The sequence below is a fragment of the Crinia signifera genome, chromosome 2 (genome assembly GCF_055691185.1).
Source record: "Crinia signifera chromosome 2, ASM5569118v1, whole genome shotgun sequence".
Classification (NCBI taxonomy): Eukaryota; Metazoa; Chordata; class Amphibia; order Anura; family Myobatrachidae; genus Crinia; species Crinia signifera.
Genome location: NC_139218.1, coordinates 15234713 through 15295660, shown reverse-complemented (window position 1 = coordinate 15295660; position 60948 = coordinate 15234713). Strand labels below are relative to the sequence as shown.

Sequence of the window (60948 nt, the reverse complement as noted above, 5' to 3'; positions counted from 1 at the left end):
CATTTCAATCTGTGATTGTCAAAGTGATTGTCTCTCATCAGCTATTCGAGGCAATGTATGCTGATATCTGACAGCAGAACAGTCACCGCAGACTAAACATCCCAGAATCTTTTCTATCTAAGAACAAGGATATAGGCAATCCCTGCTTCTACTAAATTCCCACAGCGAGGCACTCTCAGTCAGGTAGCCAAGTGAATACCATGCACTGCTAATTAGGCAACAAGGTCGCTTTGAGAAACCAACATTGACAAGCAGAAACCAACCCTGTGTTCTTAATAAACTAGTGTATGGAAACACTACATTACCTCTCTCTCATCTAGCATCTGATACTGGTTTAAGATGCTAGAAAGCAGAGGACACAAAAACACATTATCTCATCTCCTACCTATCTCTTTCACTGAGAGCAATTGCTATATATGCTATATGTTAATCGACAAACCAAGGTTAAGAGAGAGAACCAATAATAGGTGTGGGGAGCAGGAAGTGCCTGATATGAATATAATGCAAGATATTAGTAAGAGGTTTAAAAATTAAGATAAACCTCAAAGGGCTTCTTCCTGTGCACATCTGATATATGGTAACAAAATCTTCGTGAATGGAGAAAAATTATTTCTGTGTATAATAAAGTTTAACTGCATATTTGTATCCTTACATTAAGGGTACAGATAGCTATATGTGATTTACACATACCTGCATCGTAATCAATAGGTGCAATAAGCACATTTGGGATATCAAAACCACAATAACGAATATTCCCAAAACAGTGACAAAAGTCATCCCTCCTTTTAAGAATAAAACAATTAAAAGTTATGTTTTAAAGTATTATAATTAGAGACAGGATTATATGCATTTGCATATTTGCATATGCATTTGCATATTTTGCCCATTCTCACTGGTTATTGCATATTTTACCTAAAATCTAGTGATGGTGCATATTTTAGGCCCCGTCCTCTTCCCCCCCTGCGAGTTACAGTACTGCTTTGCCCTGCTGCTGCTGGCCAGGTAGTGGTAGAGTGTGCAGGCTGGGGCAATATGTGCGCAGTGTGTGGAACCTTGGATGTACGATATGTCTGACACTGCTCTAGGCTGCCAATCCATGTTGATAAAAGTCAGGCGGGGCGGATGCCATTATCCTGAACCTTTGCCTACCCCTGGCTTGGGACTTTGCACCAAGAGACAGACTTCTGCAGCAGAGGAGGTGGGCGGAAGGGTTGTGACATCACGCGGCGTGGAGGAAATGCCGTGTCACAGTGAGTATGCGGCGGGAGGAATCCTTCCACTGCGCCGCACTCACACGCTATGCTGACATTTGATCCATCGGCGCTGGAGATGAGGGTTCGTGTAGTTGATCACTATTAGTTGCTTACACATACCCTACATACTATGACACTTTACACTCTATTACACTTCACAGCTATATTTTATTTATGTGATGCCCTGGGGTGGTTTTGCTGGACTGGCTTGGGGGTGCCCTGTGCCCCAGGCATGAACCCCATAGTGCTAGGGACCTGCTCTAATGAGGAGCCTTAACGTGGTGAGCAGGTAGATATATTTGGCCAAATGTATGCTAACATCCTCAGAAATTAATTATAAAAGGAATACATGTTAGCAGTAATGATTGCATAGTGCACCTGCAACCCCCCTCTGTTTTGCATATAGCTAAAAATCTCAGCAAGGTAGCGCCTCTCATTACAGGGTGTCAGTCTAGGGCCCCCCTCTGTCCATACTCTGTGTAGTTGATGCAAGAAGAGATTTGGACGCTGCAGTCTGCTGTAGCGGCCAGGAAGAAAAAAAATCCTGTGTACAGCACTAGACATCTGCAGATGCTGTGGGCCTATTTTTGAGGTTTATTTACAACTAATTGTATGCTGATTTTTAAATAAATAAGTTAAAAATTACTTTTTTTATTATTTAATGTAGCATATTTTAACACTTTTTTATGCATATTTTAAGTATCTTTTATGCATATATGCATGCATATTTCAAGCTTTTTATGTTGCATATAATCCTGTCTCTAATTATAATAATACAAAACACATCAAAATAAAGCGTGCCCCAGGTAAGAATTAATCAGTCTTTTCTTGCATCTTACAGCAAGACCCCCCTTTTTTCTAGTTCCTCTTCCTGACCTGGTGGACTGTAGATCACCCTTATACGAAGAATCGCCTTCTCCCCTGTTTCTTTGGTCACCCAATTTTTTTTCTTTAATACTTTGTATTAAGGTAGTCTTTATGCTTTTTTTCACATATATTGCAACCCCTCCTCCGATTCTTCCCATTCTGCCCTTCCTAAATAAAGTATATCATGGTATAGCTATGTCCCAGTCATGATGTTCATTGCACCATGTCTCTGTAATAGCCACAATATCCAGTTCATCCATTGTCATTATTGCAATTAGTTCTGGGATTTTTTTTTTTTTTATTATTATTTTTGAAGCAGAGTATACATTAATCACAATTCAGAAGAATCCAGTGCAATTACATATGTACATTGTTGAGATAAGCAACTGTACGACTACATCCAGTAGTCAATATATCAGGAATGGTTACAAGTATACATTGATGGCGAGAACATTAATACAAATATAAGAGTCTATTATCAATAATGACATAAATGCAACATCTTATGAACAGAGTCCAGAAGGGGTTTTGATTATACACTTATAGGTGCACTATATAGACCACTCCAGAATTTGCCAAATAGTCACAAGAAAAATCTCAGATAAGAGCTACAGTAGAGATGTGTATACTTTATCCCATTAAAAAATTTCAAGATGGCACATAAAGAGGAACACTGTGCTAAGATCTGTGATCCTTCTTATGAGTTAGTCACTTTAATATTATTATTATTATTATTTTTTTTTTTTTTTTCCCCACTGGAAGTCACTGTTTGTTCCTTAAGTTAGTGGACTGCTCCATCGAAGAAAAAATTATAAGCTTAATCCTAACTCATAAAAAGTAGATAATTAAACATACAACAAATAATATAAAATATACAAAGCAGGGCCGGAGCTACCACTAGGCAGCTCTAGGCAGCTGCCTAGGGCGCTGGCCACTAGAGGGCGCTGTTACATCTGTTATTCCGAAAAAAAGAAGGAAGTCTTCCTTCTTTTAACTTGTGCAAGCCAGTGAGGGGTCTAAATATATTTAGAGCTGTGGGGGAACAGCAATCTGCTTGCAGCCACACTCATGCTGCATACACATCCTGCAGCAGATACTGTGCTGAGGCTGCTGTTGGAAGCAACATGACGCTGCTGGGGCTTGAGAGCTGCACTGCCTGACGATGAGTCATAGGCTCTCTCAACCTCAGAGGAGCCGTCTGCTAGCAAGCTGTGAGGATTGAAGATAGAACACAACTCTCTGTGCCTTCACCTTTCCAGCTGCTACTGTTGTAGGTAAGTGCATGGGTGGGGACTGGGAGTGACAGGGAGCACAGTGTGTGGCATGTGGAATGGGGTCAGATACAGTGTGTGGGAAGATGGGGTCAGGTGTACAGTGTGGGGGGAGGGGATGAGGTATACAGTGTGGGGCATTGGATCAGGTGTACAGTGTCGGGGGATGGGATCAGGTGTACAGTGTGGGGATAGGCTGCACAGTGTGGGGGATGGGATCAGGTGTACAGTGTAGGGGGAGAGGATGAGGTGTACAATGTGAGGGGGTGGAATCAGGTGTACAGTGTGGGAGGATAGGCTGTACAGTGTGGGGGTCAGGTGTACAGTGTGGGGGATGGGGTCAGGTATACAGTGTGGGGGTGGAGTCAGGTGTATAGTGTGGGGATAGGATGTACATTGTGTGGGACGGGGTCAGGTGTACAGTGTGGGGGATGGTATGCACACGTGCGTGTATATATATCTATATATATATAGATATATATATATATATCTATATATATATAGATATATATATATATATATATATATATATATATATATATGCACTTTCACCTTACTGTCTGGGAAGGGGATAACTGGGTGAAGGGGGGCAATAGGCTGACATTTTGCCTAGGGCGCCACCAAACCTTGCACCGGCCCTGATACAAAGCAATTAAACAACAAATAATATAAAAGGACCTAAAAAGCCACTATTATGCTATATGAGAGGAGATAAAATTCTCCAGCGAGGATGTCCCCGTACAAACAATATTAGTGCTTTGTTGTGCCAGGTGCATAGAGCAACCAAGCCACTATCTAGTAGATGGTAACATATTTCTTGAATTTATTTATTCCAATGGGGGCAAATGCGAGCAATGTACTATTGTACAGGTTGGTCACAACCTAAGGTACATTCCTCCCAATCACATATATTGTTTAATTTCCATTCTCTCTATACCTGGCTGTCTAGGCATCTTAAGGTGCCCATACACTAGTAAGATTTATCTTTAGATCTGACTGGTTGGAACAAAAACATGGTTATGGATGAGTGACAGTTTCTCAGTTTTCCAGCATTTCCAAGCAAATGGTCAACTGTCATTTGCTCTCATCCATAACCATGTTTTTGTTCCAACCAGCCAGATCTGAAGATAAATCTGCATGTGTATGGCCACCTTTAGTCCTATCCCTGGCCACCTTTAGTCCTATCCCTTGCCTCTGGGTATCACATACCTCCTTATCTTTAGTTCTGGGATTTTATTTCCTAAGCTCCTAGCATTTGCACACAAAGCTCTTAAAAAGTTGTGTTTGTGCTTCTCCTGGTGCTAGCTATGTTCATCTTTCTGCCTATATCTATTCGGTTTTGATCGGCATTATCTTCTCTTTCAGTGGATAGGCTTCCTGTTCCATTTGCCTGCAGAGACAATAACTCTAGGTTATGGGAGCAGATTTCTTCATTCTTATTTGCAGGGCCGGTGCTAGGGTGTTGGGCGCCCTCCTGCAAACTAAATTTGCGCCCTCCTTCCCATACCTAATAATAGAGACATGCTTGAGGTACGCACAATAAAAAAGGGGGTATGTTCTCACAATGAGTGTTTTTTTTTCAAATTACAGCACACAGTAGCGCCACACACTAGTGTCCCTTTTACACATTACGCCACACAATAGTTCTCGTTATATATATCTAATACCAACAGTAATAGTTCCTCTTACATATAATGCCCACAGTATTGTGGCTTACACATAATGACCAGAGATCTCCACCCTTCTTGCACGCCTGGCTTTAATAGTCCACAGCTGCTCTCCCTCCTCCACAAGCAGTAACAGCAACACTGCGTCAACCTCCTGCACAGTGCAAACCCACTGTTTCTCACTCGGCGGCTCCTCAGTCAGGCACACTGCACAGAGCCTAGGACACAGAAGGGGAGCTCCACGCTGATGCTGATCGGCGCTCCCCCGCTGTGTCCTAGGCTCGGTTCTCTGTAGGCTGCACTGTGCTGCATGCCTGACTGAGGAGCTGCCGGGAGAGGAGAAAAAGTGAGTGTGCATGTAGCAAGGGAAGGTGCCCGTGCCGCTGTCACTGCATGTGAAAGAGGTAGAGCGGCAGTGGACTCTACTTGTCTTTTAAAGCATCTGAGGACAATTAATGAAACAGGTGTCCCCTACAGCTGTCCCTCGGCGGGGAGTGTGGAGCGCCTCTCAGGTCCGGCGCCTACCTGCTTTGCAGGCTTTGCTGAGTGGGTAGCGCCGGCCCTGCTTATTTGGTTCACTGCCCCCTCTGCTAGTTTAAATAGTTGCTGATGAAGCTTCCAAACTTCTCACTTAGTATTTTCGTTCCCCTTGAAGATGGGTGCAGGCCATCACTTTTATATAAGGCTTAATAATGGTTCAATCTATCTTCATAGCTTAAATTCTCCATTCCCTTTATTAGTTTGGTTGCGCTTCTCTGGAACCGACCCCTGTGGAACTCCACTTAGTACTGGTATCATATTTGATACTGCTCCGTTTAAAACCACTCTCTGTTCTCTATTACGCAGCCAGTTCCCTACCCATCTACAAATTCTTTCTCCTAGAACCAGATCTTCCATTTTATTTATCAACCTCTTATGGAGACAGAATAACCATAACTGACAGCAACACACTGGAGGACACACAGCACCAAGACACATGAATTGGGATCTGATTTAAGAGCAGTAAATCGGCTCTATAAAAATGAATCTAACTGTCTATCATTTCATATATGTATCACTCCCCCCTTATGATCCGGTATGAATAGCAACAGTGATTGCCACTTTGTAATGCAAACTGTAAACGCACAGCCCCCATTCTGAATGGTTATCAGATAAGCATACAGCTCTGCCCCTGAAACTGATGACAAATTATCCTGAACAGGGGTTAAAGTGAGGGGGAACAGGGTGGAACTGAGTTCCACCACCTCTAATGGTGAGGTGGAAACTTTTAACCTCCACATTGGCCCTGCACAGTAATTCTCACAGAAGAATAACAGAAAGACTGCAATAGACATCCAAGGCTGTGTGCACCTTAAGGAAGCATGTGACTCGGCAACCAATAAGGATGCAGGGATGGCAGAGGTAGCTGGGGATATTAGTGGCAGGAAAGGGAGGAGTCTTTCTCTTTGTCCTGAGTTTCCTGTGCTCCCCGTTTTTTCTTTAATGGTGGGTGAGTGCTTATTTGCATTGGCTGTTTGCCAGGAAAGAACAGCAGGTTAACTGATTTAGGTCTTTATTGAATGATTATTCGTTGTATATAGTTGTTTTACGGTGTGCTCGTCTTCATTGACTGTAGGCATTCGCTGTATCACCTGCTCGGGGACAGCGACACCATCTGGACGGGTGGGCAGTCAATGTAGTGGGCTGAGCAGATACCACTTGTTGTTTGGGTAAGGTTTGATGGAGTAGGTGGGTTTTGGGTGGAGCGTAAATAATTAGCCATTCCTTCTTGGCCACCATTAATTATAATCAAATAAATTATCTTTAAGTGCTTCAATAATAAATACAGCTAACACTTTCTGGCAAACCTAAGTTCATACTTGCCTACTTTTGAAAACTAGTTTCAGGGAGATTATAGTTGGTAATAGAATTTTGCACAGCGCCCCATTGAAGGGGCGGGTCATGCACCTCCCAGAGGGTGTGTCTAGTTCCATATATGAAGAGATTGAGAAAAGAGATTGTGAACTTGGCACCTAGAAGCGTGGGGGTGTACTGCTACATTAGAGAGGAATCTTTTAAAATTACTTAGTTACTCTTTACCTAGCACGGCGCCCATCGCGGGCATCGCGGCCATCAAATGCACTAAAAAACGGGTGCGACGCGATGCCCGCGATGCCCGCGATTTCCCATAGGGAACAATGTTAAAAGTGTGATTGGACGCGATTTTACTGTTCAATGCCTCAATGCCCGCGATTTTTCCATAGAAAACAATGTTAAATGGCCCACAGAGCCCAAATAGTCCCCCTGAAGTGTGAAATGGCCCCCACAATTGTTAACGCCACCCCACGATCAACGTGAACCCGAAGCGTGGCGAGCGCAGCGAGCCCGCGAGGGGCGGCGGTACGCGTCCTCCGACCTTTTCATACCCCCACTATCCACGTCGGCGTGGAGTTGAGAATAGAATAGTGTGGCGAGCGCAGCGAGCCACCGAGCCCGAAGCGTGGCGGGCGGACGCGGATACCTTCACAGGTAAACGCGTCCCTTCGCGGGCTTCACAGGTATCCGCGTCCCCTCGCGGGGCGCGCTGCGCTCGCCACGCTTCGGGCTCGGTGGCTCGCTGCGCTCGCCACACTATTCTATTCTCAACTCCACGCCGACGTGGATAGTGGGGGGTATGAAAAGGTCGGAGGACGCGTACCGCCACCCCTCGCGGGCTCGCTGCGCTCGACACGCTTCGGGTTCACGTTGATCGTGGGGTGGCATTAACAATTGTGGGGGCCATTTCAGACTTCAGGGGGACTATTAGGGCTCTGTGGCCCATTTAACATTGTTTCCTATGGAAAAATCGCGGGCATTGAGGCATTGAACAGTAAAATCGCGTCCAATCACACTTTTAACATTGATCCCTATGGGAAATCGCGGGCATCGCGTCGCACCCATTTTTTTAGTGCATGCGATGGCCGCGATTTTTTACCCCCGATGACCGCGATGGACATCGTAGGCGCCGTGCTAGGTAAAGAGTACCATGACTTATATCCAAAGCAGTTAGTAGGAGCTACTATACTTACTAAAGTGCTGTGAAATGGTGCTGATAATTCAATGTAACTGTATCTATCTCTCATTCCTTTTTTTCCCCCAAAAAAATATAACAGTGTAATGTGGGCTAGGTGACATGAGGGAGATTGCTAGACTTATGAGGGAGATTGCTGCTATTTCAGGGAGTCTCCTGCAGAGAGAGGAGGTAACTATGCCTAAGTCTGCGAGTCTTTATTTCAGGTATAGGGGGAGATTCTCTAAGCTAAAAATGCTGTAAAAACCCATTATCGGGGGGTTACCGCGGCGGGGGGCATCACCAGAAAAATCTGCAACCCACCACCGCCCCGCGCCGACCCACTGCCGCCCTGCAGACCCGCATTGCGCCCCCCTCACCTGTGTCCGGAACACTATAATCCTCTTCCGGGTGCAGGGAGGAGGAGAGCACGGCGCAGCAGCAACAGCGCTGGGTAAGGGAGGGAGGTGAGAGCCGCCGTGTCCCCATGGGACCGGCTGACTCTCACCGCAAAGGACAGCTCAATGCAAGAGCTGTCCTTTGCCATAATTATCGCATATGTTAGTGCATATGCGATAATTATGTAGGCGATAGGGGTGGAGCTGGGGTGCGGATGTTAGAACAACCTCCCCATTGATAAGTAAGTGTTAATCTGCATTCATGCACAAGGTCACACATCAGACGCTAGGATGTTTAAAGCATTGTAGTTTGCAGGGGGATGCCAAAAACCCTAGCGTTGGCACTGTCTCTGCCTAATGGGGGGAGTGGGTGTAATTAGGTGGTATAGAGAAATGAGTTCCCCCACCTCTGCATGACCAATTTAAGCCCTGATCTTTAATAAACCACAGCTATATGTATGCTACTCTCTAATACACACAGCTTACATTCTGATTTGTTATCAGATAAGCACACAGCTACGGAGCTCTGCCTCTCAAACTGATGACAGATTATCGTGAAGTCTAATAAACCACAGCTCTATGTGAGACTGAAAATATTGCTATGACAAAGCAGCAGTACAACATACTGTATAAGAAGCAAGGCAACAAGACAAATATAACATACGCTGAGTGAAAACTTCAAGAACTGTAGAAAAGGGGAAACAATCGAAACCTGATTCAGCCTCAGTAGCATGTTTACACTATTTGGAGTACTTTGGAAATATACCAAGGGGTTCTCATACATAAGGAGATGCAATAAATTACCATACTACGGTTACGTGAAAATGTGTGTGGGCACAGAACCGTTAACTACAGTAGCTACTCCTATGAGTTAAGGCCCATACACACTAGAAAATTATCTTTCCAATCTGGCTGGTTGGAATGAAAATCTGGAAATTTTTGGAAGCCAATGAAAATTGACCATTTGCTCCTAAACATGGAAAACAGACACATATTGGTCCTACAGACAGATTGGTCCTACAGAACACACTAGAAGATATGAAAGACAAAAGATATTGGTGAACAATTTCCCTTGAGCTGATCATGAAAGATATTGTGCATCCACACTGAACAATGGGTGCATGAGCGATATTGGCAGATTGACCTGCATGTCCTGAATATGGCATTATCTTTAATAATGAACGAGGAGAGGGGGGAGGGGGTCATTGGTAAGATATTAGGCATACACACTAGAAGATATTGCCATCAATATCATTCAGAAGCCCCTTTCTGAATGAGATTGATGCCAATATCTTCTAGCGTGTATGGGCCTTTATGTAGATGCTTTTGTTCCCAGAAATTTCCAGATTTCCATTCCAACCGTCTAGATTGGAAAGATAATCTTCTAGTGTGTAGGGGTCTTTACATTCATTATGATTCCCCTGAGAATATAAATTGGTGGTAATTACACCATCAGAACTCCGTAAAGTATAAGACAAACAAGACACAAGGATACTGTTGTTGTTTTAAAACAACAAACCTGTGAATACCCAACGAGCGAACGTCATTGGTGAGTTACACACCCACCGAGCCATTTGCTCGAGGACGGGAGGGAAGTGGCTGGAGAGGGAGCGGAAGGAAGGGAATGCCCAGCGGTTTATTGGCGCCCCTATAAAAATGCTGGGCGTTTCCCTGCACAAACAGGCATGGCGATGCCTGCTTTGGATGGGCGACTGACATCACAAGCCATCAGTGCCCGCCCCAAATTCGGAGATCACCGGCCATCTGAAAAGTAAGTATTCACTTACATTTCAGACCAAAGGCTGAAAAAAATCTTTCGATGGGGGGTGAGGGGGTTCACAAGAAGGTGGGGGCCCGGCATTCGGCCAGGAGGCAGGTGGCATTTACCTGTTCATTAGGCTTCGAACATATGCAGCATAGAGAACAGGGCTGAATCAGGCCCATTGTCTGTACGCACTATATGGTCAATGATGCGTGCTCCCACGGGTCGTTAGCGATGTCGCCTGTACACGCAGCTCAATCTGAGAATTTCGCCAATGACAATACTACTCCTGGATGTGGAGACACAACAAAGGTTGCTATTCGCACAGGACCCTCGTCTATTGGAGGTTTAACGTGAATGAACCCCCATTTATCACATCATTGGTTATATATGAGTATGGTTGGAGGTGTGCTACCACTGGACACAAAAGATTAACATGCACAAGAAGAGGAAGAGTATGTCCTTATGTGGTGCACCTATGAAAACTATCACGAATAAAAAGTAACTTTTATTCTTTATTGATTAAAAAAGCGAAATATAAAAACACACAAACATAACATGCAGTGTATTAAAATAACGGCGGCTCACTGTTTCCACACACAGTATTGCTTATTGTAATTTCAAATTACAGGGGTAAGTAGCCAACACTAATAGTTAATATAATCAATTTTTATTAGAGTGTTCGAATGGCTCAATCCTCATATGCACATGGAATTCTGCAAATACACATTCTCCTGTATCTATAATAATGACACGATCTGGAATAGTTTTAACAGATAGTTCATGGAGTTCACAAAGATTTCTCTGAAGTCCACCTAAACTGTGTATCCCAATGCGGACCCACTTCAGGAAGAATTCCAAAGGGATCTGCAAGTTGTTAACATAGATGTGGATTCATAAAGGGTATGATCCCATATACAATTATATTCATACCCTATCTCCCACCATATAAAGCTGGAATTGCTGTGTTTGGGGAGTGTGGTTTATAGCCACTGGGTAGATATAGTTAGATTTATTGGGAATCAGTAGTTAACGTTGGTGTGGTGTCGACTTCAGGTGTCACTTATATTCATACCATGTCTCCTCACATATACAGCTGGAATTGCTGTGTTTGAGGAGTGTGGTCTATAGCCACTGAGTAGATATAAATAGATTTTATTCAGTGGTGAACATACATGAACATAAATGAAAAGTCAAAAAGTATAATGTCGACTTCAAATGTCAACAGTTCTAATATTAGCATTCAACTAGCAGGTAAGTATTAACAACGATTTCTCTGATAGTCACCCTAGATTGGGGCTACTATAGAAATGCTAGTTAGATAGCGCAATTTGCCCCCAGTATTAACACGCAGTGTAACCTTGTACACCAATATTTAGCGCAGATGTTTAGGGCAGAGTGAGAATTTTGAGGATTTCTTTTTTCACACACATTGGTTTAAATTAAACACTGAATTTATCACTCCATTTCACTGTATAGTAAACTCTGTAATAAATCAGACTTTTTCTATATTTAGCAGGACATTTAGTCCTGATCACATCTATTTTCCAGATATTTCATTGTCACTCTCATTGTCACACATCATGTCATTTTTTCATGGCACTGGTTAACAGGTTTCCTGTTATCATATAGGTCACTGTATTTTATCTCACGTCCTGACCTAACACTACCTTGACCAGGGACGTGCAGTCAGGGGAGGCAGGGGAGGCAGTGCCTCACCTGTCATAAATGATTTAAAAAAAATACAAAGATATTTTAAACACATATACTGTGCAATAAGTATCTTATTTGTATTTTTTTTTTAATAATTCATGTGGTTGGACACTGTGGGGAGGCTGGGAGGCATCGGGACCTGTGCCTCCTGCTGACAATTGAAAATTGTCAGCAGCGGGGGGCAGAGCTTAGGGACATGCACAAAAAGAGGCTGAAAAGCCCATAACAAAACAACGGGGAAGCGGCACCTATACATCTGCCTCAGTGACAGGGCTGTCACTGAGACAGATGTGATAGGACAGAAGATACAGGCTGTCATACACTGACAGCCTGTATCTGCTCTCAGAGCCAACCCTCTCTGCCGTGATCAGTGCCTTCAGCAGCGGGACCACCCGGGGCACCAGACATCCCCTCCCTTCCCCAGAAGGTATTACCTGTATTGTCGGGCACTGGAGGAGGTGATAGCGGGCGATGTCAGGAATCAGCAGCGATAGAAGCGGGCAGCGGGGGCTGGGACGGTCGCGTTCCTCCTCCTGTGTGCTAGCAGCTCGGGGCAGCACATCATGTGCTGTAACTGGCTGCTGCTCCTGAAAGGCTGAGGAACGATGCACCAGACCAGGGGGAGATCTGGCTTCTGTGAGCTCAGGTACAGGCTTCTAAACAGTGGCCTGAAATCCATTGCCATCTTAACTCCATTCAGCCCCTGCGTGCCAGCTACAGCTAATATTGTATGGGAGCAGCGCTGCCTGCAGTGATTAGCAGCGCTGCTCCAGGAGCTCAGTGTGAGGAGGAGACGGGACTTCCTGTAACACACAGAGCCCCTGTCTCCTGCTGACAGCCCGGCAGCCCGTCCAGCTCTTCACCCCCCACGATCTCCTGGTTCATGCTATGGAAGGTATGCCTCTTTTATAGTGTTTGTTAAACTATTTATGTGTAGTGTGTGTGTGTGTGTGTGTGTGTGTGTATCTATATAGGGCTATGTTTATGTGCATTTGTTGCTATGTGTGCATATATGGCTGTGTGTTTACAGAGGTGTGTGTGGCTGTGTGTATACACATGTGTGTGTGTGTGTGTGTGTGTGTGTGTGTGTGTGTGTGTGTGTGTATACATGTGTGTGTGGTTGTGTGCATACATATGTGTGTGTGGTTGTATGTTGCTATGTGTATACATGTGGGTGTATGTGCATATGTAGCTGTGTGTATACATGTGTGTGTGTGTGTGGTTGTGTGTATACATATGTGTGTGTGGTTGTATGTTGCTATGTGTATACATGTGGGTGTATGTGCATATGTAGCTGTGTGTATACATGTGTGTGTGTGTGTGTGTGTGTGTGTGTGTATACATATGTGTGTGTGGTTGTATGTAGCTGTGTGTATACATGTGTTTGTGGCAGTGTATAATTGTGGGTTTATGTGCATATGCACTGTAGCTACTGTCTGTGTATACATGTGATGTATGTGGCAGTGTGTATACATGTGGCTCTATGTATGTGGCTGTGTGTATATGTGTGTGGCTGTGTGTGGCTGTGTGTGTGTATGTGTGTGTGTGTGTGTGTGCATGTGCCCCTGTGGGTGTGTCTGCATTATAGGATAGCTAGCCAATAGTCTTAAGAAAGCAGTTTTTTTTTTTTTTTTGGGGGGGGGGGGGGTGATAGAAGGGGGGCAACATCACACTTTTGCCTCCGGGCATCTCTTATAAACTTACGCCACTGCTTCTATAGGACTCCGCAGTCTTCCTCCACTCGGCATGTATACTTTCATCACGGTGTCGGACTAGTTTAGGTGCATGGCCTTCAGAACACCCCACACATTATGTCCCTCTGGGATAGTAGCACAGAGGATCTTTCAGCAGACCAGTCCTGGCAGCACTGAACCTAATGAAGGAATAAGGATGGATATATATATATATATATATATATATATATCCATCCTTATTCCTTCAAAGACTGAAACAAGGTCTCCTCATATGAAGTCTAGATAATATCAGGGTATCAATCAGAGCCTCACCAGTGACTGACCTCACCGCACGTCACTGACCTTGACGTATACTTACCTTGTTAATGTGGACACTACCCCCTACAAGTCATTTATAGTGTTATAATTTCACCATGAATATGCTCATCAGTTGTAGTAAAGGGCTATACTAATGCCCCACATCAAAGAATATAATGTTCTTCTCTTCTTCTCATATGAATCGATTCACAGTATACCTTTTCATTCTTCATTCTCCCCTTCCCCTCAATCAACCTTGTCTTAACCATGTATTCAGGTGTTACATACTTGTACAGTATGAACACAATAAGGATACCGTTTATGTTGTGCCAGTGTCCATGTTTTGGAATTCCATCATGTGTAATTCCACTCCATTGCCTGTCATGATGATATCATATTTATACTATTTTTTTGATTCTGAGTCAAGACGGCGTGTAACACTATCAGAGCCTGTATCAAGTGCAAATAGATGCACATATTACACATAATATCGGAGTAGAACATACTCACCCCGAGAACAGACACTGGTGGCCAGATAACATAACATAGAATCATTACCAACGACGTCACCATGACAACCAATGTAAACATGTCAGCTCCGTTAGAGATAACGGGTAAGTGGTGCAGCACTTACGTAGCAGAGACATGATAGGACGCGAGAGCAGTCAGTCATCTTCTGAGACTGCCGCGCCCCCTGACGAATGGATGCTGCCCGGAGTTACTAGTGATCACACACATAGGATGCGGCCGCCGTCAATCAAAGTTTTAACTGCCGCGCCCACACCAGGGACGGTATAAGAACAGCCTCAGTTTGGCCAGTCGGGTTGGCCTTGAAAAAGCTGTCTGCGAAGCGCGCGCCAGCTAGCGGTGACGCTCTCTGTTTCCTCACATTGACTAGGATGTATTTTGATCTGTCTTATTAATACAGGGTATTCCTCATAATTATGCACTGGCAAATAGTATGAGGTTTCTCTCGTGTCTGACTAATCGGCTATACCTTTAACGCAGCATTAAGAGAGTGGTGAAGGATTGTACCATCACCCTGCTCTTACACCTGCGCTAATTACAGTGGTGCAGTGTTACACTGCCTGACAACCACTGAGGGCTTACTCTGCTATTTCAATAGCATTACGATAATAGCCCTGATTTTGCGGAGATTACTCCAGACAAATCACATATATAACCTGCTATTTATATGCCGACAATAGAACCAGCGACACCTGTAGTCGACACCATATTGTTGACTCCTCATCATTTTTTAATTTTTTTCTCATTATAGAATACATTTCTGCCTGTATCTACCTAGTGGCTATTTACCACACTCCCCAAATAGAGCAATTCAGCTTTATATAAAGAGAGACACGGCACAAGTATTACTGACACTTGACGTCGACATCATACTGTTGATTCACCCCCTATGTTCATCAGCCACACCAGTGATTTTCACAAATTCAATAGCAGTCCATGGGAGAGTGTTGAAGGATTTCTCACTCTGCCCTAAACATCTGCGCTAAATATTGGTGTACAAGGTTACACTGCGTGTTAATACTGGGGGCAAATTGCGCTATCTAACTAGCATTTCTATAGTAGCCCCAATCTAGGGTGACTATCAGAGAAATCGTTGTTAATACTTACCTGCTAGTTGAATGCTAATATTAGAACTGTTGACATTTGAAGTCGACATTATACTTTTTGACTTTTCATTTATGTTCATGTATGTTCACCACTGAATAAAATCTATTTATATCTACTCAGTGGCTATAGACCACACTCCTCAAACACAGCAATTCCAGCTGTATATGTGAGGAGACATGGTATGAATATAAGTGACACCTGAAGTCGACACCACACCAACGTTAACTACTGATTCCCAATAAATCTAACTATATCTACCCAGTGGCTATAAACCACACTCCCCAAACACAGCAATTCCAGCTTTATATGGTGGGAGATAGGGTATGAATATAATTGTATATGGGATCATACCCTTTATGAATCCACATCTATGTTAACAACTTGCAGATCCCTTTGGAATTCTTCCTGAAGTGGGTCCGCATTGGGATACACAGTTTAGGTGGACTTCAGAGAAATCTTTGTGAACTCCATGAACTATCTGTTAAAACTATTCCAGATCGTGTCATTATTATAGATACAGGAGAATGTGTATTTGCAGAATTCCATGTGCATATGAGGATTGAGCCATTCGAACACTCTAATAAAAATTGATTATATTAACTATTAGTGTTGGCTACTTACCCCTGTAATTTGAAATTACAATAAGCAATACTGTGTGTGGAAACAGTGAGCCGCCGTTATTTTAATACACTGCATGTTATGTTTGTGTGTTTTTATATTTCGCTTTTTTAATCAATAAAGAATAAAAGTTACTTTTTATTCGTGATAGTTTTCATAGGTGCACCACATAAGGACATACTCTTCCTCTTCTTGTGCATGTTAATCTTTTGTGTCCAGTGGTAGCACACCTCCAACCATACTCATATATAACCAATGATGTGATAAATGGGGGTTCATTCACGTTAAACCTCCAATAGACGAGGGTCCTGTGCGAATAGCAACCTTTGTTGTGTCTCCACATCCAGGAGTAGTATTGTCATTGGCGAAATTCTCAGATTGAGCTGCGTGTACAGGCGACATCGCTAACGACCCGTGGGAGCACGCATCATTGACCATATAGTGCGTACAGACAATGGGCCTGATTCAGCCCTGTTCTCTATGCTGCATATGTTCGAAGCCTAATGAACAGGTAAATGCCACCTGCCTCCTGGCCGAATGCCGGGCCCCCACCTTCTTGTGAACCCCCTCACCCCCCATCGAAAGATTTTTTTCAGCCTTTGGTCTGAAATGTAAGTGAATACTTACTTTTCAGATGGCCGGTGATCTCCGAATTTGGGGCGGGCACTGATGGCTTGTGATGTCAGTCGCCCATCCAAAGCAGGCATCGCCATGCCTGTTTGTGCAGGGAAACGCCCAGCATTTTTATAGGGGCGCCAATAAACCGCTGGGCATTCCCTTCCTTCCGCTCCCTCTCCAGCCACTTCCCTCCCGTCCTCGAGCAAATGGCTCGGTGGGTGTGTAACTCACCAATGACGTTCGCTCGTTGGGTATTCACAGGTTTGTTGTTTTAAAACAACAACAGTATCCTTGTGTCTTGTTTGTCTTATACTTTACGGAGTTCTGATGGTGTAATTACCACCAATTTATATTCTCAGGGGAATCATAATGAATGTAAAGACCCCTACACACTAGAAGATTATCTTTCCAATCTAGACGGTTGGAATGGAAATCTGGAAATTTCTGGGAACAAAAGCATCTACATAAAGGCCCATACACGCTAGAAGATATTGGCATCAATCTCATTCAGAAAGGGGCTTCTGAATGATATTGATGGCAATATCTTCTAGTGTGTATGCCTAATATCTTACCAATGACCCCCTCCCCCCTCTCCTCGTTCATTATTAAAGATAATGCCATATTCAGGACATGCAGGTCAATCTGCCAATATCGCTCATGCACCCATTGTTCAGTGTGGATGCACAATATCTTTCATGATCAGCTCAAGGGAAATTGTTCACCAATATCTTTTGTCTTTCATATCTTCTAGTGTGTTCTGTAGGACCAATCTGTCTGTAGGACCAATATGTGTCTGTTTTCCATGTTTAGGAGCAAATGGTCAATTTTCATTGGCTTCCAAAAATTTCCAGATTTTCATTCCAACCAGCCAGATTGGAAAGATAATTTTCTAGTGTGTATGGGCCTTAACTCATAGGAGTAGCTACTGTAGTTAACGGTTCTGTGCCCACACACATTTTCACGTAACCGTAGTATGGTAATTTATTGCATCTCCTTATGTATGAGAACCCCTTGGTATATTTCCAAAGTACTCCAAATAGTGTAAACATGCTACTGAGGCTGAATCAGGTTTCGATTGTTTCCCCTTTTCTACAGTTCTTGAAGTTTTCACTCAGCGTATGTTATATTTGTCTTGTTGCCTTGCTTCTTATACAGTATGTTGTACTGCTGCTTTGTCATAGCAATATTTTCAGTCTCACATAGAGCTGTGGTTTATTAGACTTCACGATAATCTGTCATCAGTTTGAGAAGCAGAGCTCCGTAGCTGTGTGCTTATCTGATAACAAATCAGAATGTAAGCTGTGTGTATTAGAGAGTAGCATACATATAGCTGTGGTTTATTAAAGATCAGGGCTTAAATTGGTCATGCAGAGGTGGGGGAACTCATTTCTCTATACCACCTAATTACACCCACTCCCCCCATTAGGCAGAAACAGGGCCAGCGCTAGGGTTTTTGGCATCCCCCTGCAAACTACAATGCTTTAAACATCCTAGCGTCTGATGTGTGACCTTGTGCATGAATGCAGATTAACACTTACTTATCAATGGGGAGGTTGTTCTAACATCCGCACCCCAGCTCCACCCCTATCGCCTACATAATTATCGCATATGCACTAACATATGCGATAATTATGGCAAAGGACAGCTCTTGCATTGAGCTGTCCTTTGCGGTGAGAGTCAGCCGGTCCCATGGGGACACGGCGGCTCTCACCTCCCTCCCTTACCCAGCGCTGTTGCTGCTGCGCCGTGCTCTCCTCCTCCCTGCACCCGGAAGAGGATTATAGTGTTCCGGACACAGGTGAGGGGGGCGCAATGCGGGTCTGCAGGGCGGCAGTGGGTCGGCGCGGGGCGGTGGTGGGTTGCAGATTTTTCTGGTGATGCCCCCCGCCGCGGTAACCCCCCGATAATGGGTTTTTACAGCATTTTTAGCTTAGAGAATCTCCCCCTATACCTGAAATAAAGACTCGCAGACTTAGGCATAGTTACCTCCTCTCTCTGCAGGAGACTCCCTGAAATAGCAGCAATCTCCCTCATAAGTCTAGCAATCTCCCTCATGTCACCTAGCCCACATTACACTGTTATATTTTTTTGGGGGAAAAAAAGGAATGAGAGATAGATACAGTTACATTGAATTATCAGCACCATTTCACAGCACTTTAGTAAGTATAGTAGCTCCTACTAACTGCTTTGGATATAAGTCATGGTACTCTTTACCTAGCACGGCGCCTACGATGTCCATCGCGGTCATCGGGGGTAAAAAATCGCGGCCATCGCATGCACTAAAAAAATGGGTGCGACGCGATGCCCGCGATTTCCCATAGGGATCAATGTTAAAAGTGTGATTGGACGCGATTTTACTGTTCAATGCCTCAATGCCCGCGATTTTTCCATAGGAAACAATGTTAAATGGGCCACAGAGCCCTAATAGTCCCCCTGAAGTCTGAAATGGCCCCCACAATTGTTAATGCCACCCCACGATCAACGTGAACCCGAAGCGTGGCGAGCGCAGCGAGCCCGCGAGGGGTGGCGGTACGCGTCCTCCGACCTTTTCATACCCCCCACTATCCACGTCGGCGTGGAGTTGAGAATAGAATAGTGTGGCGAGCGCAGCGAGCCACCGAGCCCGAAGCGTGGCGAGCGCAGCGCGCCCCGCGAGGGGACGCGGATACCTGTGAAGCCCGCGAAGGGACGCGTTTACCTGTGAAGGTATCCGCGTCCGCCCGCCACGCTTCGGGCTCGGTGGCTCGCTGCGCTCGCCACACTATTCTATTCTCAACTCCACGCCGACGTGGATAGTGGGGGTATGAAAAGGTCGGAGGACGCGTACCGCCGCCCCTCGCGGGCTCGCTGCGCTCGCCACGCTTCGGGTTCACGTTGATCGTGGGGTGGCGTTAACAATTGTGGGGGCCATTTCACACTTCAGGGGGACTATTTGGGCTCTGTGGGCCATTTAACATTGTTTTCTATGGAAAAATCGCGGGCATTGAGGCATTGAACAGTAAAATCGCGTCCAATCACACTTTTAACATTGTTCCCTATGGGAAATCGCGGGCATCGCGGGCATCGCGTCGCACCCGTTTTTTAGTGCATTTGATGGCCGCGATGCCCGCGATGGGCGCCGTGCTAGGTAAAGAGTAACTAAGTAATTTTAAAAGATTCCTCTCTAATGTAGCAGTACACCCCCACGCTTCTAGGTGCCAAGTTCACAATCTCTTTTCTCAATCTCTTCATATATGGAACTAGACACACCCTCTGGGAGGTGCATGACCCGCCCCTTCAATGGGGCGCTGTGCAAAATTCTATTACCAACTATAATCTCCCTGAAACTAGTTTTCAAAAGTAGGCAAGTATGAACTTAGGTTTGCCAGAAAGTGTTAGCTGTATTTATTATTGAAGCACTTAAAGATAATTTATTTGATTATAATTAATGGTGGCCAAGAAGGAATGGCTAATTATTTACGCTCCACCCAAAACCCACCTACTCCATCAAACCTTACCCAAACAACAAGTGGTATCTGCTCAGCCCACTACATTGACTGCCCACCCGTCCAGATGGTGTCGCTGTCCCCGAGCAGGTGATACAGCGAATGCCTACAGTCAATGAAGACGAGCACACCGTAAAACAACTATATACAACGAATAATCATTCAATAAAGACCTAAATCAGTTAACCTGCTGTTCTTTCCTGGCAAACAGCCAATGCAAATAAGCACTCACCCACCATTAAAGAAAAAACGGGGAGCACAGGAAACTCAGGACAAAGAGAAAGACTCCTCCCTTTCCTGCCACTAATATCCCCAGCTACCTCTGCCATCCCTGCATCCTTATTGGTTGCCGAGTCACATGCTTCCTTAAGGTGCACACAGCCTTGGATGTCTATTGCAGTCTTTCTGTTATTCTTCTGTGAGAATTACTGTGCAGGGCCAATGTGGAGGTTAAAAGTTTCCACCTCACCATTAGAGGTGGTGGAACTCAGTTCCACCCTGTTCCCCCTCACTTTAACCCCTGTTCAGGATAATTTGTCATCAGTTTCAGGGGCAGAGCTGTATGCTTATCTGATAACCATTCAGAATGGGGGCTGTGCGTTTACAGTTTGCATTACAAAGTGGCAATCACTGTTGCTATTCATACCGGATCATAAGGGGGGAGTGATACATATATGAAATGATAGACAGTTAGATTCATTTTTATAGAGCCGATTTACTGCTCTTAAATCAGATCCCAATTCATGTGTCTTGGTGCTGTGTGTCCTCCAGTGTGTTGCTGTCAGTTATGGTTATTCTGTCTCCATAAGAGGTTGATAAATAAAATGGAAGATCTGGTTCTAGGAGAAAGAATTTGTAGATGGGTAGGGAACTGGCTGCGTAATAGAGAACAGAGAGTGGTTTTAAACGGAGCAGTATCAAATATGATACCAGTACTAAGTGGAGTTCCACAGGGGTCGGTTCCAGAGAAGCGCAACCAAACTAATAAAGGGAATGGAGAATTTAAGCTATGAAGATAGATTGAACCATTATTAAGCCTTATATAAAAGTGATGGCCTGCACCCATCTTCAAGGGGAACGAAAATACTAAGTGAGAAGTTTGGAAGCTTCATCAGCAACTATTTAAACTAGCAGAGGGGGCAGTGAACCAAATAAGCAGGGCCGGCGCTACCCACTCAGCAAAGCCTGCAAAGCAGGTAGGCGCCGGACCTGAGAGGCGCTCCACACTCCCCGCCGAGGGACAGCTGTAGGGGACACCTGTTTCATTAATTGTCCTCAGATGCTTTAAAAGACAAGTAGAGTCCACTGCCGCTCTACCTCTTTCACATGCAGTGACAGCGGCACGGGCACCTTCCCTTGCTACATGCACACTCACTTTTTCTCCTCTCCCGGCAGCTCCTCAGTCAGGCATGCAGCACAGTGCAGCCTACAGAGAACCGAGCCTAGGACACAGCGGGGGAGCGCCGATCAGCATCAGCGTGGAGCTCCCCTTCTGTGTCCTAGGCTCTGTGCAGTGTGCCTGACTGAGGAGCCGCCGAGTGAGAAACAGTGGGTTTGCACTGTGCAGGAGGTTGACGCAGTGTTGCTGTTACTGCTTGTGGAGGAGGGAGAGCAGCTGTGGACTATTAAAGCCAGGCGTGCAAGAAGGGTGGAGATCTCTGGTCATTATGTGTAAGCCACAATACTGTGGGCATTATATGTAAGAGGAACTATTACTGTTGGTATTAGATATATATAACGAGAACTATTGTGTGGCGTAATGTGTAAAAGGGACACTAGTGTGTGGCGCTACTGTGTGCTGTAATTTGAAAAAAAAACACTCATTGTGAGAACATACCCCCTTTTTTATTGTGCGTACCTCAAGCATGTCTCTATTATTAGGTATGGGAAGGAGGGCGCAAATTTAGTTTGCAGGAGGGCGCCCAACACCCTAGCACCGGCCCTGCAAATAAGAATGAAGAAATCTGCTCCCATAACCTAGAGTTATTGTCTCTGCAGGCAAATGGAACAGGAAGCCTATCCACTGAAAGAGAAGATAATGCCGATCAAAACCGAATAGATATAGGCAGAAAGATGAACATAGCTAGCACCAGGAGAAGCACAAACACAACTTTTTAAGAGCTTTGTGTGCAAATGCTAGGAGCTTAGGAAATAAAATCCCAGAACTAAAGATAAGGAGGTATGTGATACCCAGAGGCAAGGGATAGGACTAAAGGTGGCCAGGGATAGGACTAAAGGTGGCCATACACATGCAGATTTATCTTCAGATCTGGCTGGTTGGAACAAAAACATGGTTATGGATGAGAGCAAATGACAGTTGACCATTTGCTTGGAAATGCTGGAAAACTGAGAAACTGTCACTCATCCATAACCATGTTTTTGTTCCAACCAGTCAGATCTAAAGATAAATCTTACTAGTGTATGGGCACCTTAAGATGCCTAGACAGCCAGGTATAGAGAGAATGGAAATTAAACAATATATGTGATTGGGAGGAATGTACCTTAGGTTGTGACCAACCTGTACAATAGTACATTGCTCGCATTTGCCCCCATTGGAATAAATAAATTCAAGAAATATGTTACCATCTACTAGATAGTGGCTTGGTTGCTCTATGCACCTGGCACAACAAAGCACTAATATTGTTTGTACGGGGACATCCTCGCTGGAGAATTTTATCTCCTCTCATATAGCATAATAGTGGCTTTTTAGGTCCTTTTATATTATTTGTTGTTTAATTGCTTTGTATCAGGGCCGGTGCAAGGTTTGGTGGCGCCCTAGGCAAAATGTCAGCCTATTGCCCCCCTTCACCCAGTTATCCCCTTCCCAGACAGTAAGGTGAAAGTGCATATATATATATATATATATATATATATATCTATATATATATAGATATATATATATATATATATATATATATATATAGATATATATATATACACGCACGTGTGCATACCATCCCCCACACTGTACACCTGACCCCGTCCCACACAATGTACATCCTATCCCCACACTATACACCTGACTCCACCCCCACACTGTATACCTGACCCCATCCCCCACACTGTACACCTGACCCCCACACTGTACAGCCTATCCTCCCACACTGTACACCTGATTCCACCCCCTCACATTGTACACCTCATCCTCTCCCCCTACACTGTACACCTGATCCCATCCCCCACACTGTGCAGCCTATCCCCACACTGTACACCTGATCCCATCCCCCGACACTGTACACCTGATCCAATGCCCCACACTGTATACCTCATCCCCTCCCCCCACACTGTACACCTGACCCCATCTTCCCACACACTGTATCTGACCCCATTCCACATGCCACACACTGTGCTCCCTGTCACTCCCAGGGCGGGATGCTATATAGCAGAAATGCGGTAAAAACCCCGTTTTCGGGGTTTCTACCGCATTTCTATATGCTATATGCCCCCTCCGCAGTGTCAGCGCTGCGGAGGGAATCGCCAGCTAAAGCTGGCGAATCCCTGCAGAAGCCTATGGGCTTCTTACCGCAGCGCTGTTTGAGGGATCCGTCACGGATCCCTCCCAGCGTGCCCTGCGGCCGGCGCCGGGGTCTGCGCATGCGCAGATGGACTCCCGGGTCACAGACCCGGAAGTCCAGCGCCGGCACCGCATCGCAAGGGACAGCGCTTATCGCAAGAGCTGTCCCTTGCATGAATAACGGCATATGTTATAGCATATGCCGTTATTAATAATGCGGTAGCCGGCGAAGGGGGCCGCGGATGTTACAACATCCCGCCCTCTGCCCTAAACATCTGCGCTAAATATTGGTGTACAAGGTTACACTGCGTGTTAATACTGGGGGCAAATTGCGCTATCTAACTAGCATTTCTATAGTAGCCCCAATCTAGGGTGACTATCAGAGAAATCGTTGTTAATACTTACCTGCTAGTTGAATGCTAATATTAGAACTGTTGACATTTGAAGTCGACATTATACTTTTTGACTTTTCATTTATGTTCATGTATGTTCACCACTGAATAAAATCTATTTATATCTACTCAGTGGCTATAGACCACACTCCTCAAACACAGCAATTCCAGCTGTATATGTGAGGAGACATGGTATGAATATAAGTGACACCTGAAGTCGACACCACACCAACGTTAACTACTGATTCCCAATAAATCTAACTATATCTACCCAGTGGCTATAAACCACACTCCCCAAACACAGCAATTCCAGCTTTATATGGTGGGAGATAGGGTATGAATATAATTGTATATGGGATCATACCCTTTATGAATCCACATCTATGTTAACAACTTGCAGATCCCTTTGGAATTCTTCCTGAAGTGGGTCCGCATTGGGATACACAGTTTAGGTGGACTTCAGAGAAATCTTTGTGAACTCCATGAACTATCTGTTAAAACTATTCCAGATCGTGTCATTATTATAGATACAGGAGAATGTGTATTTGCAGAATTCCATGTGCATATGAGGATTGAGCCATTCGAACACTCTAATAAAAATGGATTATATTAACTATTAGTGTTGGCTACTTACCCCTGTAATTTGAAATTACAATAAGCAATACTGTGTGTGGAAACAGTGAGCCGCCGTTATTTTAATACACTGCATGTTATGTTTGTGTGTTTTTATATTTCGCTTTTTTAATCTACTCCTGGATGTGGCCACTGATGATACCTTTTGTAACATTGCTCAGTGTGTACGCACTGCATTGTCGGTCTGGGAGTTCCAGGAGGATCATGGGAAATGATTGATGACATTATTTTCAGCGTCGTCTAATGAGTACCCAGCTTTAGGATTAGGCTGTGAGACAGGAGGTTGGTACATTAGGTACTATGGGGACCAGTGGTGTAACAATAGCCCCTGCAGACCCTAAGGTGGCGGGGAGGCGCTGAGTAAGTGTGGGCGCCGAGGATCTGTGGGGGCTATCGCTGCTCTGCTGCCGGGAGCTGCAGATCTACTTGCCTGTAGTCCAGGTGCTCCTTCTGCTGCTAATGAAAAATGTCTATCACAAAATGGCCACCCCCTTACAGCAGACAGTTTTTGAGTATGCTGTTAGGGTCAGCCATTTTGTATGGGGCATGTTTCATTAGCAGTAGGAGGAGCGCCGTGACTGCAAACAAATAGATCGGGGGGGGGGGGTTATAAATTTTCTGGCGGGGGGGGAACCCATGTTGGACCAACCCTACCTGTTATGTTGATCAACAGTGGCATTTGTCGGCATTCCTGTAGAAATATCATCAGTGTTGACATTTGCAGGCATATCGACCTGCTACATATTGACATTACAACACATACGCTACAAAGATTATTCATATGCACTTGTGGGTACTTATGTATTATCTGGGCTCCCATGTTAAATGAACCCCATTTTTTCATACCCCTACTATCCAACTACGCATGGAGTTTATTTTAAATAGTGTGGCGAGCGCAGCGAGCCACCGTGCCCGAAGCGTGGCGAGCGCAGCGAGCCCCGCGAGGGGATGCGGTCTCATAAGAAAAACGGGAGCCCAGATATTACATAAGTACCCACTTGTGTGCTATAACGTCACAAAGCTCTGATAGTCGACATGAGGGATGAGCAAGGATGGTTTTATTCTGGCGAAAAATCCTTCTTAGATGGACAAAACCATGTGCACTGCAGGGGGGCAGATGTAAAATGTGCAGAGATAATTACAGTAGATGTGGGTGAGTTATTTTGTTTCTGTGCAGGGAAAAACCTGACTGCTTTATTTTTACACTGCAATATAGATCTCACTTTGAAGTAAAACCCCGCCCAAATCTAATTCTCTCTGCACAAGTTACATCTGCCCCACCTGCAGTGCACATGGATTTGTCCATCTAAGAAGGATTTTGTCAGAAAGAGTGAACTAGAATAACCCCCAAGGTTCGGTGTTCTTCGTGATTAAAAATAGAAGTGATAATGAGGAAGATGTCTGCTAAAGGTCAGTGAATGAATTGCAAAATGCCATATTATTCACCCACATTCCTATATACCGGTAAGTGTAAGCACATGTGGTCAGCATAATGCATCGTTCGCCAATATTCTCATTGGGAAATTTTGAACGGAAACAGAATAATGTTCTAACAAGCTCAGAGCTTGTTATAGGACTGAATGGCAGCAAATTATAGCATACAGTACTTGCCTACTTTTGAAAACTAGTTTCAGGGAGATTATAGCTGGTTGTAGTATTTTGCCCAGCGCCCCATTGAGGGGGCGTGTCATGCTCCTCCCAAAGGGCGTGTCTAGTTCCATATATGGAGACATTGTGAAAGAAGCGTGGGTGTGTACTGCTACATCTGAGAGTTGTTGGGAATCTGGATTTATGATTCAGTCTGCTTTGGTTTTGTGTTCAGCATTTGACTCAGTGGTGGCCTCCAGTGGCAGGTCTGCGCCACATCAGCTCAATATTCTGTGAGCAATTATTCACAAGGCTGTGAGGTAATGAGCTTGTTAAGCACAAGCCTGGGAGCTCCCTGGATCTTCAGGTGTAATTAATCACCTGAGCCCTTTATAAGGCAGGCTCTCCGGCAATACTCTGCCAGTGACAGCTTCCTGCAAGCTAATCCCGGTCCCTGCTTGCATGTCTGTGCCCAGTCCCCGGACTCATCCTGTCCCAGTCCTGGCATCAGTGTCTGGCCTTTGTTTGGTGTGCCATCACACAGTTTTCAGTTCCTGTGCCCGGTCCAGTCTCACTGGTTATTCCCATCTCGGTTCACGTAAGTGCTCCTGTGGAGCCTGGTTATTTTCCATTTGTTCTTTTGGAGAGCTGCAAAGCTCTTTTAGTTATTGGGCCGTTCAGCCCGTTGTCTAGTTTGTTAGGGTTCAGGATTGCGCCCCGCCGTGGGCCAAGCCCATTTCCTCCCTCTGGTAGTTACCAGTTATTTACCTTAGTTTCCTTTTTGCTTGCCCTTACTATGCATTTAGTAGGTAGGGCCTTCCCCGTTCAGTCTTGTTTTTGTTTTGGGGATTCGCCTCTTAGCATTGTCTCCTCTTTGTGTGGAGATTCCCCGCACTCCGTCTCTTGTGCTTGCGACTGGGTCGCATTCCCGTCATTGGCCTGGTGCCGGCAGATAGGGGAATCTTTCAGTTAGGCCCGTTAGTTAGATTATCCTCTTGAGTACCCCCTGACGATCACTAACTCTTTGTCCTTACATAAGACCTAGCTGCATCGGGGTTGAAGCAGGCCTAACTCGCTCCTTCGAACGCGGCGGCCACAGGTGAAGCCTAGTTCCTGCAGGGGTTTGACATCTGCCCGGGGGACTCAATAGAGTCAGTGTAGGTTTTGCTGTGGCCGTTCTAACCAGCGGTCCCGGCTACGGGCTCGCGCCTGATCTCCAGCTTCCGGCCTCCGGTAGTTACATCCAGTGCCCAGGCAGCATCCGTAACAAGAGTAATCTCTTAAAATGACTTATTTACAAATTTAGATGAGCCCAAAGCAGTTAGTAATAGCTACTATACTTGGTAAAGTGCTGGGAAATGGTGCTGATGATTCAATGTAACTGTATCTGTCTCTCATTCCTTTCTTCTCCAAAAATGTAACTGTCACAAACCGTGGGTCTCAGCCCCGTCTGAGACCACGTCCATTTCCTTCTCGGTGGTCAGCGTTGAGAGTAAGGCCTCTGGTCGCTGTCAGTGTCTGGCGAGATGTCCCATGTTTGGCTGGTGCTGACCCGTGTAATCGACATGCCGGCACGCTGGACTCCGCGCGTCATGGGCGCCGCCATGACACATGCGCTCAGCTGACCAGAGGGTCCAATCCCGCTGCTCAGCCAGGGTAACCTCTGACCCACACACCTGCATACCTCTCAGGTATGCTCACTCTTTCCCTGTACTGATTGGTGCTGCTGCAGCTAGCCAATCAGTACTCAGCGAGGGGGATATATTCCGGCCTCTAACTCTCAGTCATCGCCTTGAATATGTGTTCATCTGACCTCAGTACCTCCTGTGTTCAGCTGTTTCCAAAGGCTCCTGGTTATCCGGTCTCCCCGTGTACCTCTCGCAGTATCTACAGTTACTACCTGGTTTGTCATCTCCAGAAGACTCCTGCCTTTCCACTCTGCAGTCGAGTAACTATTCCTGTTACCATTCTCACCTGGCATACCATCTCCAGAAGCCTCCTGCAAATTACCATCGTGCAGTTGAGTGATCCCATCGACCCTGCTGTCGACATCAGTGTTGACACTTTCCCACTGTGCCTCCCAGAGACTGTTTCACCTACCCGTGTCTCCAGTGACATTACTACTCTCAGCCTACGACCAGAGGGCCAGGGCAGAGGGCCGCGACCTGCCTGTCAGACGCAGCGAAGTCCATATCCCCTTGCGGGGGTCCCTGGTGAATACCGCTGGCAGGTTAGACTCCGCGCCTCTGTTTGTGGTCTCCGCCAACACTCTGGTACGCAAGGCCTTGCTTCTGTGCATGTCATTCATCAGGCCTCCAGCCTTCCGATACACAGTGCCCTCCACTGGTCCACCACGGTCAGGGTCGGGAACACAACAGACCCCAGACCTGACAGTAACAGTGTAATGTGGGCTAGGTAACATGAGGGAGATTGCTAGACTAATGAGGGAGAGAGGGATATTGCTGTTATTTCAGGGAGTCTCCTGCAGGAGGGGAGGTAACTATGATGTAACATTGTAATGTGGGCTGGGTGACATGAGGGAGATTGCTAGACTAATGAGGGAGATTGCTGCTATGTCAGGGAGTCTCCTGCAGAATGCAGGAGGGGAGGTAACTACGATGTAACCAGTGGCGTAGCTAGTGTAAGGCAGCCCCCGCGACTGCTTGGGGGTGCAGGGGCTGCGTGGGCGCCGGCACCCACCCGGCGCACTGACTCACTTTACCCCCGGCACCAGCAGCATACTGTAACTGTACCTGCTGCGTACTCCTTGCTAAGTTGCTGCACAATCAAAGGCTTGCTTCACAAGCTCTGCCCCCAGCATTCCTGTATCGTGTACACAGTGCACCTGACGAAGTGGACCCTGGCACAAGCGCCCGCCGCCCAAACCCTGCAGGAAAATCATACCTACTCTGTGAAGGCTGCCTGACAGCGTGATACATCTTCCTAAGGTGAGCTGCCATCCTGCTGGCTAGGTGAGGACAGCAGCTCTCCTTAGGAAGACCTATCACGCTGGCGGTGCAGTGCACCGATGCACAAGCTAGTTGATGGTGCCCGCTGCCGTCCGCACACCGCTGTTTCCATCCATTTTTTAAAAAAAAGTTCGGCAATGGCGGGGCGGGGAGATTTTGCGTACGACGGGACAGATGGAAACCGCGGCACTAACTTCCAGCTGGCGCTGCCGCTGGCGCTTCAGATTCAGTGCGGGCTGTGACGGCTACAGTTTAAACTGTGTGATCAGATTTGTGTGCAGCCTGCGCTGAGAGCAGAGCCAGCCAGCCACCCGCAGTACAGAACCTACACATGCACCAATAACCAGCTCTGATTCAGCCAGCTCTCGTTGACTTGAACATGAAAAGCTACACTTCAGGATATCAGCTTCATGCATGTAAGTGCAAATGTGCCATGGTAGTCCAACCTGGGGGGACACAGGCCCCTCTGCCACCTGACCCATCCCATCCCATCCCAAATGTGCTCTAACAGTTCCTGGTGTGAGTGTCTGTGACAATCAGGACATCCAATCACTGTATACAGTAGAATGTCATTACAGTTAGTTGAAAGCAAAGTAATAATTTTTACTTCATTACTTATTTCAGTTAATAACAATGTGTGATTAACAAGCAAGACTATAATGTGAGAAGTACTGTTCACAAAAGCACTATGCATTATTTATTTAAGGGATTGACATTCCATAGTCCCAAATATACAGTAAATGCAAATATAAGATTTATACTTTAGGATCTTATGTGTGTCCTTTAAATTGCACCTAATTTTTATTCATTTATTAACAGTTTCTTATATAGGGCACACATATTCCGCAGTGCTTGAGCATTCACATCAGTCCCTGCCCCAGTGGAGCTTACAATCTATATTCCCTACCACATGTACACACGCACACAGACATTCTAGGGTTAATTTTGTTGGGAGTCAATTGGCTTTCCTGATTGTTGCCAGCATCTCGTCCTGTGTAAGTACAGAGCTGTCCTCTCCTCTTTCCCTGCAGCCAGCGTAAATCTTCTGCACTCCCAACTTGCATGCATGCTCATACGTGGATTCAGGCGGAGAGGGGGCGCCAGAAAATATTTTGGCTGGGGGGAGCAAAATTTATAGTTACGCCACTGGATGTAACAGTGTAATGTGGGCTAGGTGACATGAGGGAGATTTCTAGACTAATGAGGGAGAGAGGGAGATTGCTGTTATTTCAGGGAGTCTCCTGCAGAATGCCAGAGGTTAGGCAACTATGAGTTAGACAGGGATATAATGGAAGCCAATTATAGCGTCTGGAAAAAGTCAAACATTATAATAGCAGGACCACCACCTACAAACACAGGCCCTGGATTGAGCCTTTCCTTGCCACTCCATGTGGCATATGGTATGTTGGCAATCTTATATTTTTCAGCAGTACATTTTCCCTTTAGAGGTTTTTCTTTGACACTGTGAAATATTGTTAGATCTCATGTGCCCTTTCTTAAACTGTGAATCCCCTGGACCACCTTTTATAGATGTTGTTAACTGTCAGCAGTCAATGCACTAGTACTAGGTTGCTGATCCTGCTCTTCTATTGACTGATTCGTATCAATTCACAGAGCACCTAGTAATAGTACCCATATGATGTTATTTTTTTTTACACAGTGCCTGATCAACACACAACAGTTTTATTTTAATATATGGTGCATAAAGACACAACGGCTGACATTTAAAATAATGCGATTTTTAGTCATTTTCAAATTCGCCCATTATCTCACTTTTTAAAATCAAATTTTTGCCGCAAATTAGCATATCTAGTGAGGTGCATATTCCGCCCTAAAAAGTGCGATTTTTGGTACTTGTTTCCTAGCACTGTGCCACCGATTTTAATTGTATGCAATCTGGCTGCAAAAATCGGGTTCATCGCATTTTTTTTTTACATTGGAACCAATGTTAAATGGTCTCTGAGACCCGATTTTACATTGGCCCCAATGTTAAATGCCTCCCAGACCCCATTTTTAATTGTATTCCCCCCCCCCCCATTGTTAACGCCACGCCACGATCAACGTGAACCCGAAGTGTGGCGAGCGCAGCGTTATGCGTCCTCCGACCTTTTCATACCCTCACTATCCACGTTGGCGTGGAGTTGATTTTATATAGTGTGACGAGCCACCGTGCCCGAAGCGTGGCGAGCGGACGCACATTACTTTAGACGTATTACGCGTCCGCTCGCCACACTACATATAATCAACTCCACGCCGACGTGGATTGTGGGGGTATGAAAAGGTCAGAGGACACGTACCGCCGACCCTCGCGGGCTCGCTGCGCTCACCACGCTTCGGGTTGGCGTTCATCGTGTGGTGGCGTTAACAATGGGGGGGGGCAATTCACATAGAAATTACTTCATCGTGTGGTGGCGTAACAATGGGGGGGGCATTTCACATAGAAATTACCCATCAGGGTGGGTATACAATCAAAAATTGGGTATGGGGGGGGGGGCATTTAACATTGGTTCCTATATAAAATCGGGTCCATCGCATTGTATGCCATTATAATGGCATACAATGGACCCAATTTTACATAGGAATTTAACATTACATACAATGCTTACAATGTAAAATCAGGTTGCGTCGGTCGCATCGCATGCCATTTTAATGGCATGCGATGGACCCGATTTTACATTTGTCGGGAAACCTAAAAAAAAGCCCGAAAATCTGGTCCGTCGTGTCCCACCGCATACCTTAAGTTAAGGTATGCGATGGGACCCGATGGGCGCTGTGCTAGGAAACAAGTACCCGACTTTTAGGCATGAAAATGTGCGAATTTGTGTTTAAAAAAAAAATGGCGTGGGGTCTCCCGTCCTGAGCATAACCAGCCCCAGGCTCATTGAGCTGGACCTGATTCCAAAAATACGGGGGACAAAAAGTATAGGGGTCCCCCTTATTTCTGAAACCAGCCCTGGTCAGCCTTCAACGTGGCACCTGGAAGAGTGGGGACCACCCCAATAAAGGGGTCCCCCCCAGGCTTCACACGTCCAGGGCTGAAGCCCGGGGCTGTCACCGGCGTGATAGGGTTATATCAGTCATTATTAACATTGCTTTATGCAGGTGAACTACAAATGCCAGCAGACCTCTCCCACATGCTGGGACTTGTGGTTCTCCCCAAAAAAATTACACATTTTTTAAGACCGGACCATGCACAGATCTCAATGATCTGTGCAGGGTTCTGGCGAATTCGCCTGTCAGAACCTGGTCTGCATGTGTGGCGATTTTTAGACACATTTTCCCAAATTCGCATCTCATAAAATATGCGAATTGTATACTTTTCAATGGGAAAACACCTGGATGCGAGTTTTGGCGCGACTAAAATTCGCACTTTCATAATGTGAGATTTTGTGTCAAACACTTATTTTGCCATTTTTCACATCTCATTAAATATGCAAATTCGGGGGAAAGTGCGATTTCGGACATTTTTTGCCTTAAATTCGCACAAGTCACATTTTCGGATCTCATTCAATGTCACCCTAAGGGTGACATTTAATGGAATGCGATTTTTAGTAACATTTTGAAATCGCACCTTATCATTTCGCACTTTTTAAATTCGCATTTTTTCCTTCACAACCGATTATTTAATGGGATGCGTAAATGTGCCAATAAACTGCGAAGAGATGCGATGAGGTGGAGGGAGATAGAGGTGAGGAGGAGGAGGGTGAGACTGCACCAGAGGAGAAGGGGGACATGGCCGCAGAGGAGGTGGAGGAGGAGACAGAAAGTGGACGCACCCAATGTGGTCGTACGGTGCGGTTCTCCTATGAGGAAAATGCCACACTAGTCCGCGCTATACTTCTTGTACTTGACCGGCTGCTGGGCAAACATAACAGGACCGCTGCGCAGGGGAAGAGGGCCATGTGGGACTCTCTTACAGGGGCCGTGATCGCAGTCAGCAGCCACAAAAGGAGCGTCAGGAATGTCAAAAAGAGATTTAACAACATAAAAAGGCAACCGAAAACCAAAATGGCCACTGAGGTCAAAGAGGCCAGCCGCACTGGAGGAGGAAGCCCCAAACCCGTGTCTTTTACCTCCTACGAGAAAAAACTGAAGCGTATCATCCCACCAGAGGTCCTTCCTGGGCTCCATGTGGCGGACACAGATAGGCCACCATCGCCACCTGAAGCTGGTAAATGTGCCCACATTTTCCTGTACATCATACATTGCAAGGTTTTATAACAATAGTGCTGCTGTGGAACTACATTTCCCAGCAAGGGGAACTTAGGTAAATGTCATGGTCACAGATAGAAATTGTTGCTGATGCTGGGCCATGTAGTGCCACAACTGCTGGTTTGGGACAAAGGTATATCATATTATGTTACAGGTTTAAATGGCTCTGTGCCCAAACATAGGTGTCATGTTGTCAAAGCTAAATGGCCTCCATGCAGCATTATTGCTGGCATTTTGGAGACAAAAACATTTTTGTTAAAAAAATTTTAATATTATATAAAAGATATATAAAAAAATAAATAAATAATATTCATAAGTAATTGGTCCCCATGACCCATGTGTGTCACGGGGGGGGGGGGGGGGGGGCATGCTGGCAGGGCCGTTTCTAGACAATTTAGCTCCCAGGGCAAAGGAATAAAAATGCGCCCCCCCCCCCCCCCCCAAAAAAAAAAGTTAACACGACTTCCAGTGGGCATCTGGAATGGCCGCTTCTTACCAGCTCTCCTGATCAAGACAAACGAAATCAACCAACATCCACCTTAAAAAACTTGATTTCGCAAATAATATATATCTTAACTGAGAGACACAACTGCGTGGATCAATATACTGCTCTTGTCTTGACGGGAGAGCCTTTCTCCACCGGAATCCATCCACTGATAGTGGAATCTGACCCGCAAGCCATTTCTTGGCGCGAAAACTAGCGTGGTCCCCCGATTGCTGTCTCCCTGGGAATGGAGCGCTGAAATTTACCCTAGAGACTTGGGAGCCCAAGATACAACATATAAACACTGGGACTACGATAGACACTGACCCATTAGGAGGTGAAGACCTTTATCGCCAGTCCGCAACCTGAGGGATTCCGGGCAACGCCATTATCACCAGGCGGAAGACTGCCTCCTGCCCACCGCGACCCTAACAACCTGCTTCATCACTAACATCAAAGCGGTAGATCATTGAGACCCTCTGGTGACGCCAGGTGAGCCCATCTGATTCAGGGCATTAGCCTGGACACTGATGCCGCCGCTGGTGCCTAGGAGTACCTGACTGGCATTCCGATCCAGTCCCCGACGGCTCTACCTCCCGGGGGGGTCCCCGATTCCAGCCAGCTCCTTGGTGCTACCGCTCCCCTTCCCGCTCAGCCTCCGACCGGCAAACAGTGTGGAGCAGCTCGGCACGTCCGCCCCGCTGCCCCCTGTCACAGAGCCTTGGCTGCACACAGCTGGGGAGGAGAATCTGACCCCCGCCGACCCTTCGGTACTGCAGCAGCCCCTGGGTGGAGGGTGATTGCTGCTTATTGACGCGACTTCCCCGCTCGGCTGTCTTTTACCTTGCTGTGGGGGCCGGGCGGCGAGGGGGGTCTCCGGCGGCTCTGGAGGGGGTCCCTGTCCCAGCGGGCTCCCTGGTGTTGTCGGAGCCTCGAACACGGGGCTTCTATTGCTCCTGAGCCCAGCCACCCTTCCACTCAGCCACCGGGTTCGCTGGTGGCAGAACATTAGGACACCTCCGGAGAAGCGCTGCCCTTGTCGCGGTACAACCGACAGGTCCTGCAACACACGGGCTACACGCTGAAGAGAAGACTAGACCCCTTATCAGCTGCACTACCTGCCTCAGGATCTTCGGGACTCTGGTCTCTCACAGGTAACAGACGGGAGGAATTAATCCCATTCCCCACTTGCCTTCTCCAACTGCTGCCCCGACCGCCCTGATATCCCCTGGCTGACGGACCCCCCTAGTAGCCTGGCTAAACTCTGACTGCACCTTGAGTGCTGGATACCCCTTACCCTGGCCTGAATAATTTTTGGCTAAACAGCTGTCCACCCTGGCTACCCTAATTAGCCCCCAGGCAAACACAGACTGGAGACACTGCCCTTAAATAAAGGGGATATTGAGGTACACAAGTACTGGATCAATCAGGACAGCGTCACTCTGATTTGGGTTGCGCTGTGTGCCCCCTCATTGTCCTCTGCTCCACAGTCTTAACCTGTAAACTGTTGAACCATACCAAAAAGGCCCAGCTGCCAACTACTGACACATCCCTGAAGAGACTACCAAAGCCCACTGCCCTGAAGATTGTGGTGAAGACAAATAGAGAAAACACTTAGATACACAGGTGTATCACTACCTAAGACTTTATCCCCATAACTTTAATATACTGTGTGTCCCCCATGACCCAAATTATTGATGCTCTCCCTTCAAAAAATCCTTCTACAGAGGTGAATCATATCTAAAGGTATTTTATTGCTAATTGTATGCTGACATATCCAGGCAGAAAGTATCACAGGTTACATAGACTAAAACACTAAACGTATATCCATCATTTGTTCCACTTTGGATTTGCTGCCACCTACTGACACACTTAGTTATTACACTTCTCAGTTATAGTAAAAATATTGTTATATTTTCTGTTTCATATCAAAACACTTAAGTGAACTTATACTTGCCACATTGAGGCAACTGGTACTTATTGAGAGTTGTGTTGTGCTCATATGCTGTAGTTGTTGGGTTAGTGCCATACTTGTTCAACATATATTATAGACATCTGTGAGCAACGTTTAACATACTGAAAAGATTGGAGTGATTAGGCTTAAATCTCTCGGACTGTTAACTAATATAGCTTGTTATCTGTAACATTTCTTTAATATATCCCAGTCGATATCGACTGGACGCATATTGGGACTATCATAGGGTCCGCGGAACTGTGATTCTCAGTTGATGACGATCAATCACACCTAGGGTTCATCCCTAATACCAAGCACACTAAGATGTAACTGAAAACAGTGCATTCGGACATGCATTGAAGCAAACTCCTTCTCGTGTGAAGGAACTATTCATAAAGCTTATAAATAAAAAAATAAAAAAAAGAGTCGCTACTTACCTCGCAAAGACTCCTACAAATTGCTGAGCCTCTAGATACACTTTGTTACACCCTATACACCACGTGGTGGGCCCATAGGGCATGGAGAGATTTATTGAGAAGTCTACTCCAGATACGGCTTCACCCTCTACTAACATGGGACGCCAAAAATCACAGAATAACAAGGGGGCTGCCAATCCTAAACCTAGTAGCTCGGCAGACCTCATGAGCCCTCCTTCACCAACTACACTCACTGTCATCCCTGTGGAATTTCTCCCATTGGCTGCAATGGCCAAGGAAATGACCAACATAATGATGCCTCTCATTGACAAACGTCTAGATGACATGAATACAAAACTAGATGCTACACTAGCAAAAATTGATACACATTCCTCTAGGCTGCTCACTTTAGAGCAGCGCACCAGTGATGTGGAGGATGGGATGCAGGCCATACAGCAACAGGGAGCATCCCACGAAACCACTATTAAGGCCTTACAAGAAAAGATTGATGAATTGGAAAACCGCCATAGAAGAAATAACTTACGCTTTGTAGGGATTCCCGAATCCTTTTCCAATTCTCAGCTAATGGATTTCCTTAGCGTGGATCTCCCACAAGCTCTTGGCATCACAGGGGACTTCTCCACCCCACAGATTGAGAGGGCACATAGGTTAGGACCAGAAAACCGTCAGGTGCGAGGCGGTTCTAGACCAGTGATAGCAAAATTTCTGGACTATAGAGCAAAGGAGAAGATCTTGTCCTACTATCGCAAGACTCAATCCCTCATAGTTAACTCTCATAAAATACTGATTTTCCAAGACTTTTCTGTGGCAGTTTCACAGAAGAGAAAGGCTTTCTCAGAGGTATGCCGATACCTCCATGATAACAACCGATGTTTTGCTTTATTATACCCAGCAAAACTAAAAATTATGAGGATGGGCGAATAATTTTCTTCGATGACCCAAACACGGCAAAATAAAAACTTATGCCTAGCAGATCCCCTCCACGTAATGAGGAGTCATAACGAGCTATACATAATATATATTCAAAAGTACAAAATAAAAAAATTAAACAATTCAAACCAAAAAATAAATAAAATAAAAATAACTTTGAGTGATTGAGTCCCTAATATCTCTAAGGTTATACTAATTATCATGTGAGGGTATACAGATATAGGCTACCGCTTAATACCATGGTATCCAATATACCCTCGACACTCAATTATTTGAAAATTACTGTTATACTTAATGGTTTGACAAAAATATGATATTAATCTATATTCTTCATGCTTCAATGCTGTTCTGAATTTATGTTTAGTCAATATTTCACTTAACTGTGATGTTGGCTATGGTTATAAGGAAAGGAAAAAATTAAAATTAGTGTAAGAAGCGTTATGTGCTGATTTTGTTTTTGTGGCCTCTCTCCTCCCTCTTCCCTTTCTGCCCTTCTGAACAGGGGGGTTCCAGATCTCCCTGGCCTCTTGTTGAACAATGCTCGCCGTCCGCTTGCTGGGACGGATGGGTGAGTAATCAAACAATGCATACACTTCTACAAATACTACCCAGGGCAGGTATAGGATAAATGTCTGTGAATAGCGAAAATAATCATATATCGCCTGTTTTGGATAACTTAAAATTGATAACATGGAACGTAGGGGGACTAAATTCGCCCACTAAAAGGAAACGAACTGCGGACCACCTAAAAAGACTTAAGGCTGACGTGGTCTTCCTACAGGAGACACACTGGGTGGAGGGGGAGATTTCATGCTTAAAAGCCCAATGGATAGGTGATTGCTTGACAGCAAACTACTGCAGGAAGGTCAGAGGGGTATCAGTGCTATTTAATAAAAACACACAATACTCGATCCTCCATTATATAGCCGACCCCGAGGGACGATATTTAATTGTAGATGTCGAAATATGGGGCTCCAGATACACACTGATGAATATCTACTCACCTAACATAGCACCTCAAGATTTTTTGGGGCAGATAATTTATATATTAACGCAACGACAAAATTACCCGATAATATTAGCGGGGGATTTTAATGCAGTGGAAAACCCTACTCTAGATAAACAACCCGCCTTACCATTTAGGACGTCACCCATTTGGCGACAGTTTCAATCCCTTAAATCCACACTCCACTTAACTGACGTTTGGAGACTACATAATCCAACCGAGAAGTCATTTACATTCTATTCTGCTGTCCACTCATCATGGTCTCGTATAGATGCAATTTTTATATCTGATTTTTTGGTGCCCAGAATCAGTAATGCCAATATTCACCCAATTTTAATATCTGACCATGCACCTGTCTCGATCTTAATAACACTAACAAAAAAAAAATACGGTCCCGGCGACTGGAGATTTCCAGCATACCTTTACAAATCGGATAAATTTAGGGAATTCCTCTTAAATCACTGGATGAATTTCCAGGATGACAATATAGATTCATGGGACACCCCAACTACTTTTTGGGGGACTTCCAAAGCTGTCCTTAGGGGTCACATCATGGGATATATGTCTAGACAACGCAAGGAACAAAAAGCCACTTACGAAAACCTTTCTCGAAACCTAAACACAGCATTGAGCACTTATATAAACAATCAAACAGCTGAGAACCAAGAGAATTACCTTCAATCAAAACAATTGCTAGATACCCACCTACTGTCACAATCAAAAAAAGACCTATTATTTGCTAAACATAAATACTATAGATGGGGAAATAAGGCAGGAAAGCTACTAGCCAACATGTCGAAACCTAGACACAAAAAACATTATATCACAGCCATAAAACACCCTTTGGACAATTCTATAGTCACAGCCACCGAGGATATAGTAAAAACTTTTGAAACTTATTACACAAATCTATATGAAGAACCCCCATTCGATGCAGAGAAACACTCTGAATTTCTACAAAATATTACACTCCCAGAATTGACGCTAGACCAAAAAGAAAAGCTGCGCGGTGAGATTACTGTAACTGAGGTCTTAAACGCTATTAAACAACTACAGTTGGGCAAGTCACCAGGGCCCGATGGCTTGTCCAATGAATATTACAAGCTACTTCAGCAGCAACCCGCCCCAGCATTAACTGAACTATTTCATGATATTATTAAAAACCACACTCCATTCCCCTATTTCACTCAAACGTCCAAAATTTTAATTCCCAAACCCCATAAAGACTTGCAAAAACTAGAATCATACAGACCAATCAGTCTTCTCAACACAGACGTGAAGTTATTTACCAAAATCCTCGCTGACAGTCTCCAAAACATTTTACCAGATATCCTTACCTCGCACCAGCTGGGCTTCGTTAAGGGACGACAGTCGGTGAAAGGAATACGAGCGGCAATTGCGGCGGTGGCAGCTTCCTCACACTTCACTGCTTACACTCTCTTAAGCCGGGATACAACCCGCGCTTTCGATACAGTTTTATGGCCCCACCTATTTACAGTTCTCAGAATTAGAGGCTTTGAACCTTTCTTTATTAATTTCATAAAATATATATATATATACACTGCCCCTCAAACTAATCTAATTATCAATGGGAACAAAAGCGCACCGATTCAAATGTACAGGGGTACAAGGCAGGGTTGCCCCTTGTCCCCCCTACTATTTAACATAGCCTTGGACCCTTTACTCCGGAAACTGGAGATGGATGCTAAATTTAAAGGCATCCAAATAGGCAGAAGCTCCATCAAATTAACTGCATTTGCTGACGATATTTTAATATATACAGCTAACCCTGTAGAATCCCTCCCTCATATTTTTAAAATCTTAAATCAATTTGCAGAAATATCAGGATTCACAGTAAATAAAACCAAATCGACAGCACTTTATCTTGGTCCTAGACATACGTTCCCCCACATTTTAACAAACCTGAGTGTGACCTGGGCAAGGGAGCACTTCTTATACTTAGGAGTACACATTCCACGCCGATTGACAAATCTTTATGGATTAAACTACACACCTGCAATAAAAAAGATTACAGACGAACTAGAAGATTGGAAAAACCTGACCCTATCATATCTAGGTAGGACAGCTCTAATTAAAATGATATCTTTTCCCAGGCTCATGTATCTAATTCAGGCCCTCCCCTTATTTATCATGACAAAAGACTTGCAAAATATCAATAAACTTTTCAGACAATTTATTTGGAAATTACAAAATCAGCTTGCATAAATTACAACAAATTAAGACGAATGGGGGATTAGGCCTCCCAAACATACAACTATATAACAAAGCATCGATGTTCCGATATCTGTCGGACTGGATACACGACAGCGAAACCTACAGCAACACCTCATTAGAACGAGGATTCCTTGATAATGGGGACTTGATCTATTTTCTTCATTCGCAGGACTGCGAACACTCAGATCATATAAAAGATAATCCACTGTTGTGGAATACAAGAAAAATCTGGCACATTGCCAGAAAACAAATAGGCGCAAACCCACACAATACTTTATTTTTACCGTTTTTAAACAACCCAAATTTCCAACATGGTAAAGCCAGATACCCATTCAATATCTGGCGCACAACTGGCATCACACATATAGGGTGTCTGGTGGATAAAAATAGAAATACACCCTTGACATTTGAGCAAGCTCAAGATAAGTATGCCTCCATATCGAGTTTCCCTCTGGCCTTCCTGCAAGCAAAACATTATATTTTGGCGGTAGTCAACTCCTTCTCAGAGAAGGATTGGAGCAACCAAATTGACTCATTACTAGCAAAGCCACCAGTCATTAGAAAAGCTATTTCATACTACTACAATTGCTTTAGAACTAATTTGAATCATGAGTCCACCAATAGTGGGATGATTCATTGGATAAAAGACTTCCCCGATCTGACGGTTGAGGACCTTCTACGGGCTTATAATGTCTCCTGTGGGTTGATCACCTCATCTATGTATAGAGAGATGTTCCTCAATATCCTGCATAGAACCTACCTATCACCTCACCGAAGCTTCCTGCTGGGAAGATCTACCTCACATGCGTGCTATAGATGCGGTGAGGAATCAGCAACTCTATATCACTGTTTATGGTCATGCCCGGTGGTCAGGGGTTTCTGGCTCCAAATAAAACATTACGCTGAAACCCATTTAGTCAACTACCTACCTTTTAATGCTACCTGGGCGTTTTTTGGCATTATCCCTGCAGAGGTTAAGATCACAAAGGGATGTAAACGCCTATTAACAGCCATAAGCGCTGCTGCAAAAAAAACTATTCTCCATGAATGGATTTCTACTACAATACCCTCCCTACCTTTGTTTAAATCCAAACTTTTCAACTTATTTCGTATGGATTGGGTGGAAGTTTGTTTGGAGAAGGAAGTGAAGGTGGAAAAGTTCTTTGTCATGTGGGAAACTTATATCGCAGGTCCCAAGAACACATCATGGTACCTTTTGCGACTGATAGGTGGGGATCCGCCTGTAACATTAGACAATGACAACACATAGGCGCCCTGCCCTTGGGAGGGGTGGGGCGTGGGGGGAGGGGCCACAGTTTTTCTTTATTTTTTTATTTTTATTTTTTCTTTAATTCTTCTTTAATTTTTCCCTAATTCTGTTTAATATCCCTTTGGTTTACTGTGATTCCTGACAAATGATTTTGTTAATAAAACCTGCAAAAAAAAAACAAAAACAATGCATACTGGATATTGTTAATAATATATAAAGACCTTCTCGAGTGTAAGAAAATTCCTGTTGTATTTCACATCATCTGATACTCTTAAATTTGATTATACTTTATTACTTCTAACAAATGATTTTGCTAATAAAATGACAAACCAAGGAAAAAATAAAAATAAAAAAAAAATTAAAATTAAAAAAAGGAAAAAGGAGAAAATTTGATAAAAAAGTATGCATGATGGATACTGTTAAAATATCCTGAAACTGAATAAGACATTCTACAACACATTCTTAAATTGCAGGAAAATGTCCAATGTGTTCCACATCATTTGTCACTCTAATTATTAATTGTATTATATTCTGTATTTGTTGCATTTGACGCTTCAATAAAAATGTTTAAAAAAAAAAAAAAAGTTAACACGACATAAAAGAAATGGCGCGCGCCTCCGAAATAGGGGGCGTGGTTTATTTTTAAAAGGGGTGTGGCTTAATATAAGGGCGTGGTCTAGCAGGAAACCAATTACCTTACACCTCACCTTTGCAACCTGCATGTCCAGACATTGGTTACCGCAGGAATTGTCATTGTCCTCCCGCACTTTAGTTGGCGGGCTGAAGGCCACACAGTGACATAAAAATATAAAGGCCCACACAGTGACCTAGTACGCCTCACAGATCAAGGCCAAACAATGACAGGCTACTTGAATCATTATACACTATTTATCCGTGATGCCAATTACACATGACGCCGCACACCGTGATGACAATTACACATTATGTCGCCGCACACTGTGATGACAATTACACATTACACTGCACACTGTGATGAGCCCACCAATGTTCGATGCCCACCAATGTATATATTTTTATATGCCCACTGCCCAGCAATGTATATATTTGTATATGCCCACTGCCCAGCAATGTATATATTTGTATATGCCCACTGCCCAGCAATGTATATTTTTATATGCCCACTGATGTATATATTTTTATGCCCACTGCCCACCAATATTTATATGCCTACTGTCACCAATGTATATTTATTTAAACACCACTGCCCACCAATGTTTATTAATAATAGGCAGTAACATATATATTGCTGGCCTGCACCATTCATTTATACGTTACCACCTATTGTTAATAAACATTGGTGGGCAGTGGTGTTTAAATATACATTGGTAGCAGTGGGCATATAAACATATATACATCAGTGGGCATATAAACATATATACATCAGTGGGCGTATAAAAATATCCCCATTGGTGGGCAGTGGATATATAAAAATATACACAATAGTGGGCATATAAAAATATATACATTGGTGGGCAGTGGATGTATAAATGTATACACATTGGTGGGCAGTGGGCACACTTCGCACCCCCCCCTCAATTCCCTCCCCTCTCTGGGCACTTTTAATTAATTACCTTAAGCCCGGGGTCAGGGTGGCTGTCAGGCAGCTCCTCTCTCCAGATAAGCAGCATGGCATGCAGCAAGTCTTGCTGTGCTGCTCCCCGTTTATCGAGCGCGGTGTGACGTCATTATGTCACGCCGCACACATCGGTGGGGGATTCCTGTGCAGACTGCAGAGTCCCGGCGGCCAGCTTGTTGCTGGAGCCAGGACGCAAGTCGCAATGTCCCGCCGCGGCCGCCGGGCCCGTGATCGTGAGGATCTCAGAGTCGGGCGGCAAGGGATAGGAAGGGGGGAGGCGGCGCTGGAGAAGCTGCCGGGCGCCCCAGCTATTTATCAGAGGCGGACAAGCCGTGCGGCGCCCCGGGCTGCTGCACGGCTTGTCCGCCTCTAGAAACGGCCCTGCATGCTGGTAATAAATGCTGTCCTTGCAAGGTCTGTAATGCCTGTCCACCATTTTGTTTGCAGATCAGCCATCCCGAAGTGCTAACGCACCACACCGATCCAGGAGAATTGATCCTGATGCAGAGCAAAGGCTGCAGGTAAGAAATATGAATGTGGCACCATTACACATACAGTACACACACCCATGTTACATGCACAATAGCCTACATTACATTCCTCTCCTGCCACTACGTAGCAATGGAAATGAATGTAATGTGAAACAGCCAACACTCTTATTACCACTCTAAGCATTAAATCAAGTCCAGGGGTACATGTGTAACTGACCAGTACCAATTGTTATGTGGCATATCCCACAAGACACCTTAGAAACATAACTACACACACTGCACTATTATGGTGGAATACTTAGCCATTTGTTTTTTTTACACAGGATCATCACAACTAATGCAGCAACGCACAGAATCAGCGGAAATAATGGACGCAGATATGGAGATAATACTCCAGCCCGTCGACTCGTTCTCACCTGATGAAGAAACCAGGGCAACATCACTGACTGAAAGGGCAACAACTGTGGTGACTCCCCAGCAACCCCCACCCACCCAATCACCCCACACACCAACCACCACTGAACATGTAGCACAGTCATTACACACATTTAAAACCAAACAGGTAGAATTCATGTAAATGCAAAGCCATCAAATGGGCAATATGCAAGGCTACATTAGAAACCTATTTCAGCAAGTGAAAAAATTGACCAGCAGCATCCGTGTAGGTGTGGGGACACAAGTGAGAATAGCTACCACCCTGAAATGACTCAGGCCCTACGGGAAAATAACAATAACATTGCCACCTTAACTGAAAATCTACATGACCAAACACAAGCTATAGCAGCACAGAGCAATGCCATGCAGGGACAGTTAAATCATCTGGAGTTAAATTTATTAGGGGCAGCTACATCCACTATTAGTAGTGTGTCCCGTACACCAGTGAGTGGATCACCCACTTCACCACCACGTCGGAGTGTGCGAACCAGGGGTGGGCTGGAGTCAGGGGCAAAGGGGGGATGTGCACGTACGCAGGCATCTAAAAAATGAGTAACTAAGTTGAACATGTATATCGTTCTTGTACGCTTGTATGATGCAGAATTATTTTTGCAGAAATGTGTGGCTCATAAAAAGGAGCCTATTTATTTTCCCTACATGAGTAAAGACGTTATTTTACATTCAAATGTGTCTGTGGTTTATTATATCCTAAAGTATATTTCTTAAAACTTAAATGGTGTAAGGCACTATGGTAATGTGCAGTTAGGGAGGTGATTTCATGTGGTTGGTTTGGTAATTACTACAAATGGCATACAGCATTGTAATAATGTACTTACCAGCATGTAAGCAGCAAGGGATACCTCAGGTGACGCAGCTTCTGCCATCGGCCTCTGACTACTCCCCTAAATATTGGTGATAATGTATAGGAAATGGTTTATGGTACAGTATGTAAACACACTTACACCAAAGGTACATGGTAGAATAGTGTGCACAGGTAATTACCTGAAGTAGCGCCTGATGATCTCCCTGCGAATCAGATCCCCCCCTCTGCATACCCCGCACTACCGTTGCCAAGGTAGTTTGAGCTTCCTGCACGACTGCTGCATTGTCATCCTCCACATAAGATGGTTGGGAGAGGGCAATGTTGTGTAACATGCAGCAAGACTGGACGATCATCACTACTTTTGCTGGGTGGTAAAGCAGTATTCCTAATGACCTGTCCAAACACCTGAAATTACTTATCAGCACCCTGAAAAGGTGCGTTCCACAACATTGCGGGGCCTTCTGGGGATCGCAGAGGTGTCATGAGCCACGGAAGACACCCATATCCTGAGTCACCTTTACAGAAAAGATGAGGTCAGTACAGTATATGGTAACATATGTGCATTGGTCTAATAGTGTGTACGCATGGTAAGATTTGGCTTCTGATGTTCCCGATATAGTGAACATAGGAAGCCATATCGCATGCTTTTTTAGGGCTTGCGAGCCTGATGCGCTCTCCCGTGTGAGCGCAAAACGGCAGCCAGATAGAGAGGGCAGCCAAGACTATATAGTGCAGATCTGCACTATATACTCTAAATTGTGCCCCTGTTGCATGCCGTGCGATGCGAGTCCCAATGCGATCAGTTCGCGTCGGGACTCACATCTCACGGCAGGATCTGCCGTGTGTACACACCTTTAGTGTACCCTGTACTATAGAGCCTATTGTTTTAAATCTAAAGTGGGACTGTAGTGTGTACTCTCTTCTGATATGTGAATTATATAGGTGGAAGCAGTCCCTCTCCTTTACCAGACTTCTTTGCATATTGTTGTTGTCCCCCATTTGTGATCAGTAATATAGATGTGTCCACATTCTCCTGTCCTCAAACTGCACCAAGTAGTCCCACTAATGCGGCATGAAATATTATACTAACCCTGGACATGAGTCTTTTCTGTTCAATAATTTACTCAGCTTACACCCTACAGTAAATACAGCACCAGTATATTCACAATTTATTGTTTTTATTGTGTAAATTAAATTTAGTTACATTGTAATATCAGCGCTGCTTCACTTTTTATTTTATTTACTTTTTCTTATCTGGGAGCTGACTACTCCCTTAAGCAGCTGCTGTTTTTGAATAAGCAACTCCTGGTAAGCGCTTCATACCAACCCTGGTTGGTTTCTTTCTCTTTTTCCAGTATATTCACATGCTGTATTACTGCGGTCAGGACTGAATCGAAAAAAAGAGGAAGAGCCCAGATCACAATAGGATGTGGTGCACCGCCGTGTATTATTGTTTACATTTACATTTACACTGTCATGATTGCGAGAAACCTGCTTAGTTCCCAGAACACAATGGGAAGGGATGTAACAGCGCTCAAGTTCAGCGGCCATGCGGGACTCCAGCAAAGGGAAAATCATTTATCCTTAAAGGCTACTAGGGTGACCAATCCCGGGGTTGGGATGGGCGATATCCTAGGATTTCAATCCTGGGATTTGGGGACTACACTGCGCATGTGCAGTCTAATGCCGGGCAGCATCTGAGCACCCGCTTATGCGCTGGCTGTTCCTGACCCCGGCATGCGGCTCTGCACAACGATGGTCAGCTGCACAAGCTATGCCACCGCCACCTGCCTGCTTCCGGCATCACCCCCGCACCCGGGGGGGGGGGGTGTGTCTCCATGCAGTCCACAGTCTCCCAATCTGCAGAACATTGGAGCAAGTGCGGGAGTCTGGGGGAGCGGTAGAAGAACCTTGTAATGTCACTGGACATTAATGTACACATTAGTCTCATTATACACTGGATACTGTATTAAATACAGTATCAATATATAAAACTATAGATGGTCTATGGCTGTATCAAACATTTAATACACATAAGTGATCATGAAAAGGTTAAAAATACTATAATAATGACTGTACACAAACATAATATAACATTTACTGCACTAAACTCACATTCTCCCACTTCATAGTAAGTCTCCTGTCTCTTCTTCCTGGCAGCTACTCTCTGGTCCTGTGCACTGATTGAGGACTCAGAACCACACACACACAAAGCAAACTTGATAGAAGAAGCTACTACCACCGGGAATGTGCCACAAGTCAGCCATTTTTTCTTAAAAAACTGAACTTGGATGCAGGAAAATGCATCAGGCATGTACCACTCTTTATTTCTTTTAGAGATTTACTCCCACTGTGATGCTATCGTGCGTATTCTAGCTGTTGTTCTACTTTTAAGTGTAAAAAAAGACACATGACACAAACCTAATGATTACACAAGCATTTATTTAGCTCTCCAAGGTAGTAGACCATCAGTTATGATACGCACGATAGCATCACAGTGGGAGTAAATCTCTGAAAGAAATAAAGAGTGATAACTCTTCTATAGAAAGATAAACAAAATCTCCCCAGCAAAGATACATAGAGGACACTGATAACCATACAGTATTAAAATATTAAAAATTTAAAAAGTTAAAAAAGATAGAAAACTTCTTTCATACACCCGAAAATATTTCACTCATAGGACAGTACTTATTTTAAACACTATTTAATAAAAATATTGTAATTTTTAAAAAGAATATATACAATTCTCTCAACTTATCTTTGTGCACCAACAAAAAAGACATTCTTCTCTGTCCTTTTTTCTAATGTACCACTGACACCCTTCCAGCACTTTATTGCACCTCACCCCGAATCCGGACCAGCAGCCCAACCAATAGAACTTGTCCACCCACTCCATCACCCCCAAAGCACCACCTCTGGGCTTCCTCTTCACCACTTGCAGACATGCATCCTAAAATGGAATAAAATCGCCTGGTGACTGCACTGTGGTAACTATAACCTATCTGCAAATGCAGAGACTGTCATATCGGTGGCCCCTCTGTGGGATTTTCATTGGTTCCACTCATCCAACCAGGGGTGGATTGGCCTGCCGGGAAACCGGGCATTTTCCCGGTGGGCCGGCTCATTTAAGGTGAATTGGGGCCGCTCACCTTCCCTGCTGGGCCGCGGACTGCCACCTACATGGTTAGCAGCCGCAGCCATATGCCCTCATTAAAGATGGCCGCGGCCAGTCCCGGGTTACCCAAACTTAAAATGGCCGCGGGAGGGCTGGTGTGCATGCACTGCTGCACACAGCTTCTCCCGTGGCACTTGGAGGACCAATGTCTGAGCAAGCTCTTTGCCCCTTCTTCATCCCCACCCCCTTATTAGTGTGGGCTGAGACTGCGGAGCCGGGGGGTCATGGCCTCACTCCATCACCTTTAGCCCAGAGCTAAATTTCCTGAACCACTGCTGGAAGTGTCCCGCCGGAGGCTAGATAACCGAGACGCTGGGCAGTCCTGAGCTCCGATATCCGCTTGGCAGGAATCTCCCTCTACTCTGGGATCCCCACTTATGGTGAGTGCCTGCGCCCGCTTGGGTAATCGCGGCCGGCTCATACCGGACTGACCCGCGATCAGCGGGAAGTGCTGCTGCAGCGGCGTGGTCCTCTGCTTCAGACTGCGCCCTGCTGTCACGCCGGCTCCCTCTCCCTGGCGACTAAACAATCCTGCGGTGTCTGCACTCTCCCCGCTGGCTGAACTCGGCGGTGTGCTTTCCTCGCTGGCTGGACCCTTATTCTGCGGAGTTGTGTTTTCCCTGCTAGCTAATTGCTCCTGTTAGGAGGTGTGGAAGTCTAGTTGTACACACGCCATTTTAGGATAGTATGGCCGCCATTTTGGTTCGCAGAGTTGCGCAAATAAAGTTTCCATACCCGAGTATGTGTGACAAAGTGGACCAGAAGAGTAGCCATACTATCACACATAAATTCATAAATACATACTGATACTAAGTAAAATGTAGTTAAAGGTTTAGAACGCCACACATAGCTTAGTTAGCCCTGCATACATCTGTCTGTATCATGTTTAGTACCGTTCCGTTCCGTTCATTATGCGCAGTATTCCGGTCATTGCGAAGATTTCGCAATATACACGGCCCGATAGTTATGGACATAATCCATATTCCAGAGACAGTTTCTGTTGAAAGTATGTAACAAAGGAATCTGGATGAAACTGGTTCTTATCACTGCTGACGCCGAAACCATCAAACAAAGGACTCTTAAAGTTCACTCCCCTGCACCTAGTCAAACCAGTTGTATCATCTTACCCCCAATCACAGTGGACCTGACATACGATCTCTGACCAATGGAAATGGCCTTTGACCTCCCCCTTCTGACCCTATAAGATAGGCAACCCAGAGCAGTCACAGTCACTTCGGCACATCTACCTTTCCCTGACTTTCCACCGGGCTATAGTTCATCCCTGAACGATAGCGAGCTCTGACCGGACTGCGCTTCGCATATTTGATGAGACGGTAACGGTTGCATTAACGGTATTTATTCTTATTGTATTGTTGGCTGATTGTGTCTTGTATCTGTATTCTTTCCCCCTAGCAGAGCCTGTTTAGTATTCATTGTTAGTATATTGTATCACTTGTTATACCTGTTTATTCTTATTTCTGTAACCCCCTTTTGTCCATTAGGGACTTAAATACAACCTTTTTACGGAGTTCTTATCTCCTTATTTCTATACAGTGGTCGTGTCTGTTTATTCGCATAATAGCGATAAGGTATATTACGGACACTGTCCTGTAAGGTATATTCGCAGATTAGAGACAAAGTACTGCGAAGGAATCTCTGATTAAGGTATTGGTTCTTGGTGTACATAATACAATAAAAGGTACGCTACGCTGCGCTACGTTTTGTTCGCACGTAGTTAGGTATAAAGGGTACGTTGGTTGCGGACTTATTACGTAACCTGCGCTTTTCACTTATTGTCTCTCTGGTCATATTTAATCGCCATTAACAGAGGGCTCTCTTGTGAAAGAGAGGCCCTCTAATTGCATGTGGGACTGTGCTGCTGCAGGGAAGCCCCTTATCACAAGGGCTGGACTGCTGCAGAGGCACAATACTAATCAGAGTACAGAACTATTAACCCCTACAGCTCCTGACTCGGATCTAGGCAGTGACCTCTGAACCTTACTGCCTCCAGTCTTATACTATTATATACACCTGCAGTCATCATCATCAACCTACTCCATACCATTCCAAGTCACTGTACCACATGCTACTTAGCTCACTCCATAATAAATGGGTCATTTTTCTTAATAAAAGCTGTATAGACATCAGAAGCTTAAACCTTCTCCTTGCTCTTAGTAAAATCGCATTGTTCCCATTACTACACCCTGGACCCTTTGCACTCTCCACAAATAGGGGATATGCTTTCAACTTTGGATATCTACCATTTCATTGCGCTGTTCGTTTGACTGTTCTGCAGCCATTGCCCCCTGCCCTTAACCCACCCACACAAAATGGGGAGGGGTGGCCCGTAGCCGAGACTTGGAGATAAACGACATGTGGATCTGTGTTTAACGTCACCTGTTGACACTGCATGGAGGACCGATGACGCCAGCTGGTGGCTGCGCCTGCTCGTGGGATCACATGAGCAGGCGCAGCCACCCGCCGGACTGGACTCGGGATCCATCTGATGGGCGGCGGTGGGCGGAGAGTGAGCAGCAGCCCGGCCTGGGTACTACAGTGAGTCATTAATAAGGCTGTGTTATGTGTGTCTATATGTATACAGTATATATATATATATATATATATATATATATATACACCACCCTGCATACCCCCTCCCACACTGCTTCCTCCGCCACCCTGCATCCCCCCTCCATCCCTGAATCCTTCACCACCCCAAATCCTATGCCACTCTGCCTCTGCCCTCTGTCACCCCACGTCCTACGCCACTCTGCGTCCCCCCTCCCTGTATCCTCATACCATAATATTATTTTTTTTTATATCATTCTGTGTGTCATAATGTGAATATTGGCTCATACTGTGTGGCATAAGGTGTACAGGTTTTTCAATAGAAAAAGGGGCCCTCTTGTTATGGTGCATAATGTGTTTTAGGGCGGTGGCCCATACTCGGTGTCCTACGGCGGGGGCGGCAGTTGACAGACCCCCTGTCACCCCCTTGTCTCTATCTCCCCAGCCCCACAGGCTGCAGAATAGACGCTGTGCATTTCTACAGCCTGAGGGGCTGGGGACATAGCCAGCAGCCATGCCCCCACAGCAGCGAAAATGGGGTGCGGCCTCGTTGGAATAGGCCACACCCCCATATCGCTAGGCCACGCCACCCAAAAAAAATGGGCGCGACGGAGGCGCGCAAAAACTCCCAACCTCCTCATTAGGGCTGCTTCAAAATATTTCCCAGGCTGGTTTTAATTCCCAATCCGCCCTTGCATCCAACAATTACCCCGTTGGAATTACATGTGGGTTAGTGGCGGTATTCATAGGAACGGATCCTTGCCCCTACTGCATTTAAATTGTTTTTAAGTGTTTTTAAATTTGAATATTTTTAATTGTTCATTGGTGTATTAGCGCTACTTTTTTCTTTTTCCTTATTTCTTGTATCTGAGGGGTTGCTCTCCCCTCCTCCAGTAGCTGCTTCACGTCACACCCCCTGCCAGCGTCCATCAAGTCTGGCAGTGCTAGTGCCAACCAAAGCGTCATAGCGCCAGGTCTAAGTAACTCCAGCCTGCTTTGAGCATCTCAGACATGGCCCAGGCTGCGGACTGTGACATCATAGGCCATGCAGCCACCCACCATCCCGCCCACACAGTGCGCTGGACTGGAGGGTGCACACAGTATTAATCGACCGCTAGACAGGGAGGGAGTGACTGGGAACTTTCCTTTCCTGAGAAGGGATAGGTAAGTCTTCTGCATTGGGCTGGACATTTAGTGTATACTTTATAATGGAAAAACATCTGGATGCAAATTGAAGTGTGAGAAAAAATCAAAATGTAAAAATGTGCGATTTTCACGGCAAAATAAACATTTTAGCGCAATTCGCAACCTATTGAATGTGTGATTTTCGGAAAATGTGCAAATTTGGACGTTTTTTGCAAAAATAAATAAAAATCGCAAAAGTCAAAAAATAGCACTCGCCCTATAAGTCTTGTGATAAGTTAATGTAACTTGTAAATTTATGAGTGCAAAGTTTGCAAATTGTTATCATATTCCGGCCCACTCTTCAAAAAGTGATACAATGGAGAGTAATAAACCGCCAGCCAATCTGCTCCTAACTGCCTTGTTACAGGCCGGGTTTGAAAAATTACAGGTAGGAGCTGATTGGTTGTTTATCACTCTCCACAGATTTTTGTCTTTCCTCTGTTTCACCACTAGATGGTGGAAGAATAAATCTTTATATTGTGTTTCCTCTGTTTCACCACTAGATGGAGGAAGAATAAATCTTTATATTGTGTTTCCTCTGTTTCACCACTAGATGGAGGAAGAATAAATCTTTATATTGTCTTTCCTCTCTTTCACCACTAGATGGCGAAAGAAAACATCTTTATATTATCATTCCAAAAAAATTGTCCACTAATTCGCACATTTTCATGACTAAAATTCACCCATTTCCATGAGTAAAAATCGCACCATATCGCAGTTTTCAGCCACAAATTTGCATTCCACTAAATAGTTTTAAAAAATTAATTCGCGATTTGCGAAAATGCGATAATGTGCGATTTCAGAACCTTACTAAATATTGCGTCCCATAAAATGTCACCCTCCCTCAAAGATTAAATACCTCTCCCCCTATAACAGTCCATTAATGTAATAAAGCCAGGAAGCTCTTTTACAGTAACTGCATTGTCACGTGTAACAAAATCTATTTATATCTGTAGATGTCAGGAGGCGGATCACAGCGTCAGTATTTCCAGCGACAAATCAGCACTCACAGCACATTAGGTAATTCCCCAAGGAACGTTTCTGAAGACTTTCCACTTACACATTATGGGTCTGATTCAGTATGGACTGCTAAATAGAGAAATCGCAGTACCTAATACACGTGTGTATAGCAGCATTACATGCACATGGGCAGTATGACTGGCGAGTCCCTGAGCGCCCATAAACGTGTGTAGAACAGCATTACATGTACATGGGCAGTATGACTGACGAGTCCCTGAGCGCCCATACATTTGTGTATAGCAGCATTAAATACACATGGGCAGTATGACTGGTGAGTCCCTGAGCGCCCATACACGTGTGTATAGCAGCATTACATGCACAGAGCCTCTGGGTCATGCCCCCATAGCGGCAAAATGGGGGCGTGGCCTCGCGGAAGAGCTGCGAGTATAGGCCACGCCCCAAATTAGGCCTCCGGCGCTCAGGAGCATCGTCCCGCATGCAGACTTTCAGAAGTTGGGAGGTATGGTATAGCAGCATTACATGCACATGGGCAGTATGACTGGCGAGTCCCTGAGCGCACATAAACGTGTGTATAGCAGCATTACATGCACATGGGCAGTATGACTGGTGAGTCCCTGAGCACCCATACACGTGTGTATAGCAGCATTACATGCACATGGGCAGTATGACTGGGGAGTCCCTGAGCGCCCATACACGTGTGTGTGTGTATAACAGCATTACATGCACATGGGCAGTATGACTGGCGAGTCCCTGAGCGCCCATACACGTGTGTATAGCAGCATTACATGCACCTGGGCAGTATGACTGGGGAGTCCCTGAGTGCCCATACACGTGTGTATAGCAGCAGTACATGCACATGGGCAGTATGGCTGAGCGCCCATACACGTGTGTACAGCAGCATTACATGCACATGGGCAGTATGGCTGAGCGCCCATACACGTGTGTACAGCAGCATTACATGCACATGGGCAGTATGACTGGCGAGTCCCTGAGCGCCCATACACGTGTGTGTATAGCAGCATTACATGCACATGTGCAGTATGACTGGCGAGTCCCTGAGCGCCCATACACGTGTGTATAACAGCATTACATGCACATGGGCAGTATGACTGGTGAGTCCCTGAGCGCCCATACACGTGTGTATAGCAACATTACATGCACATGGGCAGTATGACTGGCGAGTCCCTGAGCGCCCATACAAGTGTGAATAGCAGTATTACGTTCACATGGGCAGTATGACTGGCGAGTCCCTGAGCGCCCATACATGTGTGTTTTGCAGCGTTACATGCACATGGGCAGTATGACTGGCGAGTCCCTGAGCGCCCATACACGTGTGTATGACAGCATTACATGCACATGGGCAGTATGACTGGTGAGTCCCTGAGTGCCCATACACGTGTGTATAACAGCATTACATGCACATGGGCAGTATGACTGGTGAGTCCCTGAGTGCCCATGCACGTGTGTATAGCAGCATTACATGCACATGGGGAGTATGACTGGTGAGTCCCTGAGCACCCATACACGTGTGTATAGCAGCATTACATGCACATGGGCAGTATGACTGGCGAGTCCCTGAGCACCCATACACGTGTGTATAGCAGCATTACCTGTACATGGGCAGTATGACTGGTGAGTCCCTGAGAGCCCATACATGTGTGTATAACAGCATTACATGCACATGGGCAGTATGATGGGCGAGTCCCTGAGCGCCCATACACGTGTATATAGCAGCATTACATGCACATGGGCAGTATGACTGGTGAGTCCCTGAGCGCCCATACACGTGTGTATAGCAGCATTACATGCACATGGGCAGTATGACTGGGGAGTCCCTGAGCGCCCATACACATGTGTACAGCAGCATTACATGCACATGGGCAGTATGACTGGTGAGTCCCTGAGCGCCCATACACGTGTATATAGCAGCATTACATGCACATGGGCAGTATGACGGGCGAGTCCCTGAGCGCCCATACACGTGTATATAGCAGCATTACATGCACATGGGCAGTATGACTGGTGAGTCCCTGCTCACGCATACACGTGTGTATAACAGCATTACATGCACATGGGCAGTATGACTGGTGAGTCCCTGAGTGCCCATACACGTGTGTATAGCAGCATTACATGCACATGGGCAGTATGACTGGTGAGTCCCTGAGCACCCATACACGTGTGCATAGCAGCATTACCTGTACATGGGCAGTATGACTGGTGAGTCCCTGAGCGCCCATACACGTGTGTATAACAGCATTACATGCACATGGGCAGTATGATGGGCGAGTCCCTGAGCGCCCATACACGTGTATATAGCAGCATTACATGCACATGGGCAGTATGACTGGTGAGTCCCTGAGCGCCCATACACGTGTGTATAGCAGCATTACATGCACATGGGCAGTATGACTGGGGAGTCCCTGAGCGCCCATACACGTGTGTACAGCAGCATTACATGCACATGGGCAGTATGACTGGCGAGTCCCTGAGCGCCCATACACGTGTGTATAGCAGCATTACATGCACATGGGCAGTATGACTGGTGAGTCCCTGAGCGCCCATACACGTGTGTATAACAGCATTACATGCACATGGGCAGTATGACTGGGGAGTCCCTGAGCGCCCATACACGTGTGTACAGCAGCATTACATGCACATGGGCAGTATGACTGGTGAGTCCCTGAGCGCCCATACACGTGTGTATAGCAGCATTACATGCACATGGGCAGTATGACTGGTGAGTCCCTGAGCGCCCATACACGTGTGAATAGCAGTATTACATGCACATGGGCAGTATGACGGGCGAGTCCCTGAGCGCCCATACACGTGTATATAGCAGCATTACATGCACATGGGCAGTATGACTGGTGAGTCCCTGAGCGCCCATACACGTGTGTATAGCAGCATTACATGCACATGGGCAGTATGACTGGTGAGTCCCTGAGCGCCCATACACGTGTGTATAACAGCATTACATGCACATGGGCAGTATGACTGATGAGTCCCTGAGTGCCCATACACGTGTGAATAGCAGCATTACATTCACATGGGCAGTATGACTGGTGAGTCCCTGAGTGCCCATACACGTGTGTATAGCAGCATTACATGCACATGGGCAGTATGACTGGCGAGTCCCTGAGCGCCCATACACGTGTGTACAGCAGCATTACATGCACATGGGCAGTATGACTGGTGAGTCCCTGAGCGCCCATACACGTGTGTATAGCAGCATTACATGCACATGGGCAGTATGACTGGTGAGTCCCTGAGTGCCCATACACGTGTGTATAGCAGCATTACATGCACATGTGCAGTATGACTGGCGAGTCCCTGAGCGCCCATACACGTGTGTATAGCAGCATTACATGCACATGGGCAGTATGACTGGTGAGTCCCTGAGCGCCCATACACGTGTGTATAGCAGCATTACATGCACATGGGCAGTATGACTGGTGAGTCCCTGAGCGCCCATACACGTGTGTATAACAGCATTACATGCACATGGGCAGTATGACTGATGAGTCCCTGAGTGCCCATACACGTGTGAATAGCAGCATTACATTCACATGGGCAGTATGACTGGTGAGTCCCTGAGTGCCCATACACGTGTGTATAGCAGCATTACATGCACCTGGGCAGTATGACTGGGGAGTCCCTGAGTGCCCATACACGTGTGTATAGCAGCAGTACATGCACATGGGCAGTATGGCTGAGCGCCCATACACGTGTGTACAGCAGCATTACATGCACATGGGCAGTATGGCTGAGCGCCCATACACGTGTGTACAGCAGCATTACATGCACATGGGCAGTATGACTGGCGAGTCCCTGAGCGCCCATACACGTGTGTGTATAGCAGCATTACATGCACATGTGCAGTATGACTGGCGAGTCCCTGAGCGCCCATACACGTGTGTATAACAGCATTACATGCACATGGGCAGTATGACTGGTGAGTCCCTGAGCGCCCATACACGTGTGTATAGCAACATTACATGCACATGGGCAGTATGACTGGCGAGTCCCTGAGCGCCCATACAAGTGTGAATAGCAGTATTACGTTCACATGGGCAGTATGACTGGCGAGTCCCTGAGCGCCCATACATGTGTGTTTTGCAGCGTTACATGCACATGGGCAGTATGACTGGCGAGTCCCTGAGCGCCCATACACGTGTGTATGACAGCATTACATGCACATGGGCAGTATGACTGGTGAGTCCCTGAGTGCCCATACACGTGTGTATAACAGCATTACATGCACATGGGCAGTATGACTGGTGAGTCCCTGAGTGCCCATGCACGTGTGTATAGCAGCATTACATGCACATGGGGAGTATGACTGGTGAGTCCCTGAGCACCCATACACGTGTGTATAGCAGCATTACATGCACATGGGCAGTATGACTGGCGAGTCCCTGAGCACCCATACACGTGTGTATAGCAGCATTACCTGTACATGGGCAGTATGACTGGTGAGTCCCTGAGAGCCCATACATGTGTGTATAACAGCATTACATGCACATGGGCAGTATGATGGGCGAGTCCCTGAGCGCCCATACACGTGTATATAGCAGCATTACATGCACATGGGCAGTATGACTGGTGAGTCCCTGAGCGCCCATACACGTGTGTATAGCAGCATTACATGCACATGGGCAGTATGACTGGGGAGTCCCTGAGCGCCCATACACATGTGTACAGCAGCATTACATGCACATGGGCAGTATGACTGGTGAGTCCCTGAGCGCCCATACACGTGTATATAGCAGCATTACATGCACATGGGCAGTATGACGGGCGAGTCCCTGAGCGCCCATACACGTGTATATAGCAGCATTACATGCACATGGGCAGTATGACTGGTGAGTCCCTGCTCACGCATACACGTGTGTATAACAGCATTACATGCACATGGGCAGTATGACTGGTGAGTCCCTGAGTGCCCATACACGTGTGTATAGCAGCATTACATGCACATGGGCAGTATGACTGGTGAGTCCCTGAGCACCCATACACGTGTGCATAGCAGCATTACCTGTACATGGGCAGTATGACTGGTGAGTCCCTGAGCGCCCATACACGTGTGTATAACAGCATTACATGCACATGGGCAGTATGATGGGCGAGTCCCTGAGCGCCCATACACGTGTATATAGCAGCATTACATGCACATGGGCAGTATGACTGGTGAGTCCCTGAGCGCCCATACACGTGTGTATAGCAGCATTACATGCACATGGGCAGTATGACTGGGGAGTCCCTGAGCGCCCATACACGTGTGTACAGCAGCATTACATGCACATGGGCAGTATGACTGGCGAGTCCCTGAGCGCCCATACACGTGTGTATAGCAGCATTACATGCACATGGGCAGTATGACTGGTGAGTCCCTGAGCGCCCATACACGTGTGTATAACAGCATTACATGCACATGGGCAGTATGACTGGGGAGTCCCTGAGCGCCCATACACGTGTGTACAGCAGCATTACATGCACATGGGCAGTATGACTGGTGAGTCCCTGAGCGCCCATACACGTGTGTATAGCAGCATTACATGCACATGGGCAGTATGACTGGTGAGTCCCTGAGCGCCCATACACGTGTGAATAGCAGTATTACATGCACATGGGCAGTATGACGGGCGAGTCCCTGAGCGCCCATACACGTGTATATAGCAGCATTACATGCACATGGGCAGTATGACTGGTGAGTCCCTGAGCGCCCATACACGTGTGTATAGCAGCATTACATGCACATGGGCAGTATGACTGGTGAGTCCCTGAGCGCCCATACACGTGTGTATAACAGCATTACATGCACATGGGCAGTATGACTGATGAGTCCCTGAGTGCCCATACACGTGTGAATAGCAGCATTACATTCACATGGGCAGTATGACTGGTGAGTCCCTGAGTGCCCATACACGTGTGTATAGCAGCATTACATGCACATGGGCAGTATGACTGGCGAGTCCCTGAGCGCCCATACACGTGTGTACAGCAGCATTACATGCACATGGGCAGTATGACTGGTGAGTCCCTGAGCGCCCATACACGTGTGTATAGCAGCATTACATGCACATGGGCAGTATGACTGGTGAGTCCCTGAGTGCCCATACACGTGTGTATAGCAGCATTACATGCACATGTGCAGTATGACTGGCGAGTCCCTGAGCGCCCATACACGTGTGTATAGCAGCGTTACATGCACATGGGCAGTATGACTGGTGAGTCCCTGAGCGCCCATACACATGTGTATAGCAGCATTACATGCACATGGGCAGTATGACTGGCGAGTCCCTGAGCGCCCATACACGTGTGTACAGCAGCATTACATGCACATGGGCAGTATGACTGGCGAGTCCCTGAGCGCCCATACACGTGTGTACAGCAGCATTACATGCACATGGGCAGTATGACTGGCGAGTCCCTGAGCGCCCATACACGTGTGTATAGCAGCATTACCTGTACATGGGCAGTATGACTGGCGAGTCCCTGAGCACCCATACACGTGTGTATAGCAGCATTACCTGTACATGGGCAGTATGACTGGTGAGTCCCTGAGCGCCCATACACGTGTGTATAGCAGCATTACCTGTACATGGGCAGTATGACTGGCGAGTCCCTGAGCACCCATACACGTGTGTATAGCAGCATTACCTGTACATAGGCAGTATGACTGGTGAGTCCCTGAGCACCCATACACGTGTGTATAGCAGCATTACCTGTACATGGGCAGTATGACTGGTGAGTCCCTGAGCGCCCATACACGTGTGTAGAGCAGCATTACATGCACATGGGCAGTATGACTGGTGAGTCCCTGAGCGCCCATACACGTGTGAATAGCAGCATTACATGCACATGGACAGTATGACTGGCGAGTCCGTGAGCGCCCATACACGTGTGTATAGCAGCATTACATGCACATGGGCAGTATGACTGGTGGGTCCCTGAGTGCCCATACACGTGTGTATAGCAGCATTACATGCACATGGGCAGTATGACTGGTGAGTCCCTGAGCTCCCATACACGTGTGTGTATAGCAGCATTACATGTACATGGGCAGTATGACTGGAGAGTCCCTGAGCGCCCATACACGTGTGTATAGCAGCATTACATGCACATGGGCAGTATGACAGGTGAGTCCCTGAGCGCCCATACACGTGTGAATAGCAGTATTACATTCACATGGGCAGTATGACGGGCGAGTCCCTGAGCGCCCATACACGTGTGTACCGCAGCAGTACATGCACATGGGCAGTATGACTGGCGAGTCCCTGAGCGCCCATACACGTGTGTACAGCAGCAGTACATGCACATGGGCAGTATGACTGGCGAGTCCCTGAGCGTACATACACGTGTGCATAGCAGCATTACACGGGGAGCTACATGTGTATTAGCCTCGGCACCCGGATCCTGTAATCACGCCCTGCTTATGTGATTGTTGATTGTTCAGATTTTTCTTGTCTTTATGAACAAGACCCAATGCAGACGCATCACCCACAGCTGCCACTAGATGACAACAAACGGAGTCATTTTTGGCCTCATTCAGACCTGTTTGCGAAGCAGAGTACGTTCCCAGCCTAGTAAACACGTAAATGCCGCCACGCCGAACGTCTGGCCCCTCCCAAGCGATTCCCCGCATTTGTATTTGAGTGAATGTTTTCGTTTTCACATTCGTTCGCATGCAGCCGCATGAAGGAAAAAGCATCGATTTGATGTTTGCTCACCATTAAATTATTTTTTTTCCATTTGCTAATAAAA

General features: G+C 45.8%; 1 long non-coding RNA gene across 1 annotated transcript; it reads left to right on the top strand.

Moving 5' to 3' along the window:
* Positions 1-12578: 12578 nt before the first annotated feature.
* On the top strand, positions 12579-45094 carry LOC146058670 (uncharacterized). The gene is made up of 3 exons (XR_014469891.1): positions 12579-12854; positions 43974-44047; positions 44341-45094. It is a non-coding gene; the product is annotated as an uncharacterized LOC146058670 (long non-coding RNA).
* The last annotated feature ends 15854 nt before the right edge of the window (positions 45095-60948 follow it).